This window comes from Cryptomeria japonica, chromosome 1 (genome assembly GCF_030272615.1).
Source record: "Cryptomeria japonica chromosome 1, Sugi_1.0, whole genome shotgun sequence".
Classification (NCBI taxonomy): domain Eukaryota; kingdom Viridiplantae; phylum Streptophyta; class Pinopsida; order Cupressales; family Cupressaceae; genus Cryptomeria; species Cryptomeria japonica.
This window is the reverse complement of record NC_081405.1, coordinates 498111111-498183199: the sequence shown is the minus strand read 5'-3', so window position 1 is coordinate 498183199 and position 72089 is coordinate 498111111. Positions and strand designations below refer to the sequence as shown.

At 36.3% G+C, this 72089-nt stretch overlaps 1 protein-coding gene across 5 annotated transcripts; it reads right to left on the bottom strand.

Annotated features, from left to right (window-relative positions):
- Positions 1-20885: 20885 nt before the first annotated feature.
- Positions 20886-59190, bottom strand: LOC131073514 (uncharacterized). 5 transcript variants are annotated; one of them, XM_058009955.2, is made up of 3 exons: positions 58905-59190; positions 57103-58574; positions 20886-21166 (listed from the first exon to the last, which is right to left on the bottom strand). In XM_058009955.2, the coding sequence occupies exon 2, from the start codon at positions 58543-58545 to the stop codon at positions 57103-57105; it is 1443 nt and encodes a 480-aa protein (XP_057865938.1). In that variant the 5' UTR covers positions 58546-58574; positions 58905-59190; the 3' UTR covers positions 20886-21166. The 5 variants fall into 5 exon arrangements, 3 of the variants coding, with proteins under 3 accessions (XP_057865938.1, XP_057865939.1, XP_057865937.1); XR_009112892.2 differs by lacking the exons at positions 20886-21166; positions 57103-58574; positions 58905-59190 and adding exons at positions 21173-24774; positions 24905-26896; positions 27020-36151; XM_058009956.2 differs by lacking the exon at positions 20886-21166 and adding an exon at positions 24756-24774.
- Between the last annotated feature and the right edge of the window lie 12899 nt (positions 59191-72089).

Sequence of the window (72089 nt, the reverse complement as noted above, 5' to 3'; positions counted from 1 at the left end):
TAATCACGGAATAAAAGCCATCCACACAACACCAAGATTTGTACGTGGAAAACCCGGTAAAGGGAAAAACCACGGTGGGAAGCCTACCCACAATCAAATAATACTTTTGCAGTAAGTATGTGAGTTACAATGAAGGGGCCTGCACTTGCAAAAAGACCAACAACCTAGAGCGCACTGCTCATCACAAAAAGAGTCTCACTGACTACATATAAATCCAAACTAAAATCTGGAGAAGTGTTGAACTGCAAAAGATAGCATCTCCTATGCCTAAATACAGTTCTGGTTAAGCTCAATACCAGATGACTAAATCCTCTTACATAAACACAATTTGATCTCCAATGATCGACCAACTCCTTTGCTTGAATGATATTACATTTATTCACACATTACATTCCTTGACCATGACCTCTTGCATTAACCATGATGATCTACAATGAGATCTTACATCTATTTATACAAACCCTCGACCATAAACAATCAGGTCGGCCACCAGACAATAAACCAATTACATAATTACAAACCATGTCGGCCTTAGGAAAAAGAAGTAATATCAACACATAAGACATCCCTAAAATACATCAATAGGTCCTATCCACATGTTACAATAAAGTCGGTCCATAACCTAGATCAATCGGGACCAAGTATAGGTCCACACGCTTTAGCAATGATCTCCATCTGCTAAGCCTCGAACATGATCACCAACAACATCCTAAAACTCTATCAAAAACTACACCAACACCACTTATGCAATTCATCAAAGATCTCCATCAAAAGCTCTGTCGGTGAAACCCTTGTTGGAACCAGAAATCAATCTTCTAAGCAAGCAGGATAGCATCCAATCACCAAACCAAAACCAAATGATCAAATATGAGTATAAGTATCATGAACAAGCCAATTCTAGTACTATATTATACAAGAGCCTGTCGGATCATACCGAATCCAAGTTAACCAAAAACCACTTAACCTACCGAGACCAGAAGGGTGTCGGTAAAGCATCCAAACAGCTAGTGTTGGCATCAATGACAAAACATCAATGGAACACATAATCAATTCCTTCAAATGGACAACAAGTTGTAGATGGATCAGTAGCATTCAAATTCTTTTGGGCAAGAGATTTATTGGCCATGAGAGCGGGAGAGCTTAGAACTATTAACTAACATGGAGGCACTAAGTCATAGCATTGTTGTTGTTTCCTCCAAGGTTTAAATCTTTGCTAGGCTATTGTGATCGTGAGATCTATGGCCTCTCTAATCCAATGTGTTGGTAGGTTTGAACCTTTGCATTGATGCTAATGGTTCTTGAATATTTAAAATGAAATTAAATCCTTTAGATACTCATCATTTGATTAATGCAATACACTAACATTAATTTAGCCTACAATCTCTTCGTTTGGTTGTTTATTTGCTACTAGTATTTGTCTCATATTTCTTGGATACATTCACACTTATTTGTTACATGATTGCATCCCAAATGGTCATCCTTGTAGTGGTTATTCACAATCACCTCTTAAATGTTTTTTTATTAGTGGAAAAATGGGTTTTGAAGGTCTTAAATATTATTCATTATGTGATTTCATGTAATAACAACATGAATGACACCATCTATTTCATTTCCTTGTGATTAAACTCCACATTATTTTTGCATGGAAAATCTTTACAACATTTTCACATAATTCTACAAATTTTTATCGTTTTCACATAATTCTTCAAATTTACATCACTTTTATGTGATGTTATTTTTACACCATTTATAGACAGTGTTGTCTGTGCATTGTTTTTACATGATACTTTTACATAATTTTCACACAATGCCACTTTCACGCTATTTTCACACGATTTCAATCTATTGTTCCTCACACAATGGAAGAATTATGTTATTCTTACACAATAACATCCAAAGCAACATTTAGCTTTCCTAATAACTTCCTACAATACATTTATTAGTTTGATCTTACATGATCATGTCTTTTATAACATTGTTTAATAATTCTTGTGTGATATTATTTACGTTGATCCTACATAATAACACATGGTTGTTCATTCTACATCCATAATTTTCCTCACTTAGAGAGAAGCATTAGAAACAACCATTTTCCTTGCATGACACTATCCATAAGGGTGATCATATGAATCACATCTACAGCTACCACATTATTGCATGTATGTTCTCCTCTTTGACTACGGAATGGCATTTGACACTCAATTTAAGGGGAGATACAATTCTCATCCCAAATTTAAAATAATTTAATTCGTGAATATATTTTCAAAACTACAATATTTCCAAATCCATGATTTCCTTATGCATTATTATTTCATGTACATTGAAATATACATGGTGTCATTCTTGGGGTTATAGGGGCACATTAGTTTCAAATCCACAATTGTTTTATGCATCATGATTCCATTTACAATAATGTTTGAATGGTTCAATACTTGTATATATCATAGGCACCACATCAACTCCCACTTTAATATTGCCTTTGAATCATGATTATGTCCTACTAGTTGTATAAGGCCCAATCATTAAAATACATTTTGGAAGCACATAAGTTACAAGTCGAAAATCACCTTATATTTCATGATCCTTTCTGATGAGTCATCTTTTTGGCTATTTTATATGAACTTTGTGTTATGTCATTTTGTGACTCAGACATTACGATTGAGATAGATAGAAGCCTTTTTGTGTTTAAGCTATGAACTTTGATATCTATTAAACAACCATATAAATGATATATTAAATCCATTTTAATGATAAGGGAATGCTTGATTAAATGTTGATTGGAAGTAGTATTGTTCAAATATATATTGTGTATGTTAACTTATGTGTATACAACTGAAGGAGAGACCAAGTCAATAAAGGATATATGTTGTTGATTCGAAGAGTTGCAGTCCTGATCAAATAGAATTGTAGAGCTAATCAAGCCAACAACTAATAACTATCACAAAACTCCTAGTTATGGTTGATGCAGTTTTTTCTTTAGAATGTGTGCCGGTTTGTCGAGGAAATCTAGAGGAAACCTTGGCCTATATTTGTTCATGAAACTGAGTCCTATAGTGATTCATTCTTCTATGCTTTCATTTCTAATAATAGTTGTCCTCCTAGTTTGTTGGGAGTGGATCAGCTATGTAGTTAGTTAGTTGTAGAACCTCTTAAAAATCCATCGGTTAGAGATGAAGAATGTAATGCGGTTTTATCTTACTTGAGCACCGAGTGTACTTTATTTCACAGTTAGAAATAATAAAGGATTTCAATTTTGTCATATTCACTGTCAAAAATTATCAATTTGTTTTATGATGGTTTTGTAATCTTTAGATTTGGTTAAGATTCTGGAAGCTCATCCAAGGGGGCCCACTTGGGGAGCATCCATGTTCATATACTTTCATTCCATTCTATGTGAGTTCATTAGCAATATTATGTGTATTGGTTAGAATCTTTCAATTGACTGTCCTGCAGCCACAGAAACTCCATTTTGTGATTGTTCCTACAGCCAAAGGAAAACAAAGCTTATGGTTACCAGCTGGTTAGTTCATTTTCAGCATAAAGTTATAAGTTTCATATTAAGTAGATTAAGTTGATATCAGTAGAACCAAATTTAGAATTCAGATCTTTCCATCAATTTTTTATTTAGTTGCTTCAAGCTTAAGATGAGTATTCCTTATGAGTTTCTTAGTGCACATAGAGTGTAGACCTGTTTCAAGTATACATTCCTGGGTTGACAAGTGAATGAGCTTATGATTAATGAATTAGTAGTCAAATGATGCAGAGAATTGAACCTTTCGGTCAAGAAAATGTGTCTTAATTACTAAGGCGTTATTAGGAACCAACATTTTTGGTGTCGTTGTCAAGGATGGTGTCAAACTAAAAACTTATTGGGAATATAGGATTTAGATTTTTTAATCCTTCAATAGATGTCATTAGAGTTAGAAGCACCTTTGAATCATTTGAGAAAAGAAGCATAAACCTATCACCCAGCGTTTTGTGTAGATATATTGGTAATTGAGACAAAATATACATGCATAGGGGAAGAAGGAGGGATGCATTAGGAAGATTCCTTCCCTCTTGGTCTAATCTTGAAATAAGTCCTTATCAAGCCCCAGATATAAATCCTTTTATCGAAGCCTTTGTGGAAGATAGAAACAGAGGTATTTTTTATCTAACAGAAGGAGACCATGATTTCTTAAATGACCCCCCTGAAGATAATATTTTACCTTTGGTTCTTTATCAACCACAAATGGCAGCGCTTGGTGGGTGAGGTTCTCCACCTCGCAAACCTACTTTTGAATTCCCTATTCCTAACCAGCATGATAATTCAAATCTGAAGAATATTCTAGCCTCCTCTCTTCCAAAATTCTATGGCGTGGTCACTGAATACCCAAACACCTTTTTGTTTGAATTTGATATCCTCTGCAGAAGTTATGATTATACCATTGATGCCCCTAAACTCAAGCTATTCCATGCTACACTGAAAGAAGTTGCTCTTAGATGGTTTATGATTTTAGGTAGGGATACAATAAGTACTTGGGATGAGATGAAGGCAAAGTTTTTGGAGAAATATAAAGACTATTGCAGAGGAATTGATCGACATGGTGATGATATCTTTCGAATGACACAAAAGGAGGATGAAACTCTGGAAGATTATCTTGAAAGGTTTTTGTTAAGTGTCAAGAAGTCCAAGCATAGCACTTTGAGTGAAGAATACCTGAAATTGATTTTTCTAAGGGGAATCAATGAGGATTATATTGAAGCACTTGACCTTATGGGAGGAGAAAACATTATGCAAGCTAAATGGGATGATATCAGAAAGATTTGTCAGAAATATTCCAGAGCTTATGCCAAGAAGGGTAGATACTATAGGTCTGGTTCTACAGCAGCAAAAGCATCTTCAATAGTTTTCAGGGTGGAGATAACTCATCTGCTGAAAGATTTCAAGGAAGACATTATCAACAATATGGCAACACAATTGGACACACTTCAAGCCAATAAGAAGCATGTTGAAGCAGAAGCTATGTTAGCATAATATTGCCCTCGTTGCAGACAAAAGAAGACGGATTCCAGATGCAAAAAAATTTCAAGCATTGAGAGCAAGCGTGAGTATCTAGAATTCAGACCAATTGAGGATGAGGAAGGACGAGTCTTTTTTATGGCACAAAGGAGACCATGGGCACCAAGACAAGGTATGTCTCAAGATTCTCTTTATTTCAATCTTCTTTATGCAAATCCCAAAGCTAATAGTAATAATTTGCAATCCCAAAATCCTTCCAATTGGTCAAGTTATGGGCCAAACTATTGGGGAAACCAGCCTCCTTCATGGCCAAATTATCCGAATATGAACATGCAGTCACCTCAAAGTAATTGGCAACCCCCTCATGGGAATTGGCAAACAACACCTCAATGGAGAGGAGGACAACAATGGAAAAACCAATCAGTTGGCTACATGCAGCCACCTATTCCTCCTCAGCAAGCCCTATTACCTCAAGCTAACCAAAATGCCAATGCAACTAGACTCACTCAATTGCTAGCACAACCTGTACCAAATCCTTACAGCAAAACACATCAGCATGTGTTTGCCAATGACCCTATTCAATACCTTGCTTATGTTGTGAATATCAGTAACATGCAATTACACTCAGGAGAAGACTTGAAGGTCCCTCATCCACCTATTATTACTGAACTTTCTTCAGAACAAGAAGAACAATTATAAAATGTTTACCCTCAAGCCACCAAGTCAACTCCAATAGGACAACCTGAGAAACCATTGATAGTTGAGCTAGACTCTCTATTTCCTCATAGGCTAGTAGTCAAAGAACCTGAAGTGGAGCCAACCTTTGATTTTCTAGACTAGCTCAAGCATGTTTGTGTTAAATACCCTTATTTTAGGCCATCAAATATGTTCCCATCTCTAGTAAGGCCATAAGGGAAATGTGCCTAAAAAAACCAGGCAGAAAAGAAAAGATCCCCAAACAGTTTATGTCATGGGCCAATTAGCAGATTTTATGTTGGGGAAAGTTGTACCTAAGTATTCTGATCCTGGTAGTCCAGTGGTAGGGATAACCATTAATGGGGTTTTCGTTAAAAATAATCTTATAGACTTGAGGGATTGTATAAATATTATAACCAAAAGTCTGATGCAGAATTTAAAAATCACAACTCTAAGGCATACACCCATTGTGTTACAACTAGCAGACAATTCCACAATCACACCAGATGGGGTTGTTGAAGACCTTATTGTCACCTTAGATTCCTGGGAGTATCCAATGAATTTTATGATTCTATCCCCTAAATCCACTCTGGGGGGATATCCAGTTATACTAGGAAAGCCATGGCTAGCTACTGCAAATGCCTATATAGGATCTAGGTCTGGAGATATGACCATTTCAAATGGCAATACCACCAAGAAGCTTGTTCTTTTTCCACTAGCCAAGCCTAGTGAAGAGAATGATACAGTAGTTTGGCCTGACTTGGGTGATGATGTTGAGGAGGTTAATTCTCTACAATCATTGATGATGATTGGTAGAATTTATATCTTCCAATTTCAAGATGATGATGAAATTTTGTCCCAAATTATTCAAAATAATTATGAATTGGGAATTGAAATAGAGAATCACCTTTCATGTCCTTTGCAAATGTTGTTACCATCACCCTCTACTCCTGAATTCCAATACCAGTCACACGTGTTGCACACGTAGCTTCTAGGTGAAGTAAAGACCCCCACTATTAGTCCAGCATCAATGATAGAACTAACTGAGCAAATAGAATTTTCTCTAGGAAAATTCCTGAAATCAACAATAAGTTGACTACAACCTAGCATGGATCTTTGACAACACTTCTAAAAGCCCACCAACATGCTTTTTCTTGATACTATCATGATATGAAAGGATTGGGTCCTATGCTCTGTATGCATAGGATTTACATCAATAAAGATTGCAAACCAATTCGGAAACCACAAAGGAGAGTGAATCCTACAATTAGAGAAACTGTTAAACAAGAATTGCAAAAAATATTAGATGCATGCTTCATATATCCTATCTCGGATAGCCAGTGGGTATCTCCTTTGGGCATTGTACCAAAGAAAGGAGGCAAGTGGAGAGTGTGTGTTGACTATAGAGAACTGAATGCAGCCACTAAGAAGGATCACTTCCCATTACCTTTTATTGATCAAGTATAGGATAATCTAGTAGGGCAGTAGTATTTCTCCTTTCTGGATGGGTTTAGTGGATATAACCAAAATTAAAATTGCTCCTAAGGATCAGGAGAAAACTACGTTCACATGCCCTTGGAGTACGTATGCTTATTGAGTTCTTCCTTTTGTCTTGTGAAATGCCCCTGCAACATTTCAAAGGGTAGTCATCAGTATGTTCTCTGATATTTCTCGTAACAGTATGGAAATATATATGGATGATTTCACAACCAATGGAAAAACATTTGATGAATCCCTATCCAATTTGGAGAAGGTTTTGCAATGATGTGAAGATCAACATTTATCCCTTAATAGTGATAAGTGTTTCATCTTGATGACAGAAGGTATAGTTCTAGGCCACCACATATCTCAATCAAGCATTAAAGTGGACCTTGATAAAATAGAAGTTATCAAAAATCTACCAGTACCTACAAAGAAAAAAGATGTAAGAATCTTCCTAGATCATGTTGGCTATTACAGAAGATTTATCCAAGACTTGAGCAAAATAGTTGGCCCAATGTATGGACTCTTAACAAAAGATGTTGAATTCAACTGCACAAAATCTTGTGATCAAGCATTCTCCACACTCAAGGATGCTTTAACTAAAACACCTATTCTCCAAGGATGCAACTAGGAACTTCCATTTCATCTTCATACAAACGTCTCTGACTATGCAGTTGGAGTTGTTTTAGGTCAAAAGGAAGGATCCAGTGAACATGTCATATATTTCATCAATAAGAACCTGTAGAGAGTTGAATTAAGCTACACAGTGACAAAAGGAAATTCTAGCAGTAGTTTATACCTTAAACAAATTCAGGCATTATATCACTGGGTATCCAGTGTTTGTCCATATTGATCATGCAGAAATCAAATATCTCATGAACAAACCCCTGGTAGTAGGTAGGTTAGCTATGTGGTTGTTATTACAGCAGGATTTTGACATTACAATAGTGGACAAGCCAAGAAAGGCCAATGTGGTAGAATATTTTCTCTCAAGGCTTACAACATCTAGCATTGAACCTGTCATTGATGATTCATTTTCGGATGAGCGCCTATTTGCTATCGACACTTATACCCCATGGTATGCAGACATAGCAAATTATCTGGTTTCAAACAAAGTTCCTCCCTATTTTTCCCCAAAGGAGAAAAGATTGTTGGTTGAAAAGAGTTTTCCATATTCTTGGATTGCGGGATGTCTATATTGTACTGGACCAGACCATGTGATGCCCAGATGTGTTAGAGAAGATGAAACCTATGATATTATGCATGCCTGTCATGATGAGCCCTGTGGAGGACATTTTGCTGCAAAATGGATAGCCATGAAGATCCTCAACACTGGTTATTATTGGCCAACCCTTCACAAGGATGCTACCAAATATACCAGGAAGTGTGACCATTGTCAATATATGGGGAGACCAACTAAATCTAATGAGATGCCTCTGCAAATACAAGTAGTTGTTAGTCGCTTTGATAAGTGGGAAATGGACTTTATTGGTCCTATTGATCCTTCATCTAACGGTAAATCTTATATCCTTGTTTGCACTGATTATGTTACCAAATGGGTGGAAGTTAGAGCTATGAAACATTCTAGGGATAATAAAGTTGCAGAGTTCCTTTATGAAGAGATGTTCACTAGGTATGGAGTCCCCACAGAGTTAGTAACTAATCAAGGGCCGCAACTTACTTCTACTTTAATAATAGCCCTAATGAATGACTATAAAATTCGTCATAAAAAGTTAACTCAATACCATCCCCAAGCCAATGATCAGGCAGAGGTCACCAACAGGGAGATTGAGGACATTCTCGCAAAAATAGTAGGTCTCCATAAGAAGGACTAGGCATCTAGGTTACCTGAGGCAGTTTGGGCTTACAGAATAACATGGAAGACAACTATTGGCTTCACACCATTTGAGCTTCTTTATGGAAAAATAGTTGTTCTTCCAATAGAATTTGAATATAAGACTCTGCAGACAACACTTGACCTAGATATAGATATTGCTAAAGCACAACAGGGATGTATCATGTAGCTTAATGCCCTTGATGAATATAGAAAGCAATCTCTTCATCATACAGAGCTCATGCAATAGCAAAGGGCCCAATGGCATGATAAGCATATCAGAAATAAGAAATTTGCCCTTGGAGGTTGGGCATTGTTATAAGAATCTAAATATCAGGATACTCGGGGCAAGTTGCAGACACATTGGATGGGACCATATGAAGTAGCTCAGGTCTTTGACAATGGTGGTGTGTGACTCACCACAATAGATCTAGTCTGTTTCAAGTTGTTGGTAAACGGCCATAGGCTTCGTCTTTATCACAGACCTAGTTCTAAATAGGAGTTCCTGCAGCAATTTGCGGATAATCCACATTTCAAATTTGATATAGGAAATTTTGGTGGGCTTCCTAGTTTGCCACGTGCTGAATGAGATACTATTTTCCAACTTCCTAAAAAAGTTTTTATTTTCACATGAAAACACTTTCTTCTGTCGTCAGTCCACCTCATCTTTATCTTTCACTTTTGCATTCATCATCTTTTTCTTTCATTCTTTGACTCTGTTGTTACATTGCACACTTATCGGCAACTAAATCAACACCAGTAATTATTACATCTTATTCATCACAACTTCAGGTACGTGTGCACATATTTTTCTACTTATTACTCTTAATTACATTTAATTTCAGTAATTTCCTTATCATTACATAATATCATTTATTTTCCAACCTGTTTGTTTGGAAATCCCTTCCCATGTGTGGACCCATGTGAGATTTTGGATGGGGGGAGGGGTTATTTTATGATGTGTTTTTTTATGTTTTTTTTTTTTGCAAAGTGCAAAGTAGAATTATGCAAATTCACACATTAGTCACCTTGCAAAAAGACTTATTTTAAGCAATCCTAAGCTTAAAGTCATGCTTTTCCTTTGAAATGTCTTTCTTGTCACCCTGTTGTCTTCAGTTTATACGTGTAATAAATGAAGTGTTATAATTAGCTCCGTAATATGTAAAGATTGGGGGTAGCAAGTTAAGAAATTTTGTTAAGATTCAGTAGGAAGGGAGTCGCTTTGTGTTGAGAGAATATTAAGTCTGTAGAAATGGGAGGACCACCAATCAGGCATGAACCGGAAGACCATGAACTTCTTCTTTCAGATACAGACTATTTGTCAGTATTTCAAGCAAGTGGGTGGTTGGATTACTTTCCGAAGCTCGATAGCCTTGACAATGTCATGGCCCATGAGTTTGCATCCACATTTCAAGATGGGGAAGCCATGGTATGAGGGGTCAAAGTAGTAGCCATAGAAGAACGCATAGCTAAGATAACCGGATTACCTGCAATTGGAGAAAAATTCTTAGACACCTTTGATGCAAGAACAACAAGGGTTGAATTGACACTTCTGAGAGATCCTCCATTAGTGGTTACCAGGCAAGGTACAAGTAGGACATCTTTGCCAAAAGAATGGGCTCCTAGAGTAGTATACATTATTAAGTATCTTACCAGTGAGGGTCACCAATCTCTTCTACATGTTGTAAATTTTAATCTTCTCTCTCACCTCTGCCATGGAAGACACATGAATGTTCTGAGTGTTTTGTACCACATGTTGAAGAAGATGTTTACGGAAACACAAAAAAGTAGGGAAAACTTTGTGTCCCACCATTGTTTGATTAAATTAGTAGTAGAGAGAAGTGTACAAGAAATAAACCCTAGGTTATCATGGGATAGTTTTATTAAAGGGGAATGAATTCAGAATTTAGGGTCTATATCTCAACCCAGGGCTTCTAGAAAGAAAAGGTCGAGAAAATCAGTATCAGAAGCCTCCTCTTCAAAAGACCAAAATGATCAATCTTTTTTTGAAAAAGATGCTGAGAAAATAGAAACCCTAGCACCCTCACCCCTTCTCAAAATCATAAGGAGGAATCTGCAAAAGTTAAAATACCATTAAAGGAAATATCTAAGGAGCAGAAAGAAATTTGTATGCAAAGGGTGTCTAATGTTGAAAAGGATAGTCCTCTGAGACCTAAAGTCCGGAAAGAAAAACCCCAATCCATGGTTTCTCCTACAGCCAAAGCAAAAAATAATACACTCCAAACCCTTTGATTCACCTTTAAGGCGTAGTAACCGGAATTTAGGCAATCTAAAGGAAAAGTAAAGAAAATTCCCCAGCAAGTGGTTATAGGAAGTGAAACTGAGTCAGATAACAATTCTGTAGGATAATTGGTAAGGATGATGTACAATACACCATTGTCCAGAGTTCCAACTTCTTCGTCTCCTCCTCATAATTTTCCATTAAAAAATATAGACATGGAGAAGAAAGAGGGAATAAATCTAACTGTTAATTTGAATGTACCATTGCAAGATGGTACTCAAGTAGGAACTAAAGGAATGGTTGGTTTGAATAAACTTGCAGACGTTGCAGAGCAGATGGCTTCTACAAGTCAAGAAAAAATAAGGAAGCACTTACCAATTCCTCCAACATTCATGTGGCCAGAATTGTTGTATCAAATGAACCAAACCATTCAAGAGGAACATGAAACCTGGAAACAAGAGAAGGAAAATTTGCAGAATGAAATCAATAGGAAGGATAAGGAAATTTTGAAATTGAAAGCTAGTTTGGGAGAGGTCATGGAGCTAGTCCCTCAAATTGTGCAATGTCAACCTCCGCCCAAAGTATATTCTTTATATTTAAAAGAACTATATCTTTCCTATCAGTAATCAAGAGAGTTTTCTGGTTTATGTTCTTCTCTACCAACCCCAAGAGAGTTTCTATGTGCATATGAGAATTCGCATTCTGATTACAAAAACTTGCTTTATGAATTATATCTGCATAATTATGCAGTTCCAATTGACACACATTAGAGCCCTCTATTATACATTGGTGATGTTCAACTTAAGGCATTCACGTCTTACATCCAGAATCGGAATAGTTGGGGGCAACAGTTTAGGCAATACAGGGATCTGGAATTAACTTTTCCATTGGAATTAAGAGTTGAGACATCCTTCTCAGACAATCTATTGTACCAATGGAATCAGATTTTAAGTCACAACAAGAACAGAGACCTTGTTTTGACAAAAAGGGAATAGGTGTAGAGAGAATATGAAGTAGTGGCAAAGAATTCAGCACACATGGTGTTTGGATACCTTGCTCGGCAATGGAATGGGTTGTCAGATGAGTTAAAGCAATAGGAACCACACTCTCTGCAGAACTACCATGCAATGTTGAAAAGGGCAATCAAGTACATCTAGTTGGGAAGATCATTGCAAGAAAAGTCGATTCCTCTCACATTTCACCCTCCACTTTTACTATATCATGTTCCAGATTGGAAGAACCTCCAAGCATATGACAAAGAAGTTGAGGATGCTTGTTGGAAAGAAATAGAAGAAAGTTAGGGTTTTTATTGGGATCCATATGTTCTAGCTACAGGGAAGACAGAGGTGACAGATTTCAAAAATGAAGTATTTGAGGAACATGCAAATGATTGAGGATAAGCATTAGTTAGGTTTGGGGGAAATAATGAGTAGTCTTTTTGGCTATTTTATATGAACTTTATGTTATGTCATTTTGTGACTCAAACATTATGGTTGAGATAGATAGAAGCCTTTTTGTGTTTAACCTATGAACTTTGCTATCTATTAAACAACCTTATAAATGATATATTAAATCCATATAAATGATATATTAAATGCTTGATTAAATGTTGATTGGAAGTAGTATTGTTCAAACATATGTTGTGCATGTTAACTTCTGTGTATAATGCTGAAGGAGAGACCAAGTCAACAAAGGTTATTTGTTGTTGATTCGAAGAGTTGCAATCCTGATAAAATATAATTGTTGAACCAGTCAAGACTGCAGCTAATAACTATCACAAAAATCCTAGATATGGTTGATGTAGTTGTTGCTTCTAGAACGTGTTCTAGTTTGTCAAGGAAATCTTGGCCTATTTGTGCATGAGACTGAGTCCTAGAATGATTCATTCTTCTATGCTTTTATTTCTAATAAAGGTTGTCTTCCTAGTTTGTTTGGAGTGGATCGATTGTGTAGTTAGATAGTTGTAGAATCTCTTATAAATCCATCAGTTAGAGATGAAGAATGTAATGCAGTTTTATCTTACTTGAGCACCGAGTGTACTTTGTTTCACAGTTAGAAATAATAAAGGATTGCAGTTCTGTCATATTCACTATCAAAAAGTATCAATGTGTTGTATGATGCTATTGTAATCTTTAGATTTGGTTAAGATTCTGGAGGCTCATCCAAGGGGGCCCACTTGGCGAGCATCCATGTTCGTATACTTTCATTCCATTTTGTGTGATTTCATTAGCAAGATTATGTGCATTGGTTAGAATCTTTCAGTTGCCACAGAAACTCCATTCTGTGACTGTTCCTACAGCCAAAGGAAAATAGAGTTTATGGTTACCAACTGGTTAGTTCATTTTCTGCATAAAATTATAAGTTTCATATTAAGTAGATTAAGTTGATATCAATAGAACCAACTTTAGAATTCATTGATTTCCATCAATTTCTTATTTAGTTGCTTCAAGCTTAAGATAAGTGTTCCTTACGAGTTTCTTAGTGCACATATAGTGCACACCTGTTTCAAGTATACATTCCTGGATTGACAAGTGAATGAACTTCTAATTAATGAATTAGTAGTCAGCTGATGCAAAGAATTGAACCTTTCGATCAAGAAAATGTGTCTTAATTACTAGGGTATTATTAGGAACCAACACCTTCTACACTGCCTATTTTGAGTATACTTTGCATGTGCCACAATGGTTCAAATCCCACATAACCCTATCCAACATAGCATAGACCACGTTAATTCTCACATTTTACAATAACTTCTTTACAAATATTCATACAATGTTGGATTATAGATATTTGTGTGCTAATGCCTTCTTACATGTATAGGCAATGATTTTGTACATGTAGATGTAACAGAATAGTGTTTCTAAAGGTATAAAAAGAAATCAAAGTGTAATTGTAATGATATAAATTACTTATCTTGCAATTTTCATACTTCAATTTGCATTTATTTTGGATGACACCACATGAGCAGGATGACAACAGATCATGCAAACATGCGCATTGCAATAGTATCTTGATTTGTAAGCTCCATCTTCTATCTCCAAGTTCCTCATTTTCTACCCATTCGAATTTTGAACTTGATTTGTTAATTCTATATTTTTATTTTGCAATTAAAATATTTCCAACCCAACACTTGGTTTAGCTTAGAAAATATATTTTTTCTCGAGCTAAGACACTTTAGAATATTGTTAGTCTATTTTTGGTCACTCTAAAATAGAATGGAAACAAAACATTTTCTTTAAGAACTAGTCATATCCTAGGGTAAAATAAAATCTCAAGACGAATAATTCACATTCTTAATAGTTTTACGATTTAAGTTTTATATTTACCAAAAGCTTAAACATAAACCTTATCATTCTTGTATTTTTTCTCCTACATATTTTACTTTGGGATGCATAACTCATGTAAATTCATATGCACATGAAAGTGGGGGCAAACTGCAAGGGATAAATGTGCATACCCTACACTTGAAGACCTTTATTTACCACTTTGGATGTATCAAAAATGTATTGTTGTAATGCTCAATCATGCTTGGCTTTCCCATTTAGAGGAATGGTTTCTCGCTTGTTGGATCTACATCCCTTGTCTACAAACTAGTTGTGGGGTTTGCCTATGGCTATAGGAGTGAATGGTGTTAGGTTGCCTATTGGGGCCTATGGCTTGGCAAATCCTACTCTTCATGTTGGGCAAGCAGTGGAGGGTCTCTTGATCTAAAGGGTTGTACTTGTAACTCAATAATGTGTGGGGTTTCCTATGTGCCACCATTCTCTTATGCAAATTTGTGATCTCGTCAAATTTGTATTTCTACTCTTACCATGGTTGGGTATGTTGTGCATGCAACCTCCTCGCCTATCTATTTTGCAAATCTTATAAAGAATCATTCTAGAGTTGTCCCTTCTACTATTGTGGTGAAAGGTTTTGTCTTACGTAACAACTTGAAAAAATATTTTCCTATCCCTTATGCTAATGCTACCCTTGTGTTTTCTCTAGAGCAAGAAGTGATCAATTGTGAAGTTTTCTTCTCAAGTGATGGTTCGTATGTTCTAATACCTATGGCCTTCTCTCCCTAATCTACATCATTGAATTTCAAAGCATTTAACTCCTTCAATTAAGGGTAAGATAGAGATTTTCCCCTCCACTATAGGCTTTTATGCAATTTGATTTTAATCTTCTAAAGATAAACAAGCTATTTTAGAAACAATGATTGGAAGTGGGATTCGCATCCTCTTTTGATTTGGCCTTGGTCTCCTTCCTTTAACCCTTTGAACGAGTCCATTGACATTACACTTGTTTGAGTGAGATTGCTTTATCTTCCCTTACAATTCTAGTGTGCTTCTATGTATGAGGTCATTGGCAATGCTTCCATTTGATTCTTAAGGGTGGATCTTGCTTCGAAGAACTGTATTCATGCTTGTTTTGCTTGTATCTTAGTAGAAGTTGATTTGTCGAAAGTGTTCCATAGTGAGGTTGTGCAACAAGTTAGTAGTTAATCTTAGTCTCAATGACTGGATTACGAGGTAATTCCTTTTTGTTTTAGGCGTTGTTTCGCTACTGGGGACTTGGCCTCTAGTTGCTCATGTGGTTATCATAAGTTTTCTTCAACTTGGTGAAAAAACACTCTTCTAGACCATCTTATGTTGTATCTTGATGATTCTATTACTAATTATTGGTATTTGGAGACTCTCTTCCATTTTAAAAGCTCCTTCCTCTAGGAGACTCCTCTTTTTTAGTTGGATAAGAATTTTGATGCTCAAAAATCTCTTGAAATTTCTAAAGCTCAATTAATTGTACCTGAGAAAGATATTTTCCAATTGACAATCCAATGTTATTCCTTAGATTGTGTAGTGGCCTAAAATAGACCTTCGAAAAGGGCTTCTCTTCCCTCTTATCTTGAGTCTACAAATTCAAATAACAACTCTTCATGGATAGTTTACAAAGGAAGAAGAAAAGCCCTCCAAAGTTGGATTCTCTTTCGCATAACAAACCTTTGGATGCAAATATGCATAGTTTTGGATCAAGCACTAATTAGAATTTGATTTTATGGCTCTTCTTATGGATCTTATTTGCTTCGCTTTGTGTTTTGTTGTTTCTCTGTTGTACCAAGGCTTGGGTCCTACCAAAACCCAACTTAATCAAAAACAATCTAAAAGCTCAATGCTACTAAGTAGCTTATACCCCTATCACTCTATTGAAAACAACTATCACCCACATAAAACACACCCAGTTTCAAGCTGAAAGAATACAATCCAAACCAAAAAATTACTAATAGGTTTATATGTTAATACCACTTCTAACAGTATCACCCTTCCATTATTAAGCAAACCAAGCAAGAGGAATTATTCATACAACTTACTACAACATTAACCGATCATTCTTCAAAATATTGAAGTCATGGAGTTGCCTCCAAGACAATTACATTTCTCCCTTCTCAATAGGGATAATAAAAGTACTTTAGTTTCAAAATCACACCACCACCCATACATATTGACTTCATCCTTGGGTGAGAAATTCACCTTTAAGTTCTTAACAATGTTCTCCACTGTTAAATATAAGCTACTAATATTTTCAGCAAGTCATGAATGTGCTTGATTTTTTGTCTCTTTGATACCATCACACAACAAGTACATTCCTACCACCATACAGGGCATAGAAGCATTGGTAGGATTACATTACATCATATACATTTCTTGCCATTAGCTAGCAAGAGTCCAACAAATATTTTGGCAACCCCTTCCAAATACTCATACAAGGTTTTCATTCATGCTCTTTGCCAAATCCCATATACACATCACCCAATAACCTAATTCAAGAATGAAAATCCCTTTCCCAAGATAGTCTATAAAAGTTTTTAATCATAACTTCACCTCTTTTTTTCCTCTCCTCTTGTTCACTCTAACCTTCCATCGATCATTCATATTTCTCATCTTGTCATTCCCACTACTCAAATAGGAGGGCATCAAAATGAGAGTTGCACATCAAAGCCAATTCACCTAAACACGGGTTTGTTAAACAAAAATATTGAATTGTTCTTTGTGCTACAAGGAAACCAAAATTCACATTTTGCAACATCATTACTCTTATCTTGTAAGTCAAACCTCCCAAGTCCCCTTCCTATCTGAAGAAGTGCAAAGCATTAATGATCCTATGTGACCTCGAGTCCTAACTTTAGTTATCAAACCATAATGCTCTACCTACATCTCACTTGTCCTTATTATTGTATTGATCCCCCATCCCTTATTAAGCCAATGAACATAAATTATTTACTTCACTATTTTTCTAGTACATGAACAATAAATTTTAACATATATACTTACGATAGAGAAAAAAATTATAAATAAAATTAAAATTAAAAAAAATGTTCATTTAAAAATAATATATTATTTTACTTCAATGTTATTTTATTTACTATATATTTAAAAGTTGATGTCTTTACTTATTCTATTGTAGATGTTATTTACTTTATAGCTTGTCTTCATATTCAAAAGATAAATGTCAATTCTAAAAAAAATTTAAAAAAATACCAATCACAACCTCAAATACTTCTCCCTCTGCTACTACCGCGCTTGATTACAATAATTAACATAGTTAGACAATGATTACATTGTATTTCCCTCTACAAATGACATCATTCAATATAATTATCGATCTCAAAAATTATTCAAGAACTTATACATCAAACTCATCATTCACTATTTTAGAATTTAAATTAAGTTTTGATATATGTACCTCTTGTTTAGATGGAGCAATAGACATCTCCAACAAGCAAGACCATATCTTTTGTTATTCATGGAAAGTAAAATCTTATATATTCCCAATCATCACCCACAACATGGCAAGTATCGATGTATATCAAAGTGAATTGCATTTGTTGCTTCCAATTTTGTTAAAACTATGGCCCTTATGTTCATTTAGTTATTCATATGCATTTTTCATGCAATGGTGTTCTAATTAGCTCATATTTCAAGATGTAGAAGAATGCAATAACAAAGAAAGCAACTACAAAAAGTGTATAGTTTTAAAAGGAAAATTCAAGAGGAAAACAAATATGTGAAGCCCAATGATTCTCGTCGTAGTACGATTTGAACTAGATATTCCACCATCTCTGACTATATTTCTTCATTGTGTTTTCCCGAATAACTTCCCAACGAAAAACGTTCAAAGAATTTACCACTTTGAAATTCTTATTAGTTCCCCCCATCAAATTCTAAGGTTCGCATGTTTTTTCTTCAATTTAAAACCCTAGGAATACACATTATGGTTTCATTTTTCACAATACATTATATTACATGTCTCTTGGGTTTTTATTCGTACTATGGAATTCAACGAGAAAAGAATCTAGCCAGAACTAGGGAATGTTTTGCATTGAGATGGAAAATACGTCACCTGTGGAATTTGCCCAACCTGGGAACCAAGAAAAATATCTAAGGATTCGGCCTGGAAACATTGGTATGAGCAATGATGTCAGAAAAGAATAAATACCTTATCTGATATTAATTCTAATGCAATTAGCTTCTTGGGTTGACATTCAAACTAACTGTCAATTATATGACTTATAAAATAACTTAGAATGGTGTTCTTAAGGCTATGAGATGCTTACAATCTTGATCTTTTTAATATTTAAGCTTAGGTGTTTAGAATGGGATATTTGAGAGAGGAAAAACCGGCCTTGTATCTTTACATTTGCTTCTAGTTGGGAATCCGCCAACTAGACACTATCTAGTATGTCTGATAGTATGTTACAATTTAAGTCTTGTCTTTTGTTTAAAACCAACCAAAAAATGCTTTAAACCGTTACTCCAAGACATGCTTCCTATTGGACTTGTCATATGAAAAGTTAGTTGTATTAGGGTTATATCTGCTTTGAAATCTACGTCGACCAAGCTTTACATTTTATAGAAACAATCTAATTATGGTTGGTCAATCTTTTTGAAAAAGATATGAACAAAACATTATACCTCTTTGTATGAGGTAATTGGAAACATAAAATGTGTGGACTTCCAAAGTGGAGTCTCATACATATCAACTTGGTGTCTCACATAGCAGTGACCTAAACCACTCCCTTAATTTGTTTACTGATTTAGAATGCAAGATATAAAGAGACTTTGATGCATCATAGGAAGCTTACTTTGTCAGAAAAGTTTTTTGTGAATTTGTCTCACAAGATTGTACAGTTTTTTTGTTTTTTTACTTTTAAAAATAGCGCACACAAGCTAAAAGATTGAAAGGCAATTAAAGAAAACATACTAAAAGTTCTCTATGGATAGGTGCTATAAAGGATTGGGGACAGTAGGAGAAAAACTTCAGTATGGTAGACATGATCATGATAATTATTTCCAACAGATGTCTCCCATACTTCCTGCCTGGAGGGAGTGAATAGTAATACCAACCACCTTCCCCAAATTTTGATATAAGGAACATGACGGTTCTACTATGAAACATTCAATAGTGGGCCAATTGTGGGCCAATAGTGATATTGCAGAAGCCTGATACAACTAAACCCCTGCAAGTAGATGCTCTAAGTGAAGAAAACTCAGATCATGTGGGATGATTTTAATTCTGGTACATATGATAATTCCACAGTTAAACAGAAAAGGGTAAGTGGTTCATATTGATCCTGTTGCTGCTTAAGTAATGTTCGTTTCTGATTTAGAATTCATTTTATTGTGTGCAGCAAATATTAAGAGGTCCATTAGTGGGAAAACCCAGCCATTATCAGTTGCCTTACAAAACGGTAGACACGATGGTGACACATTTTTTCAACAATAGCGCAATCCTGAGTCAAGTTAATATTCCTTCAATTAGAAAGGAGAGCGTTCGTCTATATTTAATCAATGACAATAACAACAATTCAATCAATTCTTGACAATGTTGATCATATGAAATGTCAGGGTTTTTGTCTTATGGATGATCTGCCACATGGATTAACCATCCATGGAGTATTGGAAGAGTCTATTACAGTAAAATGGAGGAAAGAAAGTGTTGTTTCGGTTTTTTCTATTAAACCAGAGTTTGCTGATGTTGCTAGCAATCCTGTTTCTTCACCTAGAACTGTCTTATCAAGAGATTTGATATGTTTGAATTAAACTAAGTACTATTAAACAGATTAGAACTCTATTGTTGAATATGTCCTTTTCTGATAACATGACGAGTCTAGTGCAACTTATATTTTGTCATATTTCATTTGTCAATGCTTATCTCAAACATCTGTAGTAGCCAGCACCAGTCTTTTCTCTAGTGATAATGCCCCTACTATACTCCTAGGCATGGATACCAAATTCCTTTTCAATTCCCTTATCAGAATTCTTTCAAGTAAGTCTCTTACTTGATGTTCCTTGGACTCTTGTCAAGACTTCCTCTCGTAAATATCTTCTTACCTTTCCTTCTTGTTGTCTCCCTCAAACTATTACGACCTAATCCTTTTGAGTTATCCATCTTCTTTCTCTTTCTTACTTGAAGACAGCATCTTCTTAAGTCCTCTGTTTTCTGACAGATTCTAAATTGCTAAAGAGAATACTAGCTTGAATAAAAAATAAAATCAAGATGCTAGGGGGAAAAAAATGAAAAGCATTTTGTCAATTATGCTTATATATGTTCAGCTTTCCTTTGTACCCAATATGGTCTAAAAGCGTAAATCAAAAGCCAGCAACATTCATGGATGAGATTAACAAAGATCTTGAAATAGTCAATTAATTATACAAGGCTACAAGCAAAATTATGTTAGTGTTTCAGTTGCATCATAATGATATCAAAACAATAATTCACGAAGTAATGGACAACAGAGTGGTGACAAAAGCTAAGCTCTAGATTTCTGTCTGTATCAGCTTTTAAGTTGCCCAAATTTACTAGCTGAAGAAGTTACCGTCCTTGTTTTTGCATTTTTTGTCACATGAAAATTGTTTGCTTCCAATCCAACCTGTAGTCAAAGCTATAAGCATTAGCTATATAAAAGCCAGTTGAGCTCTAAGCTCAAAAAGAACGATGTAAGAATATCAAACTCGCTTCCAAAACAATATATGTCTTGGGACTGTTACCATCTCTTTTGAAACAAACATTTTTGTTATTGGCCTAAACAGATCCTCTTTTTTGATTGTACGAGGGGAAAAACCTCATTCACCTCCTTATACTACTTATACTCTATCCCCATATTCCTTGAAAGCAAATATAGGAGTTGTCATTATTTGAGATAAGTACAATCTAAATGAGAGAAATGGTTTTTATTAAGGGTATAGCAGCTTGATTCTGTTAGAAGAAAACCTTAAAATAAAGTGACAAAAGAGCTAACCCTTATTTTTGAAGATCAAAAGAAAGCCCAGTTTTATATACCTAAATCAAACAAAACTCTTGAATATTTTAATGTCAACAGAACGCAAAACTAATGACAGCTACATTGAAAGATAGTGCCAGACCTTAAAAAATTGTCCAACCTAGAGGGATATCTTTCTTTGTATGATAAACAATAATCCTACAATTACAAAATACCTCATGGCAATACACTCAAGTCTTTAAAACTTGGAGCACTGTCCTTGTGAGCTAAACTATATAAAAATAGAAATAAAAATAAAAAAAAGTGTGTCAAGAATTATCATAAAGATTATTATCACTGTTAAGGATAAAAGACTGCATTGAGGTTTTACAATCTCCTAGTATGACTACCTTACTAATAAGACAAATAAAAGAGGGTTGAAGTACCACACAAAACTTCATTAAAAAGATTTATGATCATGCAATAAGCTCAGAATCATATTTTAGAAAGAATGACGAGGAAAATTTTGCAGATGCCAGAGCTAGCTAACTTCAATCTTCAATTTTGTAGAGATGTAGACGCAATATCAGATGCTCTGAACCTAAATTTCCCCAAGATCACTTGGTAGAGTATCAAGCTTGCAATGAACTAGAAGATGCGTGAAGCTAAGTCACCAGGTTCGAATTCGAATTCAAAGTTTGACAACTTTGAAATTCAAATGAAGTTCGATGAGGGAAAAACTCGAAATGTATAAAACTCGAATTAAATTCGCCACATGTAATTTTTAAATTGTTTTAATAAATATATGTAATATATCTATAAAATTGCCTAAATAGTTTAACATTGATAAATAGATTTGAAATCGTTACAAAAAGATGACATATTTATAAAATATAAACCATAGGAAACATATGCTAGGGCACGAAGAACTACCCTTGCAGGCTGCGACTATCACGGGTCCGTGACTACTTCTCCTGCAAGCCGCGACTCACGACAGACTAAAGATGTGCTTAAAAAATATTAACAAAAGAAGAAAGCCAAAAATTTATAAAGAAAAAAAAAATTTGAAGTTCAGCGAATTTCAACGATTTTTTTTTTTTTTTTTGTTCGGCGAATTTCGAACTTTAAGGATGAAATTCGGCCGAACCTGGTGACTTAGGCGTGAAGAATATAATTTTAATTTGCATATGGAAAGTTGCATTTGAAATCTGGGATTCATTAAGTTTTTTAAAACAAATGAGAATGTTTGGAAAACAGCATTCAAGACAAAGCAAGCTTTGTATAAGCGGCTTGTACTTCCTTTAAGATTGTGTAATGTTCTGACAACTTTCATAAAGTTCGTAAAAGAAATATTGAAACCATTTACTAATTCTTGTTTCATTGTTTAATTGGATGCTATCTTGGTTTTCACTTGGGTGAGCAGCTAATGCATTTGAAACAAGTTTTGAAAGAAAATGAGCTGCAGCTCAAAGAGAAGAAAAATGTGTTTACTCAACCATCACTAACTTATTTGGTACATATGGTTGGAATTGCAGATGATAATTAAACCAACGAAAACATGAGTTGTCTTGAAGTAGCCAATGCCTTACAACATAATGGAAACAAAGAGTTTCAAAAGCAAGCTAAGTACTGATGAAGTTCATTGAATCCATTTTTGTAATAGCACACCTTTACATTATTTAACACCAAGTGATACATCATTTACATGGGGTAGTAATCGCAAGATGAATTTGTTGAATTGAAGCAAAATATAACCAATGCACTAGTTTTGGCACTACCAACTTTGCAGCTCCAATGAGGTGGAAACAGGTGAAAGTGACAATGCCAAGGGGATTGTCCTTTTGCAAGGAGATAAACTCATTTTTTATAATTCTAATATGTTTCATTGAACAATTTTAAATTATTGCACATGTGATAAGAAATTTTATGCACTTGTTCAAGTACTTAAGATATGGAAACACTATCTAATAGAAAGGAAACTAAAATCCACACAAGTCACAAACCACTCCAGCATTTGCAAACAATACCAAAATTGTCACAAGCATATCTTGATAGATTAACGATTTCTTGCAACAATTTTATTTGGTTATCAAATATAAGAGAGGTGTGATGAATGAGTATATTGATATGTTGTCTTAACCACCTTTCATTTCAGCCTTGGACGCTCCATCCATTTCTGACTTAGCCGCAATATTGAACGCAATGTTTTAGTGTTCATCAGTATGGGAATGGTACAAGTAGCACGTGGGTATTTATGCCACTCAAAACAACCCAATGGATATGGCTGAGCTGAATCTAAACGTGCACCAATTTGTCAACATGCTCCCTATACTACCTTGTACCTTGATATAGTGAAGGATATGGCAATGATGCAGATTTTTGGGATGCATTTCAGTATTTACATGGGATAGAGGAGTAGATTTTAAGCCCAAGGAAGGCTACTATCTCCAAACTGGTAAGCTCTACAAGTTGGCATAGATTTGCGTGCCTATAAAGAGACGAATTTAACAAATGATAAATTCTCATACTTCAAAGCTAATTTACCAATTCTAATATGGGGTTGGGTATGGAATTCAGCTAAGTTGCCGGTTCGGGTTCGGGTTCCGGTTCGGGTTCGAAGAACCCGGTACGCCGGTACGGCAAAATTTTGAAAAGGGGTTTGGGTTCGTTTGGGTTCGTTAGTACAAAAACATGTAAATTTATATATATATATCAAAGCCTATAAGCATGAATTAAAATATGTATGTCACATAGCATCATATGAACAACAAAACAAACATAAACTTGTAATCATAGCATCATGATCATACCATAATTGATAATAGCATCATATACATCAAGTTTAATATCAAAATGACAAAATATTCAAGTATCATTGTTTCAACTTTCAACAATATAAACTTAAAAGTTTAATCATCAAATGGATCATCTAATTCTTCATCCTCCTCCTCCTCCTCCTCCTCATCCTCATTGACATTGACATTACATGAGCCAATGCCACTTGCACTTGCACTATAAGTTGGCTCAATTTCCGAGTCATCAAGTGTCAATGCAAGAAGCTGAGAACCAGGAGCATCCAAATCAGTATGCTCTGGCTCTATATCCCACATCTTTGTTTCCCCTTGTGTGTAGTCATGTTGTTTGTGTGAAAGAAGACGTAGGTTGGAATGCACATATACTAAATTCTCCGCTCTTTTTGATAGCAGCCTATTGCGCTTTACTGAGTGGATGAAAGAGTATGTGCTCCAATTTCTTTCTGAAGCAGATGAACTAGCAACCTATGAAGACAAAGTAAACAATTAAAGTTATACATTAATAAAAATAAAATTACTAGCAACCTATGAAGACAAAGTAAACTATAAATAAACTAAAACTTGTAAATTAAAAATTTTAATTAATTAAACTTACTTGTGATAAAACTTTTATAGCGAGGGGTTGTAGGTGTTGGAAGCATGTGCCATGGAAGTACCACCAGCTATGAGCATCTTTCTTGGATCTATGACGAAGTGCATCAACACTTAGACCATTCCCATTTGCGAATTCTATGAACTCATTTGTAACAACATCTCGCAAATCATCATCGGGATATAGTCTAAGAAATGCTGCCTTATACCCATCAGATACTTCTAGATCTCTCCATGGTGGAATCCTTCCTGGTTTATCAAGAAACTGATTGCTATAGTACTTAGGTGTCAAGGCATAGGCAAGAAGGTGCAAAGGAGTGGTCATCTTATTCCACCTCTCTACAATAATTAATTCCAGTTCTTTGAAGAATTTCTCCTGAGGATCATTCTCTTTTTCATTTATAGTGAACTTTATTTTTTCAAGCATTGAATCAATGCCATCATAAATCTCACCTATGCAAGGCCTATCCATGTCTGTATAGCGAATCATGCTCATGATGGGCTCAGTGATACTTAGGAGATATGTAACAAGATCCCACCATTTCTCATCCAATATTCTATCCCTAATTTTTCCTGCCCTCTCAGTGCTACTTTGCTTCCATACAGTCCAATTGGTGCTGATCACCATATTGCATAGTGCCACTCTAACTTTCACAAGTCGTCTTAAGACGATTGTGTTTGATGCAAAACGGGTCTCAGCAACCTATAACACAAATTAATGCCAAATTATTAAAAAATAAAGCCAAACTTTAAAGAAGAATACACAATATAGCTTACACAATGATATTATTAACATTGAAAATTCAAAAAAATCAGAAAATGTAAAATTAAATTACTATTTCACTTACCTTCAATACCTCCAAATTCGAATAGGTTCTAAAAATCCCTTGAGACATGTGGTGGTTTGTGATGAACATCTGGATGTCCTCAGCCTCTGCATACACATCTCTGATCCATTTTATTTTTTGCCCAATCCTTTGTAGCATAAGATTGAGTGAATGTACCGCACAAGGTGTCCAAAAGATGTGATCATAGCGTTGCTCAACCAACAAACCAGCAGCTCTACAATTTTTTGCATTGTCCGTTATGACTTGGACAACATTGCGGGGTCCCACAGACTCAATGGCAGAGATGAGAATTTCTGCAATAAATTCGCCATCTTTTATTTGGCCCTCACAATCCACAGCTCTCAAAAACATTGCCCCTTTAGGGGACACCGCTATGACATTGATCAAGGGACGGTTTTTAGCATCTTTCCACCCATCTGAAACAATTGCTACACCTGTCTCAACCCACGAATCCCTTATGGGTTTCAATGCATCTTCAACCCTCTTCACCTCTTTCTCCAATAATGTTCCACGTACCTTCTCATAACCGGGGCCCTTATACCCTCTTGGTGCCTCATTAACACTTTTTATCATTTGCTTCCAATATGGGGAGCGAACAACATTGAATGACAAACCATTTGCATAAATGCACCTTACTATATCTTGATCAGCATTGTCTCTACTCTCATTTTGGAATGCGGTTTCTAAAGGCCCTTTTGTTCTTTTACGTGTCAAGGGTGGTTCACTTTGAGGTCCATTTGTGGCAAAGAAGGGGTGGTCTTCTACTACAATACTGGGATTAGAAGGGCCTTGCATTCCCCTTGTTTTCTTTGATGCGGTTTGGTTCAATCTACGGGCTTCCCTCTCTTCTGCCGCCTCATGCTCCCTAATATATTTCATCACTATCTCATCTGGTATAGGTTTACCATTTTTGCCAGGGCATTTTTTGATGCCTCTTCCTTTTATTCCACACAAATGGCCTACCACTCGATAATATGAACTATTACGTTCAATATCACATCCATGGCATTTCCAACGGAATCCCCCACCTCCCGGAAGTTGTTTTATAATGTCCACATATTTCCATAAGGGAGAATTTGGATCATTTCTTTGTTTTGCAATTACTTGTTCATTGCCAATGGAGGAAGATGTAGATGCCATTCTAGTTCCTATGGCAAGAAATAAAATAAACATATTCAAAAACAAAAACTAAATAATGAAAAAAAATTCAAGTTTCATGTTTGACAATTTGTGAAACAAAAATAGTTGGAAAAAAATGTTTAAAAACCTACCTCTTGCTGCCAATGGAAGCTTGAAAATGTATGGAAATGATGCTGCAACACTTGTTGAAGCTTCTAAAATCAGTCTTCAACTCCTCCTCTTTGATCTTGGAAGCCAAATTTTGTTCAACCTCTCTTCAACCTGCTCTCATAAAAAATTTGTTTGCAACACAAATGAGGTGAAATGTGTCAATAAGATGTTTTAGAAGTGTTTTTTAGGTTATAATTTTCGCTTTTTTAAAGGCGGAATTGAAAAAAAAAAAAAATTTGGTTTGTTTTTTAACTTATTGGGCCGCCCAGCCACGCGGGTTCGATTGGGTCCGCCCGGGTTCGACTGGGTTCGACCCCGGGTTCGACTGGGTTCGACCCGGGTCGAACCCACCCTGGGTTTTACGAACCTTGGTCGAACCCAGGTCGAACCGGACCCGTACCACGGACCCGGTCGAACCCGGACCCGTACCAGGGCTTCCCAGGGGCGAACCCTGCAACTTAGGAATTCAGGTAGTCCAGCACGACAAAATATCCTTGGATACAGTATGCCTGGGTACAGCTGTACACACACAGATATATATATATATATATATATATATATATAGAGAGAGAGAGAGAGAGAGCAATACTCATAATTACCAGTAAACATGTAATGTCCCCAATTTTCAGGTTCTCCAGCAAGCTTTAGCAGCTGATACTCTGGGTTCGCGTCAGCTTGTTCGGATGAATAATCTGATGTTTCCGATGAGCTCAGTTGGTTTATTGGAGTTATACACCACTTTCCAAAGTGATTTATGGCCTCTAGATTGGTCTCCAAGAATCTTGGATAAGCCGTCTATTTTAGTAAGTCGCCCGATCAGCCTCGTTTTCTATTATTCATCATCAAGATCACTCTGGTGCGATCGGAATTTGATTCCGATGTGTTCTAACACGGTTTCGCAAATTTGATGCATTAATGAGTTATTTTAATTATTTTACTAAGGATGTTTAAATTTAATTAAAATATTTAATTCCAGCCTTAGTGTTATAGCTCATTGGAACCAGAGCGAAAAGTTTTAAATCTTGGGCGCATAAAACAGTGACCTTAAATGTCAAAATATTATTATATTATTGAAAGGGTCATTTTTAGAGGAAAGAGGGAGTTAAAATTAATAATGTGACTATTAAATCAAAGTACATTTATTTATAAAGTCACTTTATTTTAAAAGGTACACTTTATTCACTTAAGAGAAGTGATATTTTAAACAGAAGTTATTTATCCCACATTCATGGTGTCTTGGGAAATGAGCCCAATGAGAGTTATAAATGAAAGCATTAAATGCAGATTGGGACATCTTGGAAATTGTGTTTCTTGAGAAAATCTGGAAAACTTATTGGCTTTTGGGGACATACACCCTCACTGGCGACGTTTCCCACATTTGTGAAAGATCAAATCTGGGAAATCTTTAATCAAAATTGCAGTGACTGGAATCATGGAGTTGGGAATGCGCAGGACAAAGTTCATTCATGGAGGAAGTCGCAGTCCTTGGTGATTGGTAAGGACATCTTCTAACTTACCATAGAACATTATATCTTCAGGTAGAAGCTGATGTTGCTCAGAAAGAAATACTCGCAGGGTTTAGAGACTTTAATGCCATTAATCGCAGCCCTGAGGTTGCAGCTGGGCGAACTGGAAGTGTCAATTTCTTGTCACAAAAGAATCGGCCCTCTTGCAGAACACACAGTGGAGATTTTGAAGAATGTAATGTACAGACTAGTCAACTAGTGTTGGATGCACATTGACTTGTAACAACTTCATTAATATTGCTGGGCGTGATCCTTAACTTCTGCGATAAGTATGTGAGAAAATAAATAATCTGCTGATCCCCTATGTTGAGCAGTTGGGTTTCCTTTTTGCTGTATATGAACAGTTATGCCTGCTGGGCATTGCAAATACCCTTGGCTGGACGTATATACTCTGGCTGCGCGAAAGACATTTTATTGGCTGGGCATATCATAGTTCTTCTTCCTGCTGGATGTAAACAAAAATCATTGTGTGTGGTTAATGAAATTCGCTGTGTGCATTTGTGCTGGGCGTGTGAAGGACAGCCAGGAACCATGATTCTGAGCCTCTTCAATTTGTGACCTGGAATACATGTGGCTGCAGCTGTTATGGTGTGAATAGAGATTGCTGCTGGGACGTGAGGACTGAAAGAGATACACAGCAACTAATTTATTCCAGGTTCCCAGCTAAATTCATTTGCAGCTGTAACTATTTTGTATATTGAATCTTTGAAATAATATTGTGGTCTAAGGAGAAAGAACAGTAATAATGTTATGGTGATGGCTGGAAAAATTGAAACATTAGCAAATGCTTACTGTTAGTTGTTCTGATATGAATTTTGTCAAATGAATGGTATACAATAAATGTTCAGTAGTTTACTTAATAATTGTAAGATATGTTGCCATTGAGCTTGTGAATGAATGAATGCACAAAAACAAATAAAACGCACCAGGTGACAACAAATCATTAACCCAAACAGTCAGAGAAAGAATTCAGTTCACAAGTTATTGCTAGCCAATTGTTTGTCAAAATTCTTCAAGCTGATTGGAAAGTCAGATTGGGCAAATAGGGGCAGTCTATCACAGAACACAATATTTAAACATGTTTAAATAACTCGTGATTTGCCAAAAAGAAAAGATTCATAAATTCATAATTTAGCGACTTGTCAAAAGTCAATACACAACGAAAATTACAATCAGTATTCAATAATCTTCATATTGCTCTTCACCAAGAGCATCAAAGTCAACATTTGGATCGATTTCATTTGAACCACAATGAGTTACAATGCCACTTCCACTGCCCATGTCATGTAAAAGTTGCTTCATCTAAAGAGATTTTTGGCAAGTTGGGCATAATAACATCTTAGTCAACACACTCAAGAGTTAGATAACAGTTGTTGTCACCCCTCATTGTAATCAAGTTTCTTATGTGACAAGAGATCCCAATAACTAGTGTGGGTCTAAGGAGTGGAGACCCCAATGAGTTTGAAAGGCAACAACCCCATCAGGGTCAAGGGGCGACAACCCTCATGGGGATCTAGGGGCAATGCCCTCAACATGGTCAAAAGGCTGCACAAATCACAAAGTTCAAAGGTAGAGCTCCTACCACTAAGCCAAAATTAAGGCCTTTGAAGCCACACAAACCTTCATGGCATGTGCCATTTTCACAATTAAATCGCTTAAGAGCAAAATTATTGAATTGGGATAATGGTGGAGAACTTGTACTTGAAGGAGAGTGTTGTCACAAAAGTTTGCACCCTTGCCAAGCTATCAACTCAACAACCTCATGAAACATGGAAACAAACCCAAAGTGTGGGACCTTGCGCAAGGGATTGAATCTATGGAGAAGGTTGGCTTCCTTCTTTATCCAGTTGCAGGTATTGAACCAACCCAACACTTCAAATTGTACTCCTAAACCTACTCTAACAGCTTGTAGGAGACAAGAGGTGAGAAAATGCAGAAAGTAAAGAGGTGATGCACCAACATAAGAGATGTCTCTCTCCCCGCCCCAAAATGACACAAAGAATCAATCAAAATACATTGGAGATGCACAAACTTCAATTGCATAAATGACACCAAAAGCATGTATGGAGGTTAGAATTTGTTACATGTCAAAAGGTAAGAAGGTTTCCCACAAGTCACTCAAAAACAAGTTAACATAGCATATATGTAAGAGAAAGCCAGGAAACACACACTTATCATGAAGGTAAGAAAACATACACAACATGCATAAGTCAAAGAGAAGCAAGAATGACGATTTTGATTCACTCTTAGGCCAACAGCCAAACTCACAATTGCAGAAATGCAAGAAATATACAAGTCTTCGAGAGAAGTGAAAGAGTATCATGGAAGTAAGAAAACATACGCAACATGCATATGTCAAAGAGAGGCAAGAATGACGATTTTGATTCATTCTCGGGCCAACAACCAAACTTACAATTGCAGAAATGCAAGAAATATACAAGTCTTCAAAAGAAGTGAAAGACTAGAAGATAGCTCAAACTACTAGGGAGAGAACCCTTTACAATGAGGCTTAACAACCTACTTATAGCAAACTGTTCGCAAAGAAGAAACCAACGGTCAAGGAGGGGAAACCCTAACTCTAGCGTGTACAAGAGAATGTCAATCTGAGAAAATAAGGAAGTGGTCGAATCTGACATGAGTGTGCATGCAAGAAACCTGGCCATACCTTGACAAGGGAATCTCAAGAAGGAGAGTACTTCTAGAAGGTGGATAGTCTGACAATCCAATGTCAAAGCACGCAAACTTGACATTAAGGCCATCAAGGAAATTATAAATAGGCATGGCTTTGGACTCTACTTTGATGGCAACCTGCAAAATACATTAAATGCACCCCTATAGTTCCATATATGAAAATAGACAAGTTGTAGGAGTTAATCACAACATTTGGAGTCATCGGAGATTGGGCATCGAGCCTTCAGGAAACCGTCACTAATAATGAGGAGTCAGGGACCCCGGAGTCCGAAAGACCGAAGGGGCAAGAGGGAGGTGGGAGAGGGATTTTAGGTTTCGGGGTTCAGGGAAACAGTCTAACACTTACCAAAAGAGTAAGGATTAGACCAGTTCCTCAAAATCGGAAATTCAACAAAGGCAGGATTTTTTGTATTGCGAGGTTCAAGGAAACGGTCTAACACTTACCAAAAGAGAAAGGGTTAGACCAGTTCCCCAAAATTCTATATCCAACAAAGGAAGGATTTTGTATTTTGGGTTTCAAGGAAACGGTCTAACACTTACCAAAAGAGTAAGGGTTAGACCAATTCCCTGAAATCCAAAATTCAACAAAGGAAGGGTTTTCGTATTTCAAGGTTCAGGGAAATAGTCTAACGCTTACCAAAAGAGTAAGGGTTAGACTAGTTCCCTAAAATCCAAAATCTAACAAGGGTTTTTGTATTTCGAGGTTCAGGGAAACAGTCTAACGCTTACCAAAAGAGTAAGGATTAGACCAGTTCCCCGAAATTCGAAATCCGACAATGGAAGGGTTTTTCATATTTCGGGGTTCGGGAAAACAATCTAACTTTTACCAAAAGAGCAAGGATTAGACCAATTCCCCGAAATCCGAAATCTAACAAAGGAAGGGTTTTTGTATTTTAGGGTTTAGAGAAACGATCTAATGCTTACCAAAAGAGTAAGGGTTAGACAAGTTCCCCAAAATCCAAAATCTGACAAAGGAATGGTTTTCATATTTCGGGGTTCAAGGAAATGGTCTAACACTTACCAAAAGAGTAAAGGTTAGACCAATTCCCTAATATCTGACAAAGGGTTTTCGTATTTCAAGGTTTGGGGAAACAATCTAACACTTACCAAAAAAGTAAGGGTTAGACCAATTCCTCAAAATCCAAAATCCAACAAAGGTTCGGGGAAATGGTCAAACGCTTACCAAAAGAGTAAAGGTTAGACCAGTTCCCCAAAATCCAAAATCCTTTGGGAAAAGGGAGGGAGAGTGGGCCAGTGGACCCCAGGGACTGAAGGCAAGATGCAAGGCGAAAAGACCAAAAGTCCGACCCATGACAAAAGAACACTTAAGCATTTTCCTAATTCTCTGACTTGGTGCTTAATCAATTGAGGCAAAACTGGTCCATGGAACATATCTTTGATTGGTTCTCACTGATGGACCAAGGGTGTCATAAAATGACAACAGGTTGGTCACAAATTCAAGGATTGAGCCTCAGGGCTCTACCAATATCATACAAAGTATGATCAAGGATCCCCAATCTGTCCCCAAAGCATTCAGACATCAACCTTCGATGTTGAAGATGACAGGTGACATAGGTTACAATGACATGGGTTCGAACCTTGAACCCCACTAAGGGAGAAAAAACCTAAGTATGTCAACCTTTGGAGATCGAAATTGGCCTTTGACAATTTCCTCAAGCTAAGAAATTGAACCCTAACCCCCAATCCCCGATTGGCCTTCGATCCATTAGTCGTCAGGCATGAAGGATGAAGGATGATTATTACACTTGGGATACACCGACCCCCAACCACCGATCCCCGCTATCACCTTGCCTCAAAACATTCCTTAGAACAGGCTTCGAGGGTGCCTAAGTCTAAAATGTCAAAGTCTTGGTAAACTCTAAACCTTGAGCCCCACCCATAATGAATAGACCGTCAAACATCGGGCTTCAAGGATCCTTGGTCCCAAGTACTACAGGCTTATCGGGACTAGCTCAAGCCCAATCCCCAATCCAGACCTAAACTCCATTTCATCTACTCTTGATTCATGCAATGTTAGTTGTTGTTCAATATGGATACATGTTATGATGAAAAAGTAATATCAATGATATTAATGTCCTTTAGCTTACACCGTGTATTTTCCTAACTTAGTTTTTGTGCAGGAGAAGTGATGTTTGAAGAGAAAGCAACTCCAATGAAGTAAAGTTCTTTAGTTACTACCCTCCCTCCAAGCTAGTGTTTTTTGAATAACAAATAACAAACATAGATTTATGTCATATTGACCTAGATGAGTTCCTAAAAAGGATGGCAAATCCAAGCAACGGGAACTACAAGGGAGCATCCTTGGTAAAGTCTGGATTGGTACAAGCAGCAGCTTTCCCTATTTCTTTAGTTTTACAACCCTTAGACCTAGTGTTGGCCTATGCCAAACACTACAATGCAGCTTAAAGAAAAGTCTATGGGCCTCTGGGGGAAATAGTGCTAAATAGGACTCCAAATTCAATCAAAAGAGTATTTGGTATTCCTCCATATAATGGCTATGCAAAAATGAATGTAAAGGGATGAATATTATAAGAATCGCACACATCCTATGGACTACATTAACAACCATTTGTTGGAGAGGCCAAGGAAAGGACAACAACTAGATAAGTTGAAGACAATTCACAAAAGCATGTTACATATGGATGCAAGAAATCAAGTCACTCTCCTAAGCTGAGTAGTAGGGTTACCTAATGCCAAGGAGTTCCATCCATGGATGCTCTTGTTCATCAAGACCATTGTTGTCCAAAAGGAACACATAGATTGGGGCAAAATTATAAGTGACAACATGCATGATCAGATGCTGAGGGTACAAAATGACTCAAAGTTCTATATGACTTCCTACTTGGTTTATTTGCTTGCAACACAAACAACCTATTCCCAAGCTAAGGAGAAGAGGGTCATTGAATGATCCAAAAATGAGAATATACAATCACTATCCTCACTTGACTCTTGAGAAGAGTAGGAAATTCCATGATGTTGTCAATGGTGGGTTTGTATTTGCAATAATCAAATCATTGGAGGGTGATTTTGCAAAGAGATTGTCACCAAATGCAGCAGCTGAGATCCAAAGATTTGTAAGCTATTTTATCCATTTCAAAACTTTCACATATATTAGAGTGGTTGGTTGCATTGTAGCCCCAAATAAGTTGCCAAGATATCCTTCCAACAAGCTAGTGCAAACAAGTAGGGGATGCACATGTATTGATCGTCAACAAGCATAAACCATGCTTCAAATTTCTAATCTAGAGCTTCTAAACTATTCATTGAAACAAAAGTGCTAAAGGTGTGGAACTAGAGCTTCTAAACTATTCATTGAAACCTTTGATAGTAGAGAAAAATAAGTTTGATCCAATTGGCAAGATTGGCCCAATCATTAGGGCCTACTTCAAGCATGAGCCCAAAGTAGAAGATCATTGGGCCAACTATCAGATGACTATGATGTGAAAATAAGAGATTATTGCATGATGGATTTTAAGCTTGCCAACTCAGCTTCAAAAATATGGATCCCTGAGGTAGCTAACGCTAAAGATGATGGAAATAGGTTGCACCCCTCCTACAATACATAGAAAATCTACAGCATTGCCATATTCAATGAAGACCCTTCTTTTGTAGAAGTTAAGGATATGAATGCCAGGGAGAGCAATGTGGTTAGATGGACTCAAGAATGGATTTCAAATCCATATCCAATGGATCTTGTGCCATTAGTAGGTGGTCAGCCTCGACCACAACCTAGTGGGTCATGCAAAGCTAGTCATAGAAAGAGTCCCAATAAAGGTCACAAGGGTTGTTGAAGGTAAAGGAGGAGGAGCTCCAAAGGTTGCTTCCTCAAGTAAAAAGAATTCCACCACACCAGCTGCTACTGCTACCACCACTCCCACTATTTTAAGAAAAGTTGAAACATCAAGGTCCAAAGATAAAGGAAAAGGCCACTTAAAACACCCAAGACTTACAGGATATTGAAGAAGGTGCCTAAGCAAATGATTATCGAATAATCAAAAAAAGAAGTCGTTGAACCACAATTACATAGAAAGAAGAGAACAAGGGTAGAAGTTCCTCTTGTACAAGCAAAGGATGTTCCACCTACATCAACACAAAGTGAGCAAGTGTGTCCTCCTTTGGAGCCACCATCCACACAAGAGAAAGACTCAGCTCAGCAAGAGAATCCAAATGTAACCAATTTGGAAGATGATTTGCAAGAAGAGTAAATAAGAGAAGTTGAAGTTCCAACATCAAATCAGAATGAAGAAGCTGAAGATGAAGAACAGAGAAGAGAAGAGTAACTCCCTCAACATAATCACCAAGAAGAAGAAGTGCATAGAGAAGTTGATGAAGGAAATGCAACCAAAGAAGTTGATAAAGAAAATGTTGAAAATGTAGAAGATTGCACACAATGATTGGTGAAGAGTGAATGGAAGAAGAGCGTAACGAAGAAGAAGTTCCAAACGATCAACATGAAGAAGAGGTCCCTATAAGTCATCAAGGAAAAGGACATGATCAAGAACACCAAGAAAATGAGGAAGGACATGATCATGAGGAAGAAAATCAGAAATCAAAAGAAGACACACCTCAAACTCATGAAGAGCAGCAACAGAATGAAATAGAAGGGTACAGAGAAGAGAATGTGTCTAAAGAACAAAATGAAGAAGCTTTAGAAACACCAAACACTTCATTTGGTGTGGCATGTGGGCAACTTCCTGTTTGGTTAACCCAAACAATCCAGAACAGACAAAGGAGATACAAAGAGATGAACGAGGAAATTTTGCCATTTTAGAGCAGACATTCAAGACTCCTAAGTCTACAGGGAAAAAAGCAGCATTCCACGGGGACGTGTCCCCCCCCTTTCTGGGCACGTCCCCCCGTCAGAAACGTCTCGAGGACGGGGGGACGGGGACGCAACGTCCCCCGCCATCCCACCACCGCCACCCAAGCGTCGCCGGGACGCGGAGACGTCCCCGCATCTCCCAAGGAGATGGGGAGACGTGGAGATGTCTCCTTGGGAGACGTCTGGGTGTCTCCCAGAGAGACATGGAGACGCCTCCACGTCTCCTTAGGAGACGTTTGGGCGTCTCCCCGTCCTTCGAGAGACGTGCATACGTCTCTCCAAGGACGGGGAGACGCCCAGACGTCTCCTGTTGCCCCCACGTATATGCAATATTTAATATTAAAATTTAAAAAAAAAAGTGACTTTTTAAGTTTTTTGAGGGTTAAGGGGTAACTCTAATTGGACGTGGGCCAAAAGAAAAATAACACCCGACGCCTTTAGAAAATAATAAAAGTATTTTTGGCCTCGCGGGGCGCTGCCCCTCGACCCCGCCCTGTATCGCGACAGGGAACGCGCAAGGGGCGCTGCCCCTTGACCCCAACTTGGGGGTGCTGCCCCCAAACCCCTGTTGAAAAATATAGGGGGAAACCGCGCCGATAGAAGTAGGGAAAATCTAACCTCCGAGTCTGATTAGGCTCCATATAACAACACAACTTAGAAATCTTGGTATTTAGATTTAGTATTTCAAATTTCCTATAGTCTCATTTGAAATATAATTCTTACACTGTAATACTGTCATACATCTTTTCAAAACTAGTTTTTCAAGTACTATATGTATATGTATAACTATATCAGCACCACCACCCCGCCGCCGTCCCTCCGCCGTCCCCAAACTTAGGCCCTTGGTCCCCCCGTCCCAAAAACGCGTCCCCGTGTCCCCCTGTCCCCAACGCCCGTGGAACACTGGAAAAAAGCAAGAAAGGTCTCCGTTGTAACAATTGATGCATCTGGTCGTCAAAGAGCACAGATAGCTGTCCCTTTGGTGGACAAACTTGAAGAAGAAATGCAGCCATAAGATTATCAGATGCAAGAGATTGACCTCAAAGTCCAAACAACGGCCGGAGAAAAGTGTTCTTTACAGCAAGCAGTAAAAACAATCTTTAAAGAATGGAAAAGGATGAGAACACAAAAGAAGAACTCCAAAACCAAGTTGAAGAGTTAAAGAAATACATCAGTCATCTTGTAGGACCTTGGACTCCACTGCTCCTCCTACAAGCTTACAAGCCACATTGGCTCCAAACACAAGATTTCAGCTGCATTGAAATGGAGATAGGACATTGAGGCTTTGGGCGAAGAAACAATCAACAAAACAATCAGACTTTAGCATTCCATAACTGATCAATTAAACATTTTGCACAAGATATTGAGCGGTGAGGATGGAGAAACAGGCATAGAAGAGAATATCCTCATGTGGGAAGATTGCCTTCCTATACTCGGTATAATCAAGCCCACCAATGAGGATAAGTTGCTCCAGGCTACAATATTAGATGTGTCCAATAGACGTATGCCGAGGGAATGGCTAAAGGCCATCAAAATGGTGATCACAGCTTATAATAAATCAAAGGATAAGATATTAGAAAATTATGAAGCTGCAGCTACATCATTGCAAAGGGTGGAAGAATTCATAACATCACTCTCATGTGCATTTTGAAAGACTGAGTAAAGATGATTGATGCTCATGATATTGTACAAGAATTTAAAGATAGGCAAAAGGAGTGTAACAAGGATAGCATCAATCACACGATGTTCATCAAAGGGGAGTTGAAGAATATGCAAGCAGAGCTTCCTCAATTTGAAGAGATGAAAAAGAAATTAAGGAAATTGTGGAAAACTCATGCAATTAAGTTCAAGTACACAAAGACCCAAGACTAAGAAGAAATAAATGCAGTTGTTAGAGCATTCAATCAAGCATTTCCAGAGGATGTGGCACACCTATAATTGTTATTTTATGAGAATTCGTTAGTTTAATGAAGTTTTGCAGATTTGGAGGTTTAAGAAAGTGTCTAAGTGTTGAGCACACTTAGTTGTTTTGCAATCCCGTGCTTTCGAAAATGCAGCAAATTAGAAGCGGGTTTGGTGACAAATCCATTGATTCTCAAGTGCAACACATCCCAGCTCCAGTCAGTATGAAACTCCAGTCATTTGGCGTGCAAATAGAACCACATGGATGGCATTTCCACTTCTAGATGTTGCACAAAAGCTCCCTGCATCAAAACTTCAGTTTGGGTTGCTTTCAAAGGACCACATTTTGATCTTTTTAGTTGCAAATTGATCCACCTACCTCTTGCACGAGGTATGGTGTGAATTAGTTTCAGCTAGGAATTTATTTTGCAGTATTTTAATTCAGTTTTCCTCCCAGTTTAAACAATAATCTTCCAATAATTATGCCAGGAAACTCTATCTATGGGTTGGCAATTTTGATCGTAAAATCTATTTTGAACTCTTTCATTTTACATTGCAAAGGGTTGGAAAACTCTTGATGCATAGACTATAGGCAAATGTATTACAACTTCAGTGGGTCTTACTTCTTAACTTGTGAATTTGAAATGAAAATCAGCTTCAAGCATTTGTGGTCTGCACTTTGGGTGTTCTCGAATCTCAATCATTTAGTATTGATAGTTTCATGTTTGTTTTGCTCAAACTGATAACTTGGTTGAAATCTCGCTTCAAGTGTGCTCAATAGGATTTTGTCTCACATGTGCACATGGGTATGGCTTTGTAATTCTGATGAAATCTAAAAATTATAAGTGTTTAATGAGTTTCCTTTGATGATCGATTATTTGTGTATGAATTGTGGAATTCCTAGTTTATGCATATTCAGTTTATGAGATTCAATCTAATCTTCTATTGAAGCAAAGTGAATGCATTGATTATCATTGTCCAGTTAGAGTAGATGTATTTCATTTTATCCCTCGTAACACCCTATCTCTTTTGCTGTTTATTTCATGATCAATGTTAGAATTGTTGATATTAATTAGGGAAAGGGTGGATTCAAATTGTCTTAGGCAACATTGGAATCCACCCAAATAAGGTCTGGCCCCTCTTCCCTCTAACGTGGCCCTATCCCCCACGCTATAACAAATAAACACTCAGCGTACTATCCAATAGGGCCGACCCTATTAACAAGGCAGATAAAAGGAAATAATTAAAAGTTTTAATTATTGAAAAGCCGACCTAGTTAAGGAGTTCACTCCATATAAATAAAAGATCAAGATTCATTTGTTAATCAATCAATTCAATCTGCTTCTTCATGCGAAACCTACATGCCTAATGCGAACTCCAAGAAATCACAAGAGATCTGCACTTAAAGCAATTTGCATATTGAAGGTGGTGCGAAATACATGATAGCTACAGCAACATACATTTATAGGAGGTGTGAAATCATGACAGCAACAGCAACAGCAACATACATCTGCCATTAGAAGGAGGTGCGAAATCCATCACAAGGAATCAGTGAACTTCTTAAAGGTTTGCAATTTGGGTTAAGACAATATCAGCATCCATCTCCCACATAATAGCAAGTAAATGTTGAAGGCAGCCACCGTGATCTACCATACCTCTAGTGACAGCAAATCTGAACCTACAAAGCACATGAGATAAGTGTTGTATTGTTTGCATAACTATAATCCATAATCAGATCTGAGGATCTTTTCTGGCTGGGTTTTTCCTCCTAGGAGGTTTTCCCAGGGTAATTGTGTCTTGTCTCTATGTCTTTATTTTCTTTGTTGTGTTAAATCTGAAACTATAAATCTCTAAATCTAATGAATCTAATTAGTAAATAAATTTTGATTTTCTAAGTCTTAGTTAATCTGAAAGTGTTAAAATTAACATGGTATCAAAGCTATAGGCTAGATCAATTTTCAGATTCAGAATTCAGTACTCATTTATTTCCAGATTGTTGTCTCATTTTCAGGTTAGGTCAATGGGGCTGAAAGTTGAAGATAGGCTTGATGGGAATCTAAACTTTACTGCTTGGAAAGTTCGAATCAAGTTGGCTCTAGAGAAAGAAGATCTTCTCCAATTCATAGAGGCAAAAGAGCTAACTGAACCTACGGATGCAGCCGAGCTAAAACAATTCAAAAAGGATGTTGTCAAGGCCAGGAAGATTCTCATTGATTCAGTCAAAGACCACCTAGTCACCTCTATTGCCTCATTTACCACTACAAGGGAAATGTTCAGCCATTTACAAGGTACATATGAAATTAACAATCTCAATAGGCCAATTACTTTAAGACAACAACTACTTAATATCAAAATGGCAAAAGAAGATTCTATTATTTCCTACTTTATGAGAATTTCAGAACTAAAGAATCAACTAGGTTTAATTGGCCATAACATGGAAGATAAAGACCTTGTCATGATTACCCTAAATAGTCTACCTCACTCATGGGAGTCATTTATCCAAACCATAAGTGGTAGGACTGAGTTACCCACCCTTGATCGCCTTAAAAATGACTATATCCAAGAAGAGTCTCACCTCATCACAAGAAGACAAACCAAAAGTCTCCATATAGATGATCATCACATGCTTGCAGCACAATGCAAGAAAGGGGGAAATTGGAAAAAACCTTATCCTAAAAGAAATAGAGAATTCAGACCATTTAGTTCCCAGCACCCTTGGAAGAAACCAATAGATACCTCGCGTGTCCGTTGCTTTAGATGTGACAAATTTGGTCACTATGCTAAAGAATGTCAGCATAACCCTAACCAAAGTGAAGCCAACCTAAATGAAGTATCAGAACAAAATGATGATTTTTTATTCATCTCCGCTCTATCTAGCAGTGTTCCTTCAGATAGCAATACTTGGTTGATTGACAGTGGTGCCTCCAGACACATCACAGGCTACTGTGATCACCTTTCAGACTTAGTAGAAAAGGATACCAGCCTTCATATAGTAATTGGTGATGACACTCATTATTCGGTAAGAGGTTCTGGCTCTACCTCTCTAAATTTAGCTTCTGGTATTTCCTTGCACCTCAGTGATATCTTGTTTGTTCTTGGAATTAAAAGAAACCTAATTTCCATTTCTGCTCTAGAAGATAAAGGTTATCAAATTGCATTTTATGATGGAAAAGTTCTTGCATGGCCTAAGAAATCTAGTTTTAAATCTGCTCGCATAATTGGTCATATATATGATAGTCTTTATAAACTCTCTACTAACCCTATTCAAGCACTCATTAATGAGGTTCCTGAATCCTATGAGTTATTGCATAGAAGGCTTGGACACTTGCATTATCAAGCTCTTCCATCCCTTGAAAAGTTAGTCAAAGGTATGCCTAAACTCAGTCAAATCCATGATAACACTTGTAAAGGTTGTGCTATAGGTAAAAATGTTAAAAGTCCATTTCATAAAAGTGAAAATAGAGCTAAAGAAAAACTAGAACTTGTTCACTCTGATTTATGTGGTGCTATGTCTATAGCTTCTCCTAGTGGATTTCTTTATTATGTAATTTTCATAGATGATTTCTCTAGGAAAACTTGGATCTACTTCTTGAAATCTAAAGAATCCAATGAAGTCCTAAGTAAATTCAAAGAGTTCAAAGCATTAACTGAAAACCCCTCTGGTAAAAGAATTAAATGTTTAAGATCTGACAATGGAGGTGAGTACACCTCCGGTAGCTTTTATGATTTTTGTGTTGAGTCAAAAATTAGGAGGGAGTTTAGTGTTTCATACAATCCTCAACAAAATGGTGTTGCCGAAAGAAAGAATAGGACTATTGTGGAGGCTGCAAAGGCTATGATTCACGATCAAGACTTGCAGACCTCCCTATATTGGAACCCTCCGGAAAGAAAGGCATTCTAGTCGGTTACAGTGAATCCTCCAAAGCATTCAGAATATACATTCCAGGTCAAAGGTATGTTGAGGTAAGTAGGGATGTTACATTTGAAGAGGATATTGCTTTTAAGAAATCAAAAGGTTCTTGTGTTATTGATGAAACTAATGACAATCAAGATATAAATGTTGATTCTAACCTTGAGATTCAGAGGGAGCAAGTAGAACCTCCACCTCAAGATGATCTTGATGATCCACCAGAGCCCATGAATCCCACTGATATTCCTAGCGACATTGTCGTTACCAAAAAGAGGCCTCTTTGGGTAAGGAACACCATTCAAGAAGCTGAAAGATTTGCTGCTCCCAGTGGCACCTTCCGTCAAACTAAGAAACCTCAGGTATTCTCCAACTACGTTGATTTGATGTGCAATCTCATTGAAACTGAACCTTGCAATGTTGAAGAAGCTTTGATTCATCATGCCTAGAAACTTGCTATGGATGGAGAATATCAGTCAATCATCAAGAATGATGTGTGGGACATTGTGCCCAGACCCACAGGTAAATCTGTTGTTTCCTCTAAATGGTTATTTAAAATTAAACATAATGCTAATGGTAGTATTGAAAAATATAAGGCTAGATTTGTAGCTCGTGGTTTTTCTCAAAAGGAAGGCACAGACTATGAAGAAACATTTGCTCCTATTGCTAGATATACCTCTATTAGAACTATAATAGCTATTGCTGCTGCTAGGGGTTGGAAACTACATCAGATGGATGTTAAGACTACCTTCCTCAATGGTGTCATTGAGGAAGAAGTCTATATTGAGCAACCTGAGGGTTATGAGATTCAGGATAGATTAACTCATGTGTGCAGGTTAAAGAAAGCTCTATATGGTCTTAAACAAGCTCCTCGTGCTTGGTATGAAAGAATTGATAAATACTTGCTAAGTCCAGGCTTTTGTAAAAATGATGCTGACTCTAACATATACATTAAGGTAGTGTTGACGTGTATTTTGTACACAATCATACACAGAATAAAATACCCAAAGGCATCTTATCCTCTCTTGAATAAAGTCGCTAACTGCTGAAGATATCGCAAGAAGGATCAGTTAGGATGACTCCAATGTTCTTTTTAGTAGGGTCTCTACGTGTGGATAAGCACCAGTGGTCGTTGTGATTGCTGTGTCATCAAGGGGCCTTACGTCGGCGAAGAATTTCCTAAACTAAACAAGCTTTCAAAGAATGTCAAAAGAGTAGGGTTTGCAAGAGGTCTAATCTAGTCTAACCCTAAGAATGACTCAATGCGGACGAGACTTGGTGGGATTCTACCAACTTCAATATTGCCATAAATTAACAACTCAATTGAAATTGATGCGATCTTCTAAGGTAAAAAATGATTTTTCAATACATCAAAGATCAAGGACACTACCACGAAGGTACATATCCAAGATACAACAACGATTGAAGGTTTAAGCAATTCAAGTATCTCCAGTCGACCACGCAAGGCGTTCCTACAATCAGCAAGAAGCTAGTGGTTTGGAAAGCGAATCCTACCAAAGATCAAGTCCAACACTTTGTCCTTCGAATTAAAACACTACTTTGATTGAGAATGATTCAAGAAAAATGAACAACCATGAAGATAACCAAGAGAATTGCAACAAAACACCATAACTTCAATATTTTATTGATCTCAAAGCCATCATGTACAACAATTGTTTGAATTCCTTTCTCAAAGCTCAATCTTGCTACAAAAGTAAATTGCTTCTAAACTGTAATCTCTCTAATTCTCTAATACATCAATAATTTCTAATTCTCTGATTGATTTTAAAATGAAAAGAAATGAGGGTATAAATAGCATCCTCAATTACAATGAATGGTCCAGATTGAAAGAAGATCAATGGCCAAGATTATGACACCTAAACCCTAATTAGGGTTTATTACAAATAGCCTCCTTTTTACTGAACAATATTAAATGCATAGCCAAATATTAAATTTGGCACAAAAACCTAGGAGACATAGACCAATGACAATTAAGGTGCCATGTCATCTATAATAACCTCTCATCTAGAATCTTATTCCCTTTCCAATGCTCCTTTTTAGCATATGCAATGAATCTTGATACGATTCCTTCGATCTCAGCAATTGGAATCTCGGGAAGATTCCTCATTCTTTCTTCTAAGTGTATGACCTGATCAAATGCCTTGAGAAGAGCAGAGTCCCATTCAAGTTCAAGTTCCTTAGTCTTTTCAATCAGGAGCATGGTAGCAAACATCTGGTCCTGTTGCTCATCTGTGATAACATTAGCATCTTTGCAAAAGATGACCTTAATTCTATCCTCCAATTCCTGCAAATCCACATCTGTCTCAACTTCGATCCTCCTGCCAAGAATGGTACGTAGTACCTCAAATACTCTGTCCTGGATCGGGTGGATAACCTCCTCAACATGGCTACATCTAGTACTGATGTCCTCAAAGAGAACTTCCTTCATCTGGAGTAAAGTTGACCACTGAAGTAAACTGTGAGGTCTTCCATCCATTATCTTTTCCTGTGCTAGGACCTTCCTTGATGTTTGTCTGATTACTTGCAAGACAGGAATGATAACATCTTTGGTATGAGCAAAAGCGGCTACCGTTATCATCAAGTTGTGGATGATCTCAAGACCCTGGATAGCCCTATGAATGGTCTTCATCATCCTTGTTGCAAATTCTACGGCAACTGTATGAGATTTGTCAATCCAATTGCTCATAAGCTGGACCAAACTCCTGAATCTCTCTGCTTCACCAATTGATTGAAGGGGAAGTGCCTGTACGGGTGATCTTGTTGGATCCTGACGTCCCAAAGGCTGATTGAGATGGCTGAAATATGTTCTCCATGCACCGACCTCTCTCTCAAGCTTTCTATTCTCCATTTCTTCCCTAAGCTTGTCTTTCAATGCCTCGAATGAATCGATGGCATCATCAATTGTCTGTTCAGCTGTGGATGGACCTAGCTCAAATGTCTCTACATCATATTCTTCTGCAAGGATCTCACCTTCATACTTATCCACTGCCGGTGTAGCTATCTGCAATTTTCTGGATCCAGTCTCATCTCTAATCATCTTGGACATCTTGGTAGCTTTTCTCTTCTCTGTCACTTCCTGGGTATGTCCAACAAGGCTCTCCAAATCAATCACATTGTCTTCATCCTCGATCACAATCACCTTCGTTAATCTTTCCTTCAACCAATCTGGGATGGCAGATCTTGTTTCTTTAACCTGTATTTCCTTAAGCAATTCTTCTTCTCTGGGAGGAGATGTTACTTCATTATCTTCTCTATCTTCATGCAACTCATTGTCTTGGAGAGATCCACCTGGTGCCTGTCCTTCTTTATCGTTCTGTACCATTGATTCCATAGACTCCTCTATCTCAAATGTCCTCTTCTCTTGTCGAGAAGACGTACCCGATGAACGATCTCGGTTGGCCTCTTGCTTCTTCTTGGAAGATTCTCTCTTCTCAGGTCTCTCTTTCCTCTTCGAGCCTCTTGGATGGAGATTACCTTCACTTGCACTTCGAAGGTTGCCTTCACTTGTATTTCTGGGATTAGGATTGCCTTCGCTTACACTGGCTCCACCCTCAGCTAGTCTCTCCTCCAAGGTGAAAGTCATAGCTATGCCCTATTCTCTCAACTTCTGATGCTGTACATCAACCCATCTGCGAGTACAAGACAAGACTGGAGCCATCAAAGCATCTAGATCCACAACCTCAGGCTCATTCCAATCTAACCTCACTGTTTTGCTTTCTCGATCATAGGATGATTGGAGATGTCTGCCACTGTCCTGAGCTTGGTCGGCCACTCTGTAAATCTTGCATTTCCTGATGAAATCCAAAGGCAATCTAGAATGCATCTTTCTTTTCACTTCAAGATCGTCTAAGAGATTCATCATAAAATCTTTTATCTGAAACTCATGCTTAAATTTCCTACCGACTGTCTCCTCTATATATCCATGTGGATCAAAGCTTTCTCTCAAAGCAAAGAATGAAAAAGAATACAAAGCTAACTCCTTCTCTGCGTCATCCATGGCTAGAGCATTAGGACATACCTCAACTGAATTGCCCAATATGATAGGTACAGGAACTCCATTTCCATGTCTGTGTCTGAATGCCTTCGCATAAGCTGCCAACTGTCTTGTTACCTCAAGTAACACTATTCTGTCTGTCGGATATCTCGGCAACATGTATGGAGGTGAAGGACATCCATGAACTCTGATATAAGTAAATTTCGGAAATTGGATAAACCAAGCACCGTACCTCTTTACTAGTTCCTGTGCATCCTGAGATAGTCTATTGTGAATCCCACCTTGCAACGTCCTTGTGATGTTCATCGTGAAGGTATCATTAACTAACTTATAGTTACTTCCTGGCGGATGATGCAAGTGAACATAGGAATCACAAACTCTGACCTCGCCGGGTCCTCTTCCAATCACTACTCTGTGAGGTAGTCCTGCGTACTCAAAGCTCCTGATCAAGGCATATATGACGTATGAACTCATGTGGAAGGACTTGGTAGCTTTTAGTCTCCTTAACTGTACGTCCAAGCAATGGCTAATCATTCTAGCCCAATGAATTGTTCCTTTTCCCTGAACTATCACTTGGATGAAGTAGAACATCCACTTCTCAAAATAGAAGGCTTGAGGGGCTCCTGTGACTCGGTTGAGCATCGTTATCAAATCTCTGTACTCCTCCTGGAAATCGATCCTATGTGGTGTGTTCGGGATCTTGCTCAGGCGAGGACGACTCTTAAGTAACCAATTCTTGTTGATGATGCTTAAGCAAGCATCTGGATCATCTTCGTACATGGACTTGGCTCCTTCTATGCTTTTGTAGACCATATCTCTGTGCTCTGGAAGATGGAAAGCCTCACTTATAGCTTCCTCTGAAAGATAAGCTAAAGTGTTTCCCTCATTGGACACGATCGTTCTGGACTGTGGATCATAATGAGGAGCACACTCGATCATCAACTCATGGCACTGTACTGCTGGAGGGAAGCCGGCCGCCTTAATGATGCCACTTTCAATTATCCTCCTGGCGACAGGTGATGGCTTGCCAATGTAAGGGACCTCCCGAAACCTCTTCGTGCTGAAGTTGCCCAAGTTGGTATCTCCAATGTTGCTCCACTTAGACACGATCTTGGTCTCCAGTTCTTTGGTCTTTTGATCTTCCTTCATAAGAGCTGGACGACTGGTGGATGCTCCCGCCTTCGGGGTCGCCATTGTAACACCTACACAACATTTCATAATAAGAAACTAGATTTTGCAATGTATAACTATAGATTAGAGATTAAATTTAGGAAACTTCATGATAAGTCTTTGAGTTATCATTTCCTAAATACGATTGAGCTACTGAAATTCAAAATTTCAAAATTCAAAATTTAAGGCTATGACGATCAACATTCAAAACAAGAGAAGATTTTGCCATACCTTACTTGAGAGCTAACTCTAAAATGCAAGATTAAGAAATTCGCCTAGGCAAAAATCAATGTTTGATGGCTTCAATGTGATCTCTCTCAAGCGAACGTCCTCCTTAGCAACTTCGCCACCTTTGGGGGGTCTTCAATGTCTTGATGGTAAGTTCGCTCAACTCCAACCAAACTCGCACTCCTTTTGATGATGTTCGCACCTTGTATCCTTGATGAAATTCGCACTCTTAAACACAATTCGCACACCTCTTTAATAATAATTTCGCACTTCCTTGTCTTCTCCAAATCGCATGCAAATGAAGGTTGAATGATGATTTGAAAATGAAATAATTTACCTCCCCTTTATAGGCGCTTGCCCTTTCAATTACCTCTAGGCCGACTTGGTAAAATAAGGTAATTAAAAACAAATTTTAAATAAAATTAAGGGCCGACTTTGTAAAATAAAGCAAATAAAACAAATTTCAAATAAAAATCAAGGGCCGACTTTGTAAAAAATATAAGATTTAAAATTCAAGCGCCCCAATTTTTTATTTAAAATAATAATTAATTAATTAAATGCCTTCGTTTTTAATTAATTCGATTTTTTAAAGGCAAAAAATAATTAATTAAATGTCCATGCGCAAATTTTAAATGCTAACTTTAATTGAATATTCAAATTTTATCGATCTTAGCATTTAATATAATTTGAAAAATGTCATTAGCGCCAAAATTTGGGAGATGAAAAAAAACAAACCATATCGCTCTGGTCCCTGGGAGAGAGACAGGAGCGAATTAGCATTTTAGTCTTGATTCTTTTGCCTTTTACGTTCAAAACCACCTTCTCCACGTGGAAACTGGCATCTTCGTTGGGTATCTCGAGCTTGATCGATTCAACTTTGTGGATAAATGCCTCTTAAGGTCAATATCGCCCTGGTCCCTTGGTGAGGGACAGAGCGAACCTTGCTTTTCTCCTTGATCCTTATTTCTTTGATCACCAATCTTCATCACGAGGCAAGTAACAACGTTATCCCTTCATAGCACGCATAATTTACTTGTCTTTTACAAGGAACATTTGATGTTTGAATGATTTTCGCCCTGGTCCCTGCCTGAAGGACAGGAGCGATCCTTGTGTTCTAGCCAAAATTCGTCATCTCTTAACCTTAACTTCTCGTTCATGACCTTTCAAATGACATATTCGATCTTGTGTACCCTTGCTTGACGTGATCTTTTGGGACAAATGATAGATTTAGTGAATATCGCCCTCGTCCTTGACTAAAGGACAGGAGCGATATTGTCTCCTTACTCAAGTTGATCACTTTTTGACATTTAACTTCCTCGCAATTCATCTTCTCAAGAACACCTTGACCTTGTACAACCTTGAACGACCCTGGCTTGACGTAGTTTTTGAAAGAGATGGCCAATGTAATGAATATCGCCCTGGTCCTTGCCTAAAGGACAGGAGCGATCCTTGGTGTCTTGGGCTCATCCTTGTTTCTATCAACTCGCAATTGCCTTCACAGTGTAAAACAATGTCCTTTGGTCCTTCTTGAACATTTGAAACGTGATTAACATTCAAAACTTAAGCCTTTATAGAGATTTCGCTCTGGTCCCTAGGAGAGGGACAGGAGCGAACTTGGGCATTTCCATCACCTTTGCAGTCTTTGATACTTTACTTTCTCTTCGAGGCGTTTCAAACGTCATTGCCATCTCACACCTTGACTTGGAATGATTTTAAATTTGGAAGGAAGACAACATAACCAATATTTCGCCCTGGTCCCTTACTGAGGGACAGGAGCGAACTTCATTTTCTAGGCTCAATCACACTTTGCCACTGCTTAAAATTATCTTCAACGGACTCGTCATGCATCCTCTCATTCATCCTTGGCATAGAATTTGTTTCAACTTGGTGAGAATTTGATCTAAGGAAGAAATCGCTCTGGTCCCTGACTGAGGGACAGGAGCGCCTAGGCAAATATGGGTCTCGCTTCGGTGTCTTGCAATCTTCAATTTGTCTTCAATGGGTCCGTTACACCTTCTTTACCTGCCTCAAACTTAAAACTTACTTGATCTTCGCCCACATTTTGCCCTATAAGGAAATTCGCTCTAGTCCCTGGGAGAGGGACGGGAGCTATCATCAAATTTCACCCTGGTCCCTGGCTGAGGGACAGGAGCGATTTTGCATTTAGGTCTAATTTTCCTCATGATGACATTACCAAGTTATATTCAATTGACAGGATGTACTTCCTTGGTTCTCCTCAAATTGCAAAATTGTTGAAATCTTGCAGGGACAAGGCAATGTTGGATTTTAAGCTCCGGTCCTTCAGTGAGGGACAGGAGCAATTTTTGCTCCTGGCACATTTCCATGTTTGCGAAATTCTTCAAATTATATTCAACGGAAAGAACATGCCTCCCTTTATCTCTTCCAATCCGAAAATCATTTTGATCCTGCAAGGACAGTAAAATTTTGAGAAACAAGCTCCGGTCCTTCAGTGAGGGATAGGAGCGATTTGTCTTCAAACTCCAAAAATTCGCCATTTTAAGCTTCAAAAATCTTCCCAAATCTTTCAATTCGCGTTCAAATATATCCCTTGGCGACCCTGCACAAGACAGATGAAACAAATTAACAATCAAGATGCACAAAACATCATTTTCGCCCTAGTCCTTGGCTGAGGGACAGGAGCGATTTTGCTTCCACAGGCCAAAATATCATGATTTTAAGGGTTTAATCACTTGACAAGGCAACAATAAGACCTTTCCAATACCCAAAATCAATTATCAAAACTTTCAAAATTTGGTCAAAAATCACCCGGGCAAAGATTCATAATCCCATCATCAACACTTAGGCAAAAATTGGACTAACGTTCAAAATTCCAACTGAAATTAGACCAACTTTCTAGACCTCTGACGAATTCACTTTATTTCCAAAATTGCATCCTACGGGAGGAAGCTCAATAGCTCTCAAGATTGACTGGACTCTGGCCTGAAAACACTAAAACGGGAACCCTAAGGCTTGACCCTAGTCCAGATAACTAACATACTAAACCAAAACCCTAAAGCAGAGAGAAGGACGAACAAAAACGAGCAAAAAGAGGGGGTCCCCATTTTCATGGGGCGATGTGTGAAATGGTCACAACAGGGAGCCAATGATGAAATGCTAATTCTAGTTCTTTATGTGGATGACTTATTCCTTACTGGTAAAGATGAACTTATTATTAGATGCAAGAAAGAATTAGATTCAGAATTTGAAATGAAAGACTTAGGTCTAATGCATTATTTTCTAGGTCTAGAAGTATGGCAAAGATCTAACGAAATTTTTCTAAGTCAAGGAAAGTATACTATTGACATTTTGAAAAGATTTAGAATGATGGATTGTAACCCCATGTCTACTCCTATGGAATCTAACTTAAAGAAGTTAAGTGTTTCTGCAACTAACTCTGAATTTGCAGGTCCATCCAAGTACCGACAATTGATTGGATCACTGATGTATCTAGTTAACACTAGACCAAACATATGTTTTGCTGTAAATGCTCTCAGCCAGTTCATGAACATGCCCAAACATGTTCATCTTGTTGCAGTCAAGCATATCCTAAGATACTTGCGAGGCACAGTTGGTTTTGGGCTGAAGTATCCACTTAACACTCCAATAACCTTGGAAGGTTATTCAGATGCAGACTGGGCTGGAAGCGTCAAAGACAGGAAAAGCACCTCCGGTATCTATTTTAGCTTGGGATCCGCAGTAATCTCTTGGACTTGCAGGAAACAATCTTCAGTGGCATTGAGTACTGCTGAAGCTGAGTATATTGCAGCAAGTGTAGCTTCTAGAGAAGCAGTGTGGCTTCGCAAGCTTCTTGCAAGGCTGTTTGGTCAGGCTTGGGATCCTATAGTTATTCACTGTGATAACCAGAGTTGTATTAAGATGTCCATCAACCCAGTGTTTCATGACAGGTCAAAACATGTGGAAACTCACTATCACTTCATTCGAAACATGGTGCAAAGAGGTGCTATTTAGTTGAAGTATGTCAGCACTGATGAGCAAGTTGCAGATATTCTTACCAAGCCTCTATCCAACGCGTACTTCAGGGACAAACTTGGTATTATGGAAAATGAAACCCTAATTGAAAGGGAATCTCAATCTCAATAATACATTGTGTTGTATCAAACCACCCTTTGCAGGCAATGTAAGGTGGTATTGTAAACTTCTCAGGGAGAAGTGTAATTAGTAACCATCCTCTGCGGGCAATGTAAGATGGTATTGTAAATGTTAAACCACCCTCTACGAGCAATGTAAGGTGGTATTGTAAACTTCTCAGGGAGAAGTGTAATTAGTAACCATCCTCTGCGGGCAATGTAAGATGGTATTGTAAAATGTTAAACCATCCTCTGCGGGCAATGTAAGATGGTCGAAAAGATCCTCTCCACCCTCTGCGGGCAATGTAAGGTGGATCCAGTCTAGGCTTGTGTGCAAGATGGAAGATTATAGTTATGTTCTCCTCCCTAATTAAGAGGGAGTGTTGATATTAATTAGGGAAAGGGCAGATTCAAATTGCCTTAGGCAACATTGGAATCCGCCCAAATAAGGTTTGGCCCCTCTTCCCTCTAACGTGGCCCTATCCCCCATGCTATAACAAATAAACACTCAGCGCACTATCCAATAGGGCCGACCCTATTAACAAGGTAGATAAAAGGAAATAATTAAAAGTTTAATTATTGAAAAGCCAACCTAGTTAAGGAGTTCGCTCCATATAAATAAAAGATCAAGATTCATTTGTTAATCAATCAATTCAATCTGCTTCTTCATGCGAAACCTACATGCCTAATGCGAACTCCAAGAAATCACAAGAGATCTGCACTTAAAGCAATCTGCATATTGAAGGTGGTGCGAAATACATGATAGCTACAGCAACATACATATATAGGAGGTGCGAAATCATGACAGCAACAGCAACATACATCTGCCATTAGAAGGAGGTGCGAAATCCATCACAAGGAATCAGTGAACTTCTTAAAGGTCTGCAATTTGGGTTTAAGACAATATCAGCATCCATCTCCTACATAATAGCAAGTAAATGTTGAAGGCAGCCACCGTGATCTACCATACCTCCAGTGACAGCAAATCTGAACCTACAAAGCACATGAGATAAGTGTTGTATTGTTTGCATAACTATAATCCATAATCAGATCTGAGGATCTTTTCTGGCTGGGTTTTTCCTCCTAGGAGGTTTTCCCAGGGTAATTGTGTCTTGTCTCTATTTCTTTATTTTCTTTCCTGTGTTAAATCTGAAACTATAAATATCTAAATCTAATGAATCTAATTAGTAAATAAATTCTGATTTTCTGAGTCTTAATTAATCTGAAAGTGTTAAAATTAACAAGAATAGGCTGTCAAATTAGATAGCATTTCATTTTTTTGTTATTATTGACGTTGTAACATTGAAAATCCAAAAAATCACTATCCGAGAGAGACTTAATACTAAATTTTGAATAAACTTTGAGGATTACCAGTAAAAGCTCCTCGAACAATCAACAAACTACCACATAACCCAATTGGACAATCCTGCATGGCGAAGACCTAGCTCACAAGGAACCTTGAAGTGATTCTAATAACTTTTCGAGAGAGGTAATTTTTCTTTGGATTACCTGCCATTGGTTGTGCAAAACCCATGGTCAACAGGATGGATTGGAGGTCCAGCCATGCTTGTGAGCTGAGAGGCGAATGAGTGCTCCTGAGCTTGATCAAGGAGGACAGCTGGCCTCCAAGGTGGATTGAGAGATGAAATGGACCTAAAATCCTTCCATGCTCTTGCAATACAAGGACGATCATCCTTGAGGTAGCGGTTTGCAAACATTTCTAATGAATTCCTAATATGGTTGACTATAAGGAATATTTTTTGATGCATTGATCCTAATATTAATGACAATATGATTTACCGATCTCAACAAAACTGTCCGAAGGAGAGTTATTGCTGAAAATCAAGATAAATTTTATCTTTTGAATTATTCTTAGAATTTTAAGTTGAATATCATAATGAAATGTCTTCAGTTTTGATAAAATTATATCTATAAATATACTGCAATTCTCATCTTAAGTTGGAATTGTACTAAGCTTAATGGTGATTCAATAGCCTTTACTCAAGCTTCTCTGTACTTTAACAATGATGATGTCATTTTTTGTCAAGAAATTGCTTTATATGCAGGTAATCTTAGAGTCATTCTTAGAAATTACCATTCAAGTTACTAAAAAGGATTTTGTTGAGCCAAATGTAACGATTTTCAAAGGATATCAAGCTGTTGCAATTTAACCTACACTTTTCTGTTAGCACTTCGGTTTATGTTTTGGTTTGGTAAGGTTATGCTCGTGTTTTGTCCACATTCTAAAGTGATAACTAATATGCCATGTTTAGTTTCAAACAGCTTTGAGCCTTTATATATATATATATACCAAGAGCCCTGAGAGTGCAAGTACCAAGATGAAGGCTAAGATGCCAATCAAATTAGGTAATGCAAGTACACGAATAAGGAGACAAATATAATATATGTAAATCTAGTCACATATGGATATGGGGACACGGTCCACATTCTTAAAGTGAAGTTTCCTAGTAACTATGATTTTAATATATAATAGAATACCTATATGTAAAAACAGAACATAATGTAAAAGCTATTTAAATTATTAAATACCATGTATATATTAAAATACTATATTTATATATTGATTTTTTATAATAATATTAATTTTAAAAGCCGACTAGGTGTAATGAAGGTTTGACATGTAAATGTCCATCAAATTTATGTGGCCTTTTGTTATCCACACAGTCTATTACACCCCTTGCTGCCATTCTAGTTATGCCTTACAACATAATTAATTTCAGCCAAGAACAAGTTGTAAAAGTATCTACAACCATTGCAGATTGTTCTGAGGTCATCGGCACACCCTGGAATCAAACACAGCTAAAGCAGGTTCTTTATAAATCATACAGAAACAAGGCCAAGTTTTGTCCAAGATAAAACCATCAAATTTTGCAGAGTGATGCTTTTGTTTGTTTCATGGCAGTTTTGCACCTGCCATGGCAAATTTGAATGTGTCGTGACATTCAAGCTTATGTCATACAGTTTTGTTTGTACATGTTGTACGAAATGAACAGGCAAAGTATCAGCAACAAACATTGTCTTCTTTCTTTTTATCACTTCTCAGTTATTTGATTCGAACCTAACTTGATGTAAGGGTCAAAATACACCCTCAGAAAGAATTAATTGAAGTTCTCTCCATTTTTTGTGTTAGTTCTTGTTTGAGTGCAAAAGAATTTAGTGCACTAGAAGAGTGTGCATATGAGCAAGTCGCAAAACAATTGCAAATATGATATTTTTGTGTGGTCATAATTGTCCTTGAATAGCTCAAGAAAGCAATGAACTTGTAATTTGCAGCAAGAGATAGTGGCAAGAAAAGGTAGGGTCTTTCTCTTCTGAGGACTTTTCCATAGTGGATTTCTATGGGGAAATCTTTTCTGTTGAGCTTTATTTTATAATGTTTTCAATCTTGTGTTGTTTTAGTTCATGCAAACACTATCTAAACTTATTCCAACAATTAAACAACTCATTTATTAGCACATACTAACTTTTCTCAAGCAAACACAGAAAGAACAAGAAAATCAAAAAAGTAATGTGGTAAGCTAAAGATATGTGTCTATGTGTCGGTGTTCCCTTTATGGAATATCCATTCTAAACATGAATCAGAGTGACGTCCGAGTTGCTATGTTACTTGGATTTTGTGCTTTTCCTTGTAACATGACCAGTTTACAAGCTGATGCTTATTACTTAAACTAGCGCAAACGGAGAAGGTGATTCAGTTCTATTAGAGATATCCACCCAGAAGTGGAAAAGAGAAGTGAGAAGCATGGGTGGTGCAAAAGAAGAATACCACAAAATTATGAAGCGAGATTCATCAAGCTGATAGAAACATAAAGCGAGCATTTCTCAATACATTAAGAATCTTGACCAGTTGAAGAAGATTCTAGAGGTTCCCATAAGAAAGCAAGGAATTTCCATGGTCCTAAATCCAATGACAAGCCAAGAAATGAAAGGCCCCGAGCCTATAAGAAAGAGAAAGCCTAAACCAACCAAACACCTGCCAACTCTACCTCCATTCAATGAGAAGCCAGGATTAAAATACCACTTACAAAGATGATATAAATGCTGTAAAAATTGACAACCAGTTGACTTAGCTTGAGGCATACAGTTTACCACAGACAGTGAACAACAGCAGTGTTTTTTGAAAGATTCATACTGGCTATCCTTGCACCCAACTGGTTTGAAAGTTACATTCATTCTTTGACTTTAAAAAATTACTACCAATTTGTAAATTGCTGTGTAAATGTTCAACAGACAATAAATCTCTCTGAAAGCCTGTCATTCCAAAAGGATTAAAAGCAGTTCTATATTTCTTAATGCGGTGCTTTACACACCAGGATATCTCTCCATTTCAATGTTTTTGTCTTTCATCAAGATGCATATTTTCTTATGTTCCAGTTCAATATATCCTATAGCTATATGATGATTTGTTGAGATTCAACTTCGCAGTTTCAAGTAAATCTTGTGGACCATTCACGGTCATGAAGTTGAATTCTTGTGAACAACTAATCAAAAATTATCGATCAATGAAGATTGACTCAAACCTACATAGTTGAATACCAATACATCATCAGATAATGTAATACATTCTGAAAAAGCCACATATACTCTGTAGTTGTTTCACTATGCAGAGAAAGTTAGATTTTAAATATGGTTTGTGGTTCTTTTACTACACAGAAAGTTCAGAATTACAGAGTCATAATAATGCTCTAGTTTTCTTAATGTACAAAAGATTTATTCATAAATAACTGACTACACATAAAACATTTTAATGGATAAAGAAAAATAAAAGAGAAGATGAAGCAATAATTGCTCCTCTTGGAAAATGGATATTTATCTTGTCTTTTGCTTATATGAATCTAAATAATTTAATCGGCTTCTCTCACAAGTGCTAACTTGGTAGCATGTTTTCCTTTTCAGACACTAATAACACATCACTTACAGAACCAAAAAATAGAAAATTGTTGTGATTATCAGATAAATATTGAATTATAAACAGAATAAGGAAGTACAAATAATAAAAATGAAAAATAAGGACTTTAAAAACAACATTTTTACTAACGCAATCCAATAATATACACATTCCTATTTGCTTAGATCTCTAAATAAATGTAATCCCTGGCAAGGACTACCCTAAACTAGAAACCAGATGATAAACAGAATGTCAGGACCGTAATTCATTACAAATCAACTTTAAATTTTCAATAAATTACTAATAGGAATTTAATACAATTACCGAAAAGATTGCAACTAAGTTGCATTCTAAGCAAAACCTTCAACTCAGCAATCAAAATGAAAACAATGACAAAAACGAACAACGTATGATGAAATTACATTTAAGGATGTTCTGAGAGTTGGTATTTCCAATTCCTAATCCGGAAATATTCTATGCTCACGCACACAACATCAATGATCAAATTGAAGCCTGCTTTTCATTCCCTAAAAAGAAAAATCTTTTAAATGTTTTGTCGATCCAAATATATCTTTAATTTCTGCAAATCAAAGAATCGACAATTAAGCCCTTCAAACATTCTTGGAAATTCTCAAACAATCAATTGAATGGTTTTTGGCAATGCAACCAGGAAGTGATCAAAGCATAGTCAGTATAAATTAATAGCACAAAAATGAGAATATTATGCATGCAAAAATAAGTATAGGCAACAGGACAAAGTATACTTAGTGATGCTTAGAGAATTTGAGGTAGCCAAATGCTGCTGCCACACCCAAAGAACCAGATGCTAACAGAGCAGGCCACAGAAGACTTCTTTTTTGTTTTGCCTCGGGTGAATGCTGAAGAGATTTAAGCTCTGATGTCAACTGTTGAATTGTGTTATCCTTGGATTCAAGAGCTATTTTAACAGCTTCAAAGTTAACTTCGAATTCCCTTATTCTTGCTTTGAGTTTGTCTTGTTCTTCCACGGCCAGAGCAAGCCTCTTCACTTCATTTTCTAGATTTAAGTTAACATCCTCCAGATCCTTTTTCTCAGAGCTGACAATCTTTAACTGATTCTCCAAATTATTAATCTGCTGTCGATCACCACCAACAACTTCCAATTCCCTAGATGCTTCTTCGAGTTTCTTTCCGAGAGAAACTTTCTCTTGCTCAATGCAAGACTTCATCGTATGCAACAAGTCAATCTCCTTTCTCTGTTTCTCCTTCTCTTGTTGCAATCTAGAATGTTCCTCCTCCAAGGCATTCAATTGCCTCTGTGACTCTGCACCAATGTTCTCCATATTTTTCTGCAGAATTGCATTCTCTGATTTCAGATGAGAATTCTCAGCTAAAATATCACCAGCAACCTTACTATGCCCATCCTCCAACACCAATGCCTTTGTGGTAACATCACTCAATTGACCTGGGAGACTAACATTTTCTTCTTTCATTCCACTCAATTGACCTTGGAGACTAGCATTTTCTTCTTCAATATCAGACACCTTTTTGAGAGACTCAACCAACCGATCCTGAAGACTACCATTTTCATTCTTCAGCCTTTCCAATTCTCCCTTCATGTCCATCAACTCTGTAACCAGAGCCTCTTTCTCATTGATTAGATTCCCCAATGTATCATTCTCGAACGTGTTCAACGCAGAAATCTCCTCTCTCAGTTCTTCATTCTCCTTCCTCAATACCTCAACTTCTTTAAGCTTTGACAAAAATTCCTCCTTTTCTGATAGAAGCCCACACACTTGGCTTTCAATGGCTTCATTTTGATATTGCAATTGGGTTTTCTCATTCTGAAGCTGTGTCTCAAAATTATCCTTTTCTGAAAGAAGCCTACCTAACCTGTCAATCTCTTCAGTCAACTGTCTTCTAATTTCCTCATTCTGTAACAGTAGTTTGCCTTTCTCATCTTTTGAAGATTCGAACTCACCATTCAGAACAGCCAATCGAATTTCCAACTCCTCTTTCTGCGACAAAACAGATTGCTTCTCCTCCTTCAAGGTAACAATCTCATCAAGCAAAACAGAGACCCTGTTTTCCAAAGTTTTATTCTGGTAATCAAAAGCACCCGCTGTTTTCTCTGCCTCTGCAAATTTACTGGCCAGGCTAGATAACTCACCGCTGTGATTATTGGCACTGGGGGATGCCCCATTCTGATCTGACCCCTCGTTCTCCATACTTCTTTAAAAATTTAGTCAACCCAAGTCTACAAAAATTGAAAAACCAATCATATGAAAACCCAATATTTCTCCAAATTTATATTTGAAATTACTCAATACAAACTGATAAACAATAATCCTATAACCACTCAAAATTCCTCCAATACTCGTTGAAAATAAACAATACTTAAACAAATAGCACTCTTTGATTAATTTTTTTTAAATGCAATATCTGCTGAAAAATTACAGCAATAACATTTTTTTAACTAATATGCTGGAAATCACAGACACGGCAATAATAAGAAGTACCAACATGAATGCAAGAGCTGCTCAAATAGAAAACAATGGCATACTATTGTTTTGAATAAATATCATACCTGTATCGCCCTCTTCGACCTTTTTGACAAAAGATCAGAGCGTTTTTTTGATGAAATTGAGATTTCTATGGGCTTTAGGGCAAAAAATATTTATGAATCTAAATTGGTTAGATCGCAATTCAAAAACTAACTCGTCGATCTTATTGATGATCATCACATTTTACTGTTGTTATATATGAAATAGAGGTTTTCATATGGAATAGGGTTCTAGGGTTTTATTTAATGTAAATAGATTTTATGAAAATATAAGTTGGTATCCTCTTTGTTTTTTTTAAGATAACCATTTTAAGATTGGCTGGATTTTAGTCTTTACAGATAACAATTTCAAGGTGGAGCATTACAAGTGGAGAGAATCATTCGGGGTGGGGTATCAGATTTTGAGTTTAGAGATAACTATTTTAAGGTGAGGTGCTACACTTCAAAAATGATGATGTCATGTGTAGTGCACATTCTATGGTTATGGATGTTTCAAAACAAAAAACAATTATTTGTGTTATATGATTTTATTGGAAAAAAAAGAGTCAAACTCTAGAATTTTATAAGAAATATTAGTAAATTGTAGTTTAATTTTAAAGCTTATTATTGTTTTTTATGAAGTTAAATTGGGAAAGGGTTTCAGTCTCTTACATAAAATAGAGTTTTAGAAAATAATGGATTTATAGACAAAAAAACAATTACATGATCTATTGGCTAGTTAATAGTCCAGCAACAAGTTCAACACAGAGAAAGAACAACAACGAGACAGCAATAAAAAAATTGGAACCAAAACTAAACACTAGAGATCCAAGAGTCCTTACTCATAGCTGTGAGATTAAATTTATAATGATATGTATGTGCAGAGAGTTATAGATTTAATTTTATACATGTTTTGTTAATTTTTGGTTTCATATCAGACTTGTCATCAAGGAGGAAGCCTCTCCTTAAGCTAAGATGTAGAATATTGTTATTCTTGAATATATCATGTTTCAAAAAGATGATATTAATGTTTGATTTTCAAATAACAAAAAAAAACTTTCATAATCACTTTTTTACTCATATCATTGATCAAAAAAATTAATTATTCAACACAATGTTTGATCAATTGGTCTTTCTTAAGTAGACATTTAAATGTGAATCATTGTGCAAAAACTTAATTGACATTATAGAATCTAGAATGACAAGTATAGGGATTTCTAGGTCCACAAGCAATCTTACATCACTAAAAACAAAATAAGTGATTATTGAGAATATTTTGACTTTGTGTGTGATTTTTAAATGAATTGTAATGAACGAGGTAAGTAAAAAATGGTTTGATAAATGCTCCACATGACTTCAATGGCAATTTAGAACCCTATAACATCTTCTACATTAGTTTATGTCACTTTTGTAATAGTTTATCTCACTTCATCAACCATGTTATGTGCTTCGCAAGTCATTACAACTAACACTTAGTAGCAAACTTTGTAGTGCTATAACTTCCTTTTATGGAATTTATATGATATGTTCGTTTTTAAATTGCATAACTTTTCAATAGAAATCTAAATATGTAGACAAAATTAACTCAACAACACATTTTGCTTCAATAGCAATTGTGATTCCAACAACAACAAAAATGACTTTGACAGTAAAAAATTAAGATTACAATTGGCAAAGTTTAACATGGTAGCATTGAACCTATAGTGTCCCAAATTGTAACCCCTTACAATTTCACAGTCTATTTTTTGTCCTTACCTTAGTGTGTCTCCTCCTAGCTCATTTCCAAGCATAATTCTATCTTTTGCATTACGTTCAACTGATGTCATATGATGATATGTTGATTTGGTTCTTTGTTCAGAATCTGTGTATATTGAGCCTACCTTTGTTTCACCCCTTTCTAGGTGGACTAGGATGATAGGCACCCTTGTCCTAGTAGACTAGGGCACTAGGTGTCATAGTCCCCCCAGTTTAGGCCCATTTTTTAACATGTTGGTGGACCGATTCCTGCCAGTTAATTCTCGATCCTAATATGTTAATATGACCAATGGAGGTGGGCCTAATCTATGAAATACCTTGAGAACACTATATAAGAGTGTCTTTATTAAATCATATTCATCCTCAAAGATTTCAAAACATCATAAGCATTTCCTAAAGCAAGTACTATGAGCAAATTTCTTTAGATCTAAACATTATGAAGCAACAAGTTGCAACAATCTTCATGCAAGTGTGTTTTCATGATTAAGTCTTTTATGCCTTGTAATGTCATGTTATTACATCAACATTTGTAGGTTTTATTCAAAGAGCATTACATCATCATCATCAACAACAACAACATCAAACTTGGGGTATAATATTGTGGATCCAACATTTTACTTTAAAGCTTCTTCATTTCTATCTATTTTTCATTAAGGGGTTAATCCCGAACCTAGGGCTTGACTGAGGTAAGCCTTTATCAACCCAACACCATTTTTCCTCTCTTGTGTGTATAGGTTTCAAATTCAGAAGAGAAGGAATACAAATTCAAAGAGTACAGATTGAGGCAAAGAGAACCATAAAACCCTAGACACTAGGGCTTAGCCCCAGAGTCTAACACTTTTTTAACGAAATTTCATGGAAATATTTTGAGTGACATCCTAGTGTTGAATTTGTTTTCGATATCTACATTTGACACCTTCAAAACTTAGTTGCCTATCCTCGTAGTCTGGCATTTTCAAGCTCAAATTCCAAACAAGTTCCTCTCTAATTCCTATTTCCAGTTCTTTGCTCAGAGTCTGCATATATGATATGTAGCTTTCTATTTATGTTAAATACTCTCAATTTTACATCATTAGCCCTAGCTTACATCATTTTCGAATTAATTCAATTCTAAAGAAGAACAATCAATAAGTAGTGCCCAACTCTTTTCAATATGTTTGAAGTACGACCTATTGAAAATTATTCAATGTATTGATGTGGTAAATGAGTTTGATTCCTAGCTTACATAATTAGACTAGTGGACCCCATTTACCCACCTTTACAAAAACTAGAAGGACATTTGGCATTATTCCTTAATTTGTTGTCTTGTTTATGTTTCCAATAGGTACATTTATGGATCACATCTTTTAAGTGGAATTTTAAGGAAAAGACAAATCTTATCTTTAAATGACCTAATAAGAAGCAAAACTATTTTAGAAATGGAATAATTAGATCCTTTCTTTAATCATCCATGTGGCATTTTGAACCAAGAAGACTAATCCAAGATCATTGTTACAAGTGTGGGGTGTGCATGAAAACATCAATAGGTCATTTCTGGATAAAAATCATGTCAAGAAATGTAAAACATTAGAAATAAACAACAAAGAATGAAGAAAATGGATGGAGCAAGTGCATGGATAAATGGTGAGTTGTTTTGGAACATTAAAATCATCGAAAACCAATAAGGATAAAGATAAAACAAGGGAGAAAGTAAAAATGAGTTTTGAAGTTAATTGTTCTCATAGATGTGATGTCACAAGCATGTAGATTAAATCATTTGGAAATAGAATGAACCAAAGAAGAGATAGGATTTGTTTTTAAATATCATGCAAAGCATGTAGAAGTTGGATTGATATGCTTTTTATATCTTGGGCATAGATCAACCCATTACTAGTTTATATGTGTATGTGAATTTAGTTTAGACTCATTTTCACCATGTAGCATATGAAGGAAGACGTAATAAAAAATAGCATTATTTATAGATTTCACTTGGTGTGTGAGTGGTTGTTAGGTGAAATAAGAAGAATAAACTACATTACTCAATGAAAGTGAATCGTCAGTTTACTAACTTCATCTCTAGAATTCAAAAGAAAAATAAATTGAGGTTGTGAATGTTGAAAATGTGAATCAAAATGATGGGAACAAAGCATTGCAAGATCCAAACTCACATTCACAAAATTACTAAATGAAATATAAGATTTACACATAAATCAAATGATAAACAATAATACCATTATAGACCTTAGGAGACTTGATGTTGCTTGAGATTTGCTTGAATACTTTGTTATGTGGGTTGCTCTTTAAAATAGCACAGTCATGATTGCACAATGATATGATGATGATAGATTAATAATGGATGCCTAAAAATGCTTGATAGTTGCTAGCTTTTGATTGAGAATTATGCTTAATAATTTGAAGATAGTGTAAGTGCTCAAAAGTGTTGGCTAGGGAGAAATGAATGAAATGAAGGTATTATGTGCATGCCCACATAACATTTGATCAATGGTCGAGAAAAATCGAAAGAGGGCGAGACCAATTATGCACATGGATTGATGAGGTGGAAGGATAAGGTAAGGTGTAAATGCATAGAGGAAATAAATATAATATTCATTTTATTTATTTGAGGTGAGATATTAAATAGATTGGTTTTATTTAAATTTAATTTCGAGTGGGAAGTGTTAACTAATTAAATAATTTTTTTAAATTACTAAATTATGAGAGGGAAATTAATTAAATAATTAAATAATTTAATTAATATCGAGATAAAAATGCTAAAATTAATTAAATAAAAATATATAATTAATTATGGGTTGAAAAGGCTAATGAAATAATTATAAAAAATATAAAATATTTAATTATTAGAAGAAAATTAGCTAAATTAAATAATTAAATAATATGGAAAAGTGACATGATAAGATGAAAATGCACGAATCTTTTTTGTATGTCTATATTTTGCTCCTCTTTAAGGCAATGCTCTTTATGACATCATTTCAAAGAAAAAAAATACTAGGACAGAAGGATGGAAGGATGCCCCTTTGAGAGATTGGCCAGAAGTTGACTTTGGGTTGAACTCTCAAAAAGAGATGTGATGTGTGTACAAGAAAGTGTGTGAATGCAACTAGATGGAACTATGTGTAATTTAGCTCATTGATCAAATGCAAGGTGAAGCATATAAATAGATAATGGAATGGATGAGGGAAAGTGCAAGATGGATTGGATATGGTAGGATAAACAAGATGGATGGATGTGATGGGATATATAAGATGGATGGATATGCAAATATGAGAGATGGATAGAATAAGATAAATGCATTTGGAGGAATATTGTGTGCTTGTTATGCTAAACAAATGTGATGAGCAATCCTAATTTAATATAGCAAGGATGTTATGCATCAAGGTATAAGGAACCAAGGTGACTTTGCATCTCTTGCATGGACTAGGACTCTGAAAACAGAACTTAGGCAACCTTGCTCATAATAGGAAACACAAAACCTTGTCAGAATATGTGAGAAAGCTAGACTTAAGACATGACAGTCCTAGTTGCCCCAATAGTATTATCAAGACAAACAACAAACGACAATCAAAGATAAAAATAATGATTCATCCTCGCTCTTTTAATCGCTCGTGGATGTTCTCAAGTAGCATAGGAACATAATATAGGATAAACCAAATGAAAATATAAGACTAAACTCTTGATTTGATGATAAGGATGATGTTTGATAGGATGCCCATTGTAGGAAAGTTGTATTTGTTAAGGCATGATATTTGATAGGGTTGCTATTCTAGAAATGGTGTATCCATAAAGGCATGTTGTTTGATAATGTTGTTAAAACTAATAGGTATTTGATTGCTTAGGTTGTAGGTTGGCTTGGCGGTTTGTTTGTTGATGCATGATTTGTCAAAATCAATGTTTTGTGTGATGTTCTGGTTGTGTTTTCTCAAAGTGTTGATGTCTTAGCAAGAGATAATTTATTATGGATGATGGAAATTTGTAAAAAAAAAAAAAATGATTTTTTTGTATTTTTTATATTTTGGGGGATTTTGGCTCATTAATGGGCCTTCATGGGCTAATTCATCTTCAAAATCAAATGAAATTGTGGAGTAATCAAAACTTGAATTGAGGAGGGTGACAGTCAACTTCGAAGGAGCCTCAAAGGGTAATCTAAGCCCCTCAGGAGAGGGTTGTGTGGCCAAGGATGACAATGGAAACATATTGGCGATTGGAGCTCAAAAACTATCTGAGGGAACAAATAATAAAGTTGAAGTTAAGGCAACACTTCTAGAAATCATCCTAGCCTCCAAAATTTCAATTTCCAAGTTACACTTAGAAGGTGACTCACAATTTATCATTCATGTCATTTCAAAAGGAGAAAATCAGAATTGGTTCAAGTTAATAAATAAATCAAATTAATCAGGAGTAAATTGAATTAATTTGAATATTTTAAAATCTCTCATGTAAGGCGAGATGAAAATAGGGTTGTGAATACCCTATCAAATTGGGGTTGCGCATTTAATGATAGCAATGATGGTTTTTGGTGGAATGTTTTTTTATGAAAGAGAATTGAGGTGGAAAAGGATCGAGTGAATGTTGGAGGTGATGCAAAGTAAGTGAAATTGATCGTGTTTCCACATTTAGAGACATCTAAATGTGTGAACGGGCTCAAATATTTAAGTATGGAAAACAACAAAACATATTCACTAAAGATTATGGGATCTCTAAGTATTGATAATGACAAAATGGATTCACTGAATATTAGTGGAGCTCTGTAGAAAGGGAAACAGATGGAGGTGAATTTCTCGTTGCATACAGAGAAACAACAACTAACCTTTCTAGGTAAAAATTTTGATGTTCTTATCAGGAAAATTTTCAATTTTGATGATCCAATATTTTTTCAAATTATCATAATGATGTTGGGAGAAGATTATATGGATTTAGAGTCTTGTTATTGCACAAATGTGGATATTGTATCAATATGCATGGCTTGGTATTTGGATTTTGGTAGTAAAGATGAAACTAGATGAATTATTATGGAGATTATTCAATCAGAATGGTATCAGGGTATGGAAAAATTTATAGATCTTGTGGTTCCTAGGTGAAGTTTTGTAGCACCAGAAGGAGAATGGGTGCATGTTGTGAAGTATAATCCTCCCTTGTAACCACTCATCATGTGGAGGGTAAGGATCCCCATTGATGACAGGAGAGCTAAGGCAAAGATTGGGTGGAAATTCATGAAGTAGGACATTAATGACTAGGAGAGTGAGTGTGCAGAGCAGGAATACACAAGATGAGCACCTATTAGGAAGAGGATTAAGTTTGTAGCTGAAGAATATTGGGATGGGGAGGTTCAAAAGAAGAAAAAGTAAATACAAAGTTGCAAGTTTTTTTTCATTGTAATAAGGCATGTGTGTTATTAGTTGTAACATACTGAAATGAAATAAAGCATTTAAAATATCAACTTTGCAACTTTAAAACATGAGGAAAGAAACACTATATTTTTTTTTTGAAACAATCAATAACTGAAATGAAACTAGATCTTAACTGAGACTTGCATTAAATAATTATCTATGTTATAAGCAAGAACAACATATATGAATGTAACTTTAAATATTTCAATTCAAATGAAAGGAAAGGGTTTAGAAAGTACATTTCTCTATAAGCTAACATTTTGAACTTTCATAACTTTATCAACATACCAATGAGGAGGGAAAGATGATAGTTTTGATACTTAATATAAGTACAGATCCAATAGCCAACAAGATGAGAGGGGGTTTGGGGGGGTGGGGGGGGTGAATCATACAAACTTAATCATCCATAAAAACATTAGATTCAACCTCGGTAACATATATCAGTCATATAATAAAAAACTGTCAAACATGCAAACTCAAAAGCATATGAACAATATAAACCTCATAACACCAGATTTAACGTGGAAACCTAAATAGGGAAAAACTATTGTGGGATTTCAGACCCACTAAGAAATATACTCTTCTAGAGTATGCTCGGTTAAAAGCAAATCCTGTTAAAGATTACAAACACATTACTAGATGTGACTCGGTTAAGGGATTTCCCTCAGATCTGTTAGGATCTTCACTTTGTTAGAAGTGACCTTGTCAAAGGATTTCAAACACTCAATCAAAATGTCACCTTGTTAGAGGATTTACATATAAGACTATTAAGTCCACTCGGTTAAGAGATTTCCTGTCACTTTCACAAAATAACAGTAATACAATCTATCTGCAACTTCACATCTGAAATGCTAAAGCAGATTCCTATTTGTTCAATACAATCTAGACATAGAACTAATCTTGTCTATCTGCTAGGCATCAATACTCTGTTATTCTAACAGGTCTTCAAGCTTCTGTGCTCGGTAATCACTATGTAGCATCCCCGTGCATACACTTGCCTGCATACATTGTTTATCAACAGTTCCTTATTTATAAACAATCTTCTAACCGCTTAATCTCCTTGATCACATTTCCCATGATCAATCATAGCCATCAGATCTTCAATCTTGTCCAAGTTCATTGTATCTTTCGATCTGAAAATGTTTTACCCCACCTTGGAACTTGCACAATCACCTTGGAACTTGTGTTAGGGTAATGCGGTTCAATCTGAGCTATAGATCTTCTTGCCGACTTTCCATTGCCTTAGATTCGTTTAACAAACTTCTTTTATGGCTTGCCAATCATTGATCCGCTCCAGCTCATCGGCATCTTTCATTAAATATCACATGTAAACATTTAATGCATTCTGTTATAGCTCGGTTACAACTCGGTGAATACTAAACTTCACTCGGTAGACATTCTATCTTCATTAACCGACTGTGATAACCTTAGGGTTTACCGACTAGGTTCCTTAGGGTTTATCGACTAGGTTCTTTGCTTGATAACATAGTATAGTATTAACCTTTACATTTTACAACATATGTATGATGTTGAAACAATCTAAAACATCAAGATCGCATCATTGTCTGACTCGGTAGAGTTGCCCATTGAATAGCTTATCCCCTTATTCATCATATTCTTTCCTGTGTCTTTACCGACTTCTTTATAATCTTCATATCATATTTCTTAAGATATGGCAACATCATACTGAATTAGAAAATCAATTTCTTGACATCAATGACAAAATAATAATATCAAGATAGTAAAACATCTTTAATCAGTTATGTCCATAATCATCAACAATCTTCTCAATATCCTTGTAATATTGCCAACAAAAGAATCATCAATGTACTTTTCCACCCAACCACGGACTTACTAGTCCCCCATGCCACATCCGACTGGATTGGCTTGACCCCTTCACGGGGAGGTAATGAGAAGTTGAACTCATGGCATCTAAGACTTGGTGTTTAGGACCTACATAAACTAGTCAGTCATGCACTATGGGTAACCCCCAACTAGTATGACACTTCTGACTAGAGGTGTATTTGGTTCTAGTGATCTGACGATAGCTTGCATTATGCAACACCACCTTGGCCAAGGTTTTAACATTGCAAGCACGTTAAATGTGTTGTCAATAATCACCACCCTTCTCGGTATAGGTTTAGAAACAAGTAGGCTTAACTTATAATGGATCATATTTGTACTCTCACAGAGACTCTTGGCCACACAAAAGTTTTACATTTCTTTTGTATTATCAACACTATTTCTCATCACAAGTTTTTGATTAATCTTTCTCATAAATCATTGCATAAGTTATCAGAGTATACAACTAAACCCATAGGTTTGGAGAGGTAAAGGACCTAAGAGCCGCCAACTTCCCAAATGAGTTTTAAATTTGGAATGATCATCTTGTATGACATATCTCTGTTGTCATTTAAATGTTTGAATGTATTTTCTTGTAATAGAAATGCTATCTACATTTCGATTATGTTGTTAGCTCTTACCCATTTACCTTCCTAAACAAGGGTATTAGTTTTCAACATGTGCTAGAGAAGATAAATCTCAAATGGGATGATCAACCTCACTGCGGTTATATTTTCCAAATTTGGATAATTACGAGACAACTCAAATTAAGAAGGTAATTTATTCATAATACAAGTCTTATTGGAATGCAAACCTCTAATCTGAGCGGTATTAATCTGCCTATCCTTATAGCTACACTCATTCCCATTTGCAGGCTATAACTTTGATTATGTAATTATGAAAAATACATTATAGCTTAACTTTGATGTTGGTTATATTAATTTTTTTTCCATTTAAAACTAAAGGTCTGCCATATTGTGGAAGAAAATTCATGTTGTAAGTACACAACCATATTGTAATTACTCAGTATGTAAGACTTGTCTTCTGATAAATGTTTCTCTCAGTTGTTTACTACAAACGAAGAGTTTTATATGTTTCTAACTTTCAAGAATTACACATAATGATACAATATTAGGCCCTGGGTTTTATGGTTCACTTATGTCAAGATTGCACTCACAACCATATTGTGATACTACACAACCTATATAAGTTCCGTTGGCAAAAGAAAGAAAACATGGCCCTACATTTCAAGGCACTATACATACGTATTCATTTTATAGTCTAGAAAAATTCATTTCTCAGTCATTCAAAGTATGCACAGTCATATTGTATATGCTCAACCTTGTTGTGTATACATAGCATGGTTGTGTATTATCATTTTGTGTAAATAAATATATTTCTTTATATAAGAAACTCAACTTGTTAACCCAGATGCTCACTACAAAAGCAAGGAAGGGTTTCTTTATCACTAACCCTTTTGAATAACGTTTCTTCCTTCCCAAATTTAAGGTGACTAAGGCCATAACAAAAAACATAAATTATTCCTTTCAACTTAGAAATGAAGCATGTGACCTAGTAACAAGGAGCAATGAGTTGTTGAGCCTTCTCTTGCAGATTGAGTAATGACAATAGGTCTTCACCAAGCCTAGCCGCCAGTAAGGAAGAAAATGTAGACTAAAATTCCCCAAGGAAGAAAAACACAGAGCTGAAAACCCTCCAAAAACTCTCATAAATAATGTCTCTCTCCTCCAAACCGAATACCTATATCCTTCATGATAAGGATTCATCTCTTTCTTTTTCGCCCTAGAAATCACGCCAAAAATGTGCATGATTCCTTCCCCGAAAGATAGAAGAGTCACACCAATTGCTTGCCTTAGTTTCTTCTCAGTGAATATAATAGTCACATCAAATATGGTTTTTGCATCTTTGGAAACTGTTGGAAGAACCACCCAAAGCTTATCGGCCTTTTTCATACCATTTCAATGACTCCCTAAAATAAACGAAAAAAATAATACCTGTCGGGAAAAGTTTTATTAGCTCATAAATTTCAATGTTATGTCGAATAATATATTACAAATGTATTGTATTGAGCTTTGATTAATACGTATGGTTTTAAGGATAAGATTGATGCTTTAATCCGATACCTTTACTTTGCCACGATATGTTTTATGGCGGTTTAGGAATTATTTAAAACTAATTCACATAATTAAGTCCCCTTTGCATACATAGCTTTATATACATGACTATATTTAAAAATAGTCATAATAGAATTGGCCAATGTTTGCACAAAAGGACCTTATGTTGCAAGAACATATGAATTATATATTCATATATTTATATAGATATGAATTTATATGTCTTGTGTGTACATGTCTATGGGAGCACATATACAGGCATATATGTGTACTCTCATATACATGTATTCGCATATATATATATATATATATATATATATATATATATATATATATATTAACCAGTTAACTTGGAAACCAATTAATGACTTGGGTTCATGAAACCTTAAAACCTCTAAACAAACCAATAAGGGTTACCTAATGCGACAGGGTAATGAAAAATAACATGGTCAATCATGAGACTACCTGACTCACTTATGGTTAGGGTTTTTCAGATGGCGTGAGTTTTCACTTTCCTTACCTCTCGACCTAATGATACTTCCCCTCTTATTAGAGGACAATGAACTCATGCACACACTTGGTCAATTCAACTAGTTAGATCATAATCTTGTCACACTCTAATATTTCAAAATATCATTAACAAAAGTAAAACATCTTCATGTCATGATGTTAACTATCAAATCATCAATTTAACAACTATGAGTCATCAATTCATTGTTCTAAGCACAATTAACATCATTCAACAATGCATAAACATCTAGGGCATCATCATCATTTAATTAAAACATGAACATCTAGGGCACGATTAAACATCTCACAAATATAGCATAGATCAACTAGGGCACACACATAACATGGCGTAATCACAACATATAAACAATTAGGGCACAAGTGCGATGTAACATTAGTAATGTCCAAAGGCCTAGTCAAGATATTGTTTAAGTTGATAGATGTTATAGGTTGATGTAGCGAATGGATTACTAGTAGGAGATGGAAGGCAATTAGTTTGGTAGGGTAGATATGCAGTGTTGGAGTTTCAGGTTGTTTTTATCTAAGACTTGGATGTTAATGTAAATTTATGCTTATATTATTAATACACAACTATACTTTAACCAATAAAAAAATGGATTTTTGAGAAAAAAAAATTATTATTTTTTAATTTTTTTAGTTTTGTTATTTTTGAAACATGTTTGGATTAGTAATTAAAGTAAAAGTCATATGCCATGATTTATTCTCAAGAAAGATGTATTTATTTGCCCCCAGTGTCTAGCAAGGCATAAAACATTATGAATTGATGAATAAACTAGTGGGATGGAAATGGATAGATGAAAGATGGAGGTATCTTATTATGAAATCAAAGCTCATTTGGTTTCCAAGGATTGTCTCACGATGGGATAACATGTTTATCCAAGTTAAGGGACTAGATATGGCAATGTAAGGTAATATCATGGCGCATTGAATGACTTGTGGCCCATAAGAATGGACATGTCAAGTGGTTTTTCGAAACATGTTTTGCATTTTATGTCCTTAGTTTTTATCAAGATCGAGGGATGGATGTTGATTGGATCGAGATGGGATATGGATAGGATAAGCAAGACCAAAGGTGATAATGGATGATGGAAGTATGAAATGGATAAAATAAGGAATACAGACCGAGGGTGCAGATGAGGTGAAGCAGATACGATGCACGATGCTTATAAAGATCCTTAGCCTTGTCAATATCAAAGGTGGAAAAGAGGATATGAATGTAGATAGAGTGATGGATAATTGAGGATTTGATACGTAGGATAGCATGGATGAAATGTGCCCCGAAGTGTAAAGTGCAAGAGGATGATGGATTACACATGATGTCTAGTTGCTAAGTTTTCATCATGGTACTTGCCCAAGGCGGCACAAGAAGTGGTTTTTACTAGTAGACGAATTATTTCTCTTTACTTTTTTCATTTTTTTAATTTTTTTCTTTTTATCTTTCTTTTTTCTTTTTTGATTTTTTTGAATTTTTTTTTGGAAGACAATGGATGCATGATAGGAGATGGGGGAAGGATTCAATCATCTTCTTCTTTGGACGGTACCCTTGAAAGATGTGCTATAATAGACAATGGCTACTAAAGATA

What these genes read in the sequence shown, in the direction of transcription:
- LOC131073514 (XM_058009955.2), bottom strand. Translation starts at nt 58,545, where the DNA reads ATGGAGAACGAGGGGTCAGATCAGAATGGGGCATCCCCCAGTGCCAAT.